This window comes from Pieris brassicae (genome assembly GCF_905147105.1).
Source record: "Pieris brassicae chromosome W unlocalized genomic scaffold, ilPieBrab1.1 SUPER_W_unloc_1, whole genome shotgun sequence".
In the NCBI taxonomy this organism is placed as follows: Eukaryota; Metazoa; Arthropoda; class Insecta; order Lepidoptera; family Pieridae; genus Pieris; species Pieris brassicae.
The window spans coordinates 338,764-410,852 of record NW_025575866.1 but is presented as its reverse complement, the minus strand read 5'-3'; the positions used below and the strand labels follow the sequence as shown (position 1 = coordinate 410,852).

General features: G+C 35.7%; 1 protein-coding gene across 1 annotated transcript; it reads left to right on the top strand.

Annotated features, from left to right (window-relative positions):
• Positions 1 to 12,969: 12,969 nt before the first annotated feature.
• On the top strand, positions 12,970 to 64,784 carry LOC123719041 (protein turtle homolog A-like). The gene is made up of 22 exons (XM_045676133.1): positions 12,970 to 13,135; positions 16,174 to 16,324; positions 19,978 to 20,110; positions 22,240 to 22,353; positions 24,679 to 24,764; positions 25,159 to 25,272; positions 28,174 to 28,295; positions 30,035 to 30,092; positions 30,298 to 30,449; positions 33,013 to 33,165; positions 35,412 to 35,537; positions 35,729 to 35,882; positions 39,024 to 39,118; positions 39,472 to 39,541; positions 40,211 to 40,333; positions 40,507 to 40,619; positions 43,838 to 44,021; positions 44,855 to 44,983; positions 45,863 to 46,212; positions 48,225 to 48,444; positions 63,227 to 63,374; positions 64,647 to 64,784. Exons 2-21 carry the CDS (start codon positions 16,234 to 16,236, stop codon positions 63,364 to 63,366), a joined length of 2,727 nt encoding a protein of 908 aa, XP_045532089.1. The 5' UTR covers positions 12,970 to 13,135; positions 16,174 to 16,233; the 3' UTR covers positions 63,367 to 63,374; positions 64,647 to 64,784.
• Positions 64,785 to 72,089: the final 7,305 nt, after the last annotated feature.

Here is a 72,089-nt window from a genome sequence, read left to right as displayed (position 1 = left end):
TTATTATTATTTAAAGATAAGAATCGACTATACCAGTACGATGGTGCTTTCTCCCCAAGTCTCTAACCATGCTCTTAGTTAATTCCTACTAAAGATCTTCATGTTCGGCATGGATTAAGGAAAGGCAAAGGCTGGTAATATTTAGTTGATCAAAGCCCAATGGGTAGATAGTGTTTAACGCGCAAGGCCGCTCAAAAGAAGAGGGTCTTAGTGAGAAGGATTTTCACAATACTCGAATGGGAATGAACCACAGTTTTCCGTGAGAATCTCTATGGAGATTTCCCTTACCTGTGGCACTTCAAAAAACTCATAATTGAATGTAAGATTCTATTTGGAACAAGATCTTAAAACTTCGTCAATGTGTGTCATAGTGAGTTAATACCACATTGTTCCATGTCAATACATATATTACAAACGTGTCTTAATCCCATGCATTTAATAAAGTTTATTTGCAAGGATATCGAATTTTCTTAGTTTTTCTGTTTCTATCTATTCTTAATTTTTGAAAAGAAGTAATTCTAAATTTAACATTTAAAATCTTCTTTTTTATACAAAAAATTAGTTTTAAATATGCTAATATTAATCTGAAAAATGCCTTTGATTACATGTTTTATAATAATTAAAAATTAGGAAAGAACAGTATTCCTTTGAAGAAGACAAAGATGGGTAAAAGGGTTAAGAAAGTTCATATGAAATATGATTTATAGATATAAATAATTTTTACAAAGGGTTAGGAGATATCTTATAATCAAAAATAAGCTTTCGTAGAAACAGGTTGAAAATCCTCAAGATGACTGTAAAAGTTTACTTTTAAGAAACAATGAGATAGTTTACTTGCAAAAATGTAGGCAGTAGGGTTGCAAAATGAATTAAAAAATCATAGATTTCTGTAAAATCTGAAGCATCAATATTTACGATATAAAACGTTCTTTAACAACAAATATACGAAAAATAAACTGTCTTTATGGATTCAACAGACTAAATAATTTTAATCATTGTTTATAAATTTAAAGATATCAGTATGAATAATTTATTATCATTTTTAAATTTACTGAACTTAAAACTATCTGGATATCTTTAAGATTTAGTTTAAATAAGTTTTAGGCTTTTCTTTTATAAATAAAATGATAAATTTAAAATCAGAAATATTTATTCTAAAAGTTCTTCTTGAGAATAAAACATTTCAATGAGTTATCTTTCATTAAAACATATTGTTTTTTAATATCATTTTAATATCAAATAGATTAAAAATAATGTAATTAATTTAAATAGAAAAAAAAATTAAAAAAACAGGATATGAACTTCATCTTACTTATAAACAGTGTAATATCTGGATCTAGCTATTTTAAGTGTATGCAACCAACAGAATGTGATTGTGAACCAGTTATCTGCTTCAAAGAGAATTCTATTATAGACTATCTCTTTTACAGAAATTCTTTTTTTACATTAACAGCACCTTTCTTCTCTGATAACCCCTGTGATATTCTTTCTAGTCTTAAGACTATCCTCAAATTAGAATTTGAGGATGTGATCAATGATCCAAACAAAATGGAAAAGTATAAAAATAAAATGTTGAAGAGGAGGAAGGTGAAGAATATTTTAGAAACTATTAGAAATAGCATAATTAATTTAACAAAAGCATTAAAGTTTGAACTTTTAAACAGTAAATTAATTACATCTATTTTAGAACCTTTGACGGATAACAAGTACGTTTCAAAATTCCTATCGTCTCATTTTTTGTATTTAAGGTTTCTTGAAGGTAAAATATCACTTGATGAAATGATGTTCGATGTAAAAATAAGAAATGAAATTATTTTTGATCTTTTGAATGATGAAAGAGCATTTAAAGAAATTTCTTGTTTTATTTCATCAAATAAAAGTTATACAGATGAGCTAATGAAAATTGTAAAGGAATCTAAATATGTACAACAGGAGATTGCTAAGCTCATCAGTTCTACTGATTTGTATTTCATAGAAATATCTAAGGTCATAAAAAAGCTACAGAATATTAGTAAATGATATTTTATTTAATTTAAAGTTAAATCTATCATACATCTTTTTAAATATCGTTAATATCAAGTTTTAATTTAACTCTATTCCATTATAATACAGAAGTATTGTCTGTAAAGCTATCCACAGTATCTTTAGTAGGCCAATGCATAGTTAATTAACAATAAACCTAATATTTTGAACATATAACTGCAACCAAATGTAAAATTTTAATGAACTTACGGAGGATAGAAAGTCTTAGTTTTTTTAGATATATTTTAGTAATCTTTTATCTAATCTTAAACTTTAAATGAAAATTTAACATGTTAAACATAATTTTAAACAAAATCTATAAATGTTTAAGCTTTTGAATTGAAATTTTTATTGTAAATGTAAACATTGAATTAAGTCTAAAAAAATAAAATACATAGAATGAACCTAGAAAAAAAATATTGAAAGAAAGACCACAGACAGACCAATAGAAAAACTCACAGACTCACAATGTTTGAGCATAAAGCTCCAGCATACCTTTAAACGCTTCGCTTATGAGGAAAAGAAAAGTGTAAAGGATATACAACCCAACGGCTGACTCCATTTTAGAAAATTTTGAGGTCTTGTTTAAACTTAATATTTCGAATTTAAACCGACGTTCCTTTGGTGATGAGTGTCAGAATTGTGCCATCCTTTCTCAGATTTTAAGATAGTTTTATGGGAAACTATCAAAATCACACTCAACAAATTCACTTTAACAAGTAAGATACAATCCAGAAGCAGTGCGTAGTGCAGTGCGTACCCACAGAAAAGAAACCGGTGAAGGCGGCGATACTTGTTTTCGACGAACACATCGAAGTCATACAAGACAAGACACTAATCACGGAAAACATAGTGGCTGCCGTCCTGAGAACGGACCAGTGGGAAATAGGGGTAATTTCTGTGTACTTTGAAGGCGATGAACCCATCGAACCATACCTCGAACAACTAGGAAGCGTCACGAAAAAGCTAAAAACCAAGATGGTGGTAATTGGAGGGGACGTGAACGCATGGAGTGAGTGGTGGGGGAGCCGAAACGAAGACGCACGAGGAAAGGAATTACGAGGGTTCCTTGATGAGGAAGGGCTGAGCATCCTAAATTGTGGCAACACACCCACCTTCGACACCGTACGAGGGGGCCGTAGATACACGAGTGCAGTCGACATCACCGTATGCACAACGGCTCTCCTCAGCAAGGTAACAAGATGGTGGGTTGATACTTCGATTACCAGTTCAGACCACAACACAATTTTTGTGACTACAGCCCTTCAAAAACCCCAAACGCACACACTACCAAAAACGACCCGCAAATACAATACGAAAAAAGCAGACTGGGAGGAATTCAAGAACAATGTAAGGGGACATGGCATAAGCACAGAAACCATTCAAGGACAGAACACAAAAGCCGGGGTCAACAACTTAGTAATGAGCTACATGAAATCAATTATAAAAGCCGCTGAAAAACATATCCCCAAATATAAACAAAAAAGGAAACGCTTCGAACCACCCTGGTGGAACAAGGAAATAGAGGCCCTTAAGAAAGATATGACAAGGAAAAAGAAAAGGATCTCATACGCAGCTCCCAGGAGGAGAGAGTGCGTAATAACCGCCTACCTGGAGGCGAAAAAGACATATGAAGAGGAGATCGAGAGGGCCCAGAAGGAAGGGTGGAAAAAACTTTGCACGAAGCGAGAAGGGGAAAGCTTATGGGACAGGATATATAAAATAATAAGGAAGGCGGAAGGGATCAGGGAGGACACCACGCTGATAGAGAAGGGCATTTCGTTGAACTCAGAACAATCCGTGCAGCTGCTGGCCCAGAAATTCTTCCCGCCGGACAATTATGAGATGGATAATGATATCCATCGATTAATAAGAAAAACAGTCAAGGAAATGACCAGCAGCCTGCGGGAAAGTAGTGCTGATGAAGTGCCAATCACAATGGCGGAGCTCACCGGCACTGCTCGAAGCTTCAACCCGAGGAAGGCCCCGGGGGCTGACGGACTCACCGCCGATATCTGCTGCGCAGCTATCACGGCGAACCCGGAGGTTCCCCTGGCCATCTTCAATAAATGCCTCGAAGTGGGATGCTTCCCTGATCTATGGAAGGAATGCACGATAGTGGTACTGAGGAAGCCAGGAAAGGAGGACTACGCGGCCGCCAAGTCATACCGTCCAATAGGCCTCCTGCCAGTCATGGGGAAGATACTAGAAAAGGTGATGATAAACAGAATCAGACACAGCCTACTCCCCAGGATGAGCAGGAGGCAGTATGGCTTTATGCCGGGAAAAAGCACGGAAGATGCCCTCTTCGATATCTTGACCAAAGCGAGGAGCCACATAAAAAACAAACAAATAGTGCTGATGGTGTCGCTGGATATCGAGGGGGCTTTCGACAACGCTTGGTGGCCAGCGATCAAGTACCAACTGGCGAAGAAAGACTGTCCCAAGCAACTAAGGCTGGTAGTGGAAGACTACTTTAAAGGCAGGAGAGTGGTGGTCCGCTACGCAAACAGAGAGCATGTGAGGCAACCGGAAAAGGGATGCATCCAAGGCTCGATTAGCGGCCCCACTTTCTGGAACATCTTGCTCGACCCACTACTGGTCGAATTAGAAGAAGATGGGACATACGCACAGGCTTTCGCAGACGATGTGGTGCTGATGTTCAGCGGAACGGACACGCACTCCATCGAGAACCGAGCAAACGTTGCCCTCGAGTATGTGAGGAAGTGGGGTATCGAGAATAAGCTCAACTTCGCGCCACAAAAAACCAAAGCAATGGTCCTGACGCGAAGGTTGAAGTTCAATACCCCAAAAATTAGAATGAATGGACAAGATATTGTCATAGAGAAGGAAATTAAACTATTGGGATTGACTATAGACGAAGGGCTAACGTTTAACAAGCACGTGCAAAATGTCACGAGGAAAGCGGCAGATATACATAAAAAAGTAGAATATGTAGAATGTGTAGAATGGCGAAGCTGGAATGGGGAATGACGGGAGACATGGTACACCAGGTATACCAAGCCGTCATAGAGCCGATAATTACATACGCGTCGGCAGCCTGGGCACCGACAGTTAAGAAACTGTGCACAAGGAAAACGCTGGAGACGGTGCAGAGGGCATTTGCACAAAAAATTGCAAAGACATATAGGACGGCATCGCTAAATTCCGCGACGCTATTGGCGGGGATACTGCCCCTCGACCTCAGGGTGGAAGAAGCCGCCGCAATGTTTGAGGCCAGGAGGGGGTCGTCTCCGTTCTTACGCGAAGGAGACCGGATTGAGCGAGCCGTACCTGCAATAGAAGAACCCCATCCCGCGGAAAAACCGGAGATAAGCTTCGCCATCACCAATGACCCCGGCCAATTACAAAACGACGACACAACCATATCTATATATACGGACGGAAGCAAGACGGAGCGAGGAGTGGGAGCCGCCTGGACAAAATGGGAGAACGGCAAAGAGATAAAATGGAAAAAGATAAAGATGGCCCCCTACTGCACCGTCTATCAAGCAGAGCTGGCAGCTCTCGTTGGTGCAATAGGGGAGGCGGCGATGGGGGGTACTAACGTGAACATCTGCAGCGACTCGAGGTCCTCGCTCGAAATCCCCGAGTCGTCGAGATCCGCCGACACCTAGTGGAGAGCCGAAGAAACGGCTAAAATATAAAACTCCACTGGGTGAAGGCGCACGTCGGCACAGAGTACCCCCTATCGCACATCAAGAAGGAAGTAAGAAGGAAGACATTAGAAGAGTGGGACCGGCGGTACAAAGAGGGATTAAGCGGTGGAATAACAAAATTGTTCCTGAAAAATACCACAGAAGCACAAAAAATATTAAGAAAAGGAAAATTCAGTCCTGAGATGACACAGGTCCTCACAGGCCATGGGCCCACTCTGAGTACCTGTGCCGTTTCAAACTGAAAGAGTCGCCTGAATGCGAATGCCACAGTGGGGTGGAACAATCCATCCCTCACCTACTAACGGAGTGCCCGATTTTTGCCTCCTCCAGGTGCGACCTGGAACAAATGACTGGCATGTCGCTTAGTCTCCAGGGACTGCCCGACATGCTAGCTTGTCACAGGACGCACCTGGAGGCTTTTTGCCAAAAAATTACCAGACGAACATCTAAGTTCAATAAAAGTAAAGCCAGGGCTGGGACCGCGAGGCGGCCGGCGCCCACTTGCTAATGGGTATTGTGAGAATACTCACGGATAAGTGAAATCCGCCCGCCTCGCGGGCCACGTCTCGCTATAGGAAGGACTGTAAGAACTTAGAATAAGAAATTAGACATAAGTAGGTTAAGCAAAGACTGTGATAAATCTGTGTTAAATCCTAATAAAAATTGAGTTGTGTTGTAAATTATTAAGAGGATGGATGATAGAAAAGACTGAAGTTTAGCTTAGACAACGCCCCCGGCGATAAAGTAGCCGGGGAAGGCCTATTAGGTGTTATAAAAAAACAAAAAAAACAAAAAAACCTAACCTAACCTAAGTATTTATTTATTATCAAATATTTAAATATATAAGAATACCTTAATTTAGACAGCAAATGTGGGATCAAACCACAATTTTAACAAATTTTGATTATGAGTGCTTTCTTCTCCTTCTATTTTTGATAATTATATACTATGTGATAAGTACTTATGAAACTGTTGCAGATGATAAAGAAGACAAACAAGACATAAGAATACTGAATGAACTGGAAAACATTGATGACGAATTGGAGAAAGATGGAATCGTTATAGTCAGGATGGACAATGATGAGGAAGCAAAAGAATTTGGCATTGACCACCTCCCTACTTTAGTATATTTTGAAGATAACATCCCGGCAATTTACGAAGGGGATCTGATGAACGAAGATGAAGTATTAGTATGGTTGATTGAGCAGAAAAACAGCCCAACTATTGAGGAGGTTACTGACGAAATCCTAACTGATCTCATTGAAGAGCATGAATATGTTGTCGTCTATTTCAGTGAGTCGTAACTATAATTGGGTTTGGTTTGGTTTGGTTTTTATATTAAGTTTTTAACTATAAGTTTTAAATTATAAATTATTTTTGGCATATATTGATATATATGTTTATAATACAGTGAGGAAATGCTGCCAGCGGTAAAGATACACTTTTTGTTTTAATATTATTCTTATTATTACTATGTAGGTTAAGAAAATTGTTGATTCTGTATTTTTGATTGTTATGATTACTAATAAACAACATTTATTATATAATAAAATATTCTTAACCCACGTAGTAATAATAATTATAATATACAAATAATAAATAGTAAATTTAGTCCCTGAGGCTGTGTACCTAAAGCAGGCATTTCCTGGTTGTATTCCGATATTTATTCGTTGAGAGAACCAGCTCTGGGGTCATAGGTTCTATCAGTCGCCAACCTAAATCTTTAATTAGTGCCTATGCCCTTGAACCTCGCAGCCAAAGAGTCAAAGGGAACAAAATCAAAGTTGGAGGATTGAATTTTCCTATATATATATATATATATATATATTACGACATTTAACACACGTTCTTGTAAACCTAAATACATTTTAGTTTTTCTACTAAACCACTACTTAAAACCAGTGAACAACTTTTAATAGATGTCGCGAAATCGTAAACAAGTCGGTCAACTCACCGCCTTCAACTCGTTCAACTGGCTTCAATTCGTCCCAGCTCGGGTGAACTTCCATACAAACTTCTCGCCACAACCTGTCTTTATGTTTCCTATGACTGTACATAGGATCATTTTTCGTATACAATGCTGGTCTACTTTTTTGATAGATTTAATTAATTGAACTTACACAAACACTAATTAAAATTATTACTATAAATATGTCATAATTATAATTATATTATATAATGTATATATATAATTCATCAATATATTATATTATATTGGTTGAATAATAAATTTATTATTCAACCAAAATGCGGGTTTACATTACTTTTTAAAGCGTGAAATTTAAAAAGTATCTTTGTATCGGCAATTAAAATATTGCCAAAAATATTGGCAAACCCAAAGTATTCCGAAAATATATATTGTATACATCCCTACTTAAAATGTAGGTACCTTATTTTTTTTCTCGCCATAACTTTTGATATTTTTCTTTTTACATGATTATTATTTTCCGAATTTCTGTGTGTGATTTTAGTTAGTAATAATTTTTATGTTGTGTAAAATTGATTTCGATAGTGGATACATTTTCAAATGCACTCTCATACCTATTATACTACGATAACATGTATATCCATTTGTATTATTATGAGATGAGCTGGTAATAACAACTTTACCAATGCATTCAATGCATACCAATGCAATGTTGTTTTTTTCACATCCAGAATCAAAAAACTACAAAAAGGTGAATAACTTTTAAACAAGAACTTTAACAATAGTGTATTAGTGTGTTAATCGATAGTCCTCTTCAAGGGCTATCACCCGATACCCATTTTATAAATTTCTGACAGACACCAGATTTTTTGTGGAGCAAAAACCGGGGTTTTGCCCCCCAGACTTAGGCCCCACCATTTATAAGGAAGATAGCCACAGGTAAAAATAGCCCAGACGGCCACCTACCGTTTGACATATCAAGCAACAAATTCGGACCTTGGATTTCCCCTGAAACCCTGGAAAAACCAGTTTTCAGTGGAGAACCACCCTCAAACCAACAAAAATTTTTAATCTCGACATCTAACTAAAACAAGCACAAAATAACGCTTGTAACAACACCAATAACAATAAGATCGGATTTCAATTCTGTGAGATATCATCAAACGAAACAAAGAAGCCAGGGTTTCCAGAGGATCCGCACATTACTAAAATCTAAAACTACAACCAGCTTGTAGCCCACTAAAAGGACTACCAGATCGCACACCATATTGCACACAGCCACCACCACCTGTTCCACTGGACACCAGGAAACCTGCTGACCAGCTGGAACAGCTCCAAAACCATCACCACCTTGAAGTTCTAGTCGCGGGCAGCACGGGAACAATAATCACCCACTGCCTACGAGCAACGGCCTGCAAGCGATCCTGCCCTCAAATATACGGTAGGGTTGATTATCAGCCCCAATTTACAAAATATTCTTGTTATTAATATTTTAGCCCGAAACACACCGAGATTGGGCTCATCTAGACCAGCTCGTCGAGCTGAATCCGAATAAGCCCATAGCACCCGTCAATAACCGCCCCGTTCCCCGCAAAATTCCCATTTCAACCCCCCCCCCCGCTAAATACCTCCCCCCTCATACCCTCCCCCTCGAGTTTGGTATCATTCAACGTAGAATTAACAGGCGAACACAACCACACCACACGGGTTTGCATTCCAGCACTCCACCACCCACCACCACAAATATGGTACCCCGAACCCCACCTAAAACATCCAACGTTTCAACAACCAGCCCCTCCTCGTCTACAACGACAGCCAGGCGAACGTTAGTAGACACTCTGAGCCCATCCTTCAAGCAACGTTTCAATAAACATGGAGATGGCTAGAGACTTCAGGCAAAAAGGCCCGAACGCCCTAGCCGCCTCACGGAACCTCAAAGGCGATTTAAAAACAATTATAACAGAGGCAATAAACGGTCTTTTCGGAGTCGTCGCCTTAATAGATCCCTCCACCTCCAACGCCACCCCTCCCCCACCCAAACCCCACACCCCACAGGACAACAAAAACACTACAAGCACGAACACAGACACAGCCGACATCACGCAGCTATCACTCAAACTAGAGGCCCACTCCCGACTACTGGAGGAGTCCAACAGGACCATACGTGAGCATTCAAGGCTCATTAAGGCGCAACCAACAACCGCGCCGGCAGACCACCAGCCAGGGGCAGCGGACGCACATGGGGTATTCAAATCCTATGCCAAGGCAGCCGCTGCTCCCAAGCCACCCGCAGGCCCCTCCATCGTAGTCTCGGGAGAGGGTCTCGAAACTACTGAACAAGTGATAAAACAAATTACTAAATCCGTCAACTTCCGCCAGGGTGGATATGCTCCACTCAAAATCACCCCACTATCGAAACACAAGAAGAAAAGAGGATCGATCCAATGATCATCCTCAAAGGCATAAGCAATAACACAACCGAGGCCGACCTTATCGACACAATAAAAGACCAAAACCCTACACTCACACGACACACATTCCGAACAAAATTCATAGCAAACAATAGAAATTCTACACTGTACAACGCAATATTACGCACTACACCCTCTGCTTGGAAGGCTTTCGCCGACCTAGGCAGAATCAACATAGGCATGCAGCGGGTCCACTGTGGCAACTTCTCACCGTTTAGACAGTGTCAAAACTGTCTAAACTTCGGCCACACGAAGAGCCGCTGCCCCGCCACCACACCCACTTACGCCAAGTGCTCTGCACAACACCCCACCGCTGAGTGCAAGGAACAGACGCACAAGTGTGCCAATTGCCATGAACATAACGCACAATACAAAACAACAACCGATACACAACACCGTGCTGACTCACAGAAGTGCCCCAAAGTTACAGCAATGCGAGCCCGCGTAGAGGCCAAAGTTAATTACATTTAAACACAAACATGTACACAAGCTTTAAATTCATACAGGCGAACCTTGATCGGTATCGCAACGCCACACAAGAATTCAAACACCACTTCATTACAAATAAACTCGACATTGCCATCATATCCGAACCTTACACAACAAGCAACACAGTCAAAAATATTGCAGTGTCTCAGTCCGCGTGTTTCAGTCCGATTCGGCGGACACAACGAAAGCCTGCATTATAACACGCTGAGCGTGTTAACGCACACATCATATCACAATACACCACAGGGAATATAATCGTCATAGCTATTACCACCCACTTGCCAACAACACCCTAGACATACTAGACATACAACATCACAAAATCATACAATAACTCAAATGTACTTTAACGCGTGGCATCAACCTTCGCAGCAACACTAGGGGTCAGCACGTCACAGACTTCATCAACTCCAACAACTTAACAATCCATAACAATAACAATACACCTACATTCCAAACAATTACACACGGACCTCAAGCTCTCATCCATACACTCATACCAACACATACACAAATGGGAAGTCAAACAACGTTTGTTCCCATCAACACAACACAATCCAATAAGATTCTTATTGGATTGCCACACAGACCCAATACCACACGCCACGAACAAAAACACATTTAAATACAACACCACTAAAGCAAATTGGCACACTTTCAAGGAAACACTCCACACATTAATAACAAAACAAAACATCCTCGGAACAGACATACCATCACTAACACCAGATCAGCTTGATGCATTTATTCATACTCTCACCGACAACATCAATAACGCATGCACAGAATCATTCGCTCTTAAAACAGGCTTGCGAAAGCCCCAAGCACCCTGGTGGAATGAAACACTTGAACACCTAAAAACTAAATGCATTAGCCTACACCACCAAATACACACACACACCCACAGACCTTATAAACACATATCACGACACTAAACTACTATACACACAGACACTCAGAAAAACGTCCACAGAACATTTCAGACTATTCTGCGAGTCACAAGGCGCAGAAGATGTCTGGTCTGTTACGAACCGCCTACTTAAAACCAACAATAACATACAACCCCGCACGCTTAAAGTCAACAATAAATTCACCACAAATGAACAAGATAAAGTTGTATTAATGAAGTAATAATTATTAATATTAATTGGCGCGTTAGGGAGTACATTTTTATGATGCGCGCATCCACCGTCACAAAAAACCGACACCCTGAAGTTAGCATAGTCGACATTTTAAAATAAAAAAAAAACAATTTCTTTAATTATATTTAAATAATTGTTTTGTGATATTTAAATGAACTGTGTTATAATAAAACAGCTTTCAATATATTAAATTCCTTTTTTGTATTGTTAGTGTAGTTTTTCCTACAAACGTAGAACGTAGAATAAGGCGAAAGATAAAAATTTTAAAGAAGATTTTTATCTTGTTACGCATAAAGAAGAATAACTTCTAACGCGTGTTCATAAACACACACACACACACATTTTTTTCAATTGGAATCTCGTTATTGGCTTGATGGGGCCTGATAGCTCAGCTCGGGCTCTTTTGGCGAGCCTAGTTCTTGCGAGATGCTACCCTACTCGATGTCATATATGCTTAGAAAAATTTGCCTAAGTATACGTGCGTCACTGTCTTTTGAATTGTGTTTACGCTGTGCTGTGTACCTCAAATACAGAAAAGCCTCGTATATGTCATATTAAAGATCTTATATATCATATCTCATGGTATTAAAATACTATAGAGAGATACTTGCCAACCGGGGCCATGTAGAGGGAAAAAGTTAGCGTGGCCGATCTCCGGCAACAAAACAACGATGTGGACCAGAAACCCACTACGACCACTGTGAAAAGAGTTTTAAGAAATAATAACTATTACAAAATTAGTGAATGTGTTTGAATGATGGTTCTAACATGTAAATTTTAATTACGTAACATAAATTGGGCCTTTATGAGTTTTAATTTTACGCTTGTAAGGTAGAATATTCTCGAAACGACGCGACTGAAAAAGTCGCAGTAAATGAATTCTAACAAGTAAAAAATAAGTAATGTATTCATTTAAAATATATTACCCATTTGTAGATAAGTTCTTAATTTACATGATGCAAACTCAACTATCTACATAAAGAGGAAACTACGTAATTAATTTTGGCAGAATGTATGTGATAGCTATTAGAAAAATAGGGCCGATAAATTTGTGTAAATATTGCTGTATTGATGCGGTCGAACCATTGTATCTGGCCTTACTTCGCCCCTACACCCCATTCCGCAACCCTCCATCTTCCCATACATAGCGCATGTCGTTCAATTCGTTCGACGTTGAACGGTCTTTGGTCTCTCCCTCACTCCTCAGTTCTCGTTCAGTCGCGCGGTGGCCGTTTCTACTAGTGGTTGTGTAGTCCGCGATCGAATCATGTAACAGCGATCGTAACGTTCAAACAAATTTTAAATTTTGCTGTCTGTGGACTGTGAAAAATAAGTTTAAAAAAAAAACAGTGTAGTGTAGTGACTGTTAAGTGTGTGGATTGCTTAAGCACTGCGAATTAAATTGTAAGTTTAACATTTTTAATAATTGTCGTTACAAAATTCAAATAAGTTACTAGTTTATCCGATCAACTAACTTTGACTTATTAGGTAGATATTATCAATTAGGATGGAAATATACGTTTTGTATTAGTTTTAACAAACAGCTTTGTTGTTCTGATTAGATATTCTTTTCAATTGTGTAGTTGGAGGTAGCGTTATTACCGGTGGTTGAAATACAAAATTTTGCGACGGTGATCCGAAAATAGATATGTACTAAACAAGTAGGAAAATAGATTTAATAGGTACGTCTCAGTATATTCTAGACGCCGCGGTTTTTAGCGTCCTAATATTTTCATGAAATGTTCATATGGATGTAGATAAATAGTAAAATATAATGAATTATTACCCACTTTGAAATATTGAAATAATAATTTATACAGAATATAACATATGCTCAGTTATACGACGTATTTTTTTATTTATGGTTTAGATTTAAGTCTATGTTAACATTGTTATAACTATGGGCCACCGGAGGTTATAAGACACAAAATTAAAAATAGTGTATATACAGTGAAAATTAGTTTTAGTGATTAGTGTAATACAGCAAATTAAGTTCTACATTTCGACATAAAATTTGAGTCTAAGGACTCAAATTTTCAGGACACCACCACCAAAAAACTACAAAAAGGTGAATAACTTTTAAACAAGAACTTTAACAATAGTGTATTAGTGTGTTAATCGATAGTCCTCTTCAAGGGCTATCACCCGATACCCATTTTATAAATTTCTGACAGACACCAGATTTTTTGTGGAGCAAAAACCGGGGTTTTGCCCCCCAGACTTAGGCCCCACCATTTATAAGGAAGATAGCCACAGGTAAAAATAGCCCAGACGGCCACCTACCGTTTGACATATCAAGCAACAAATTCGGACCTTGAATTTCCCCTGAAACCCTGGAAAAACCAGTTTTCAGTGGGGAACCACCCTCAAACCAACAATTTTTTTTAATCTCGATATCTAACTAAAACAAGCACAAAATAACGCTTGTAACAACATCAATAACAATAAGATCGGATTTCAATTCTGTGAGATATCATCAAACGAAACAAAGAAGCCAGGGTTTCCAGAGGATCCGCACATTACTAAAATCTAAAACTACAACCAGCTTGTAGCCCACTAAAAGGACTACCAGATCGCACACCATATTGCACACAGCCACCACCACCTGTTCCACTGGACACCAGGAAACCTGCTGACCAGCTGGAACAGCTCCACAACCATCACCACCTTGAAGTTCTAGTCGCGGGCAGCACGGGAACAATAATCACCCACTGCCTACGAGCAACGGCCTGCAAGCGATCCTGCCCTCAAATATACGGTAGGGTTGATTATCAGCCCCAATTTACAAAATATTCTTGTTATTAATATTTTAGCCCGAAACACACCGAGATTGGGCTCATCTAGACCAGCTCGTCGAGCTGAATCCGAATAAGCCCATAGCACCCGTCAATAACCGCCCCGTTCCCCGCAAAATTCCCATTTCAACCCCCCCCCCGCTAAATACCTCCCCCCTCATACCCTCCCCCTCGAGTTTGGTATCATTCAACGTAGAATTAACAGGCGAACACAACCACACCACACGGGTTTGCATTCCAGCACTCCACCACCCACCACCACAAATATGTTACCCCGAACCCCACCTAAAACATCCAACGTTTCAACAACCAGCCCCTCCTCGTCTACAACGACAGCCAGGCGAACGTTAGTAGACACTCTGAGCCCATATTGAGGCCATGTCTTTTATTCTCGTAGATATTCAGAGTAATTACCTAATAGTGTGGGCCTTGGTATCCGGAAGCTATATCCACAATGCCTTCCCTTACCTCGGTCAAATACTATGCGTTGGTTCGGCTGTCGCGTGTCAGTATAATAATAAAGGTGCAGTAATTTCAAATACTCATCCTTGTACCATTACGCCAGTAACACACCTACCATTTCCGGTTGGTCTGTCAAAGTCAAAATCGAATTGTCATGCTTCTTTGACACCGATCAAGCGACAACAAATGGATTTAAAAAACTTAACCATAGATCCATCCAGTTCATCCTGCGCTGTGACGCTTAAATTGGGTATCAATATTAGTGAAGGTACAGATAGATTTAAATACATTTATATTTCTATTATGTCATACTTTCTAGATGTGTACCCTTTTTTTGGAAAGGCCTCTTTCAAACTCGCCATTTCTGTCAACACTGTGTCACTGTCTGCCTTGCTGTTTCCTTAATGTCGTCTATCACCCTCCAATTAGTCGGCTTCTAAAACCTTCTAGTTTTCTATGTAAATGCAATAAAGTGAGCAGCCAAGTTTGAGATCTATATTAAAATTCATCAAAACAACAGCTTCGGTCAGTCATGTGATACGGCCAGTAAACAAAGGACGACGTCGCGGTCCGAGTCATTGTGGTTCACATTTCTAGTCTACACTAGGGCTTGCGACATACGTCATTCCGTTTGTCCAATTACAATCGAACGCGTTTTCTTTTCTTTTTTTATACAGAACTAGACAGACGTTAGGCCACCCAATCCCACTAGATGATAAAAATATACCTAAAATCACGTTGCCTGTTGGAGGGTACGCCTCTCCAGGAAAAGCCTGTTTAACCGCCACTAAAATTAACCCATATTATACTGTTCAGGGCAAGGAGTTCCACTCCTTTGCTGTTTTTATAACAAACGCTGAACCAAATCGTGCACGTGCCGTGCTGGGGATGTTAACAATGAAGGTGTGTTTCAGCGTATCTCCTTCTATATGAGCATTTTCTTGCATTTTCAGGAAGATAGTTTCTTTATATTCTTAGCTTACGATAAGCTTTATTAGTAATTTTTAACTGGACTGCACCTATTTTAAGTTTTTATAGATAAGCGCTAGTTTAGTGATGTTTATCTAAACTGATATTAAGTTCTGCGCAAAATGTCGTTTTTATTATAATGTACGACCAAATCTTTATTTATTTATTTATTTAATTTAATATGCAATTGATAACGATTTAAACATTTCCATTCAGATATCCGCTCGAGCGTCACAATGTAAGGAATTAAGTGTGAAGGTGTGAAAAACAAGAACAATGATCAAAATTCGTGTAGCGTGCTTAGTGATGTTCGCAGTGCTGCAGCGGAGTGCCGAGAGCCAGCAAGACCTTATTATAGAGGAATCTTGTTAGTATTTGTTCAAATTATTCAAATTTACGCATTTATACGCACGCATATGTATGCGTGACTCTATGTAGTCACGGTATACAAAATAAAAATCGCCTTCATATAGCAAAAAATTAATACAAAAATCTATTTATTAATAACAATCAAATATACAGTATTTACAATTTTCTTCTTTTTGCTGCCAGCGTTAAAGGTACACTGCCACAGGGACCAAACTATATAAATTTGTTTTAATTATTTTAATAATTATTATGTAGGAAAAACAAATGAAGTATTGGTAATTTTAATAATTGGACTGGCTTTTTTATCTGTAATACGGAAAGTTTTACGCTTTGATAGTCAGAAACCATAATTGTTTCGATTTTGATGGCTGATTGATTAGTTTTCAAATACCGTTTCACTTTTTTTTTATTTCATTACGACATCCGGCACAAAGCAGTAATAAAATGAATTCCAGTCTCGATTAGGTCAGGACAAACCATTTTAAAGGTTACCAATAAAGATAAAATATTTCCAACAGAATTAATTCAATGGTGCCGACAGCTGACACCGTTACAAGATTAAATTTAAAATCTTAAATCTCTTCCGATATCTTAATTAACTGGATATCTATTAAAGGAAAAACTCCACAAAAAGTTACACAAAGGCCTTTGACAGTACGGCGTGAAATTTGGCCCCTTTTTGTGGTTGATTTAGAATACTTAGGGCGTAATAGGCCGCAAAAGATTTAGGTCAGAGATAGTTCTTCGAACTAAAGTTATGGGCGTTTCTTGGCATTGAAGTTTTTTTTTTGAAACTTTGGTGGAATCGGATGGTGTGGTTCCATTTCATTTATAGGATTAATAAGTGCCTTGTGTGCCTGATACACGGCATAAACTTTTAGGTCTAAAATATGCTTGTCTCACTTTTCTTCGCCATGGTCTGTGCGAGAAGTGAATTGTCGTGGGATTTCAAGTCGATGCCGGGATAAATAGCCTTTTTTGTAACGACACTTGCGTCATTATACGTATACCAGTAATAGCGGATAATTAGTATGAGAGATACTATTTATCTAATTTATTTATTGTATAAATGATCTTAATACAAAGGAAGTTGGTGTGGTGGAAACACAAACTGTACACAGGTTTTTCTGCCCACCAGGACGTCGAACATACAAAAGTATATCATTATTGTTTGTAAGCGAATTTACAAATAAGAAACAAGAATTATTTTTGTTTATTAATTCTTCCTTAACTATTTACAATAAAAATATGAAAAATAGCTGTTTCTACATTTCTTAAAAGCCTTGATTACGACGCAACGGAAATTATACTATCCATAGCCATAGCTAGACTTTAAATACTTTTACGGACGTTTAATTCAAACCCTCACTCATAATATTTTGTATATTTTTTTTTTTTGTTAAATTCTAAATCATTTATTCATTTCGGTTCGACAATGTACACTTATGAACGTCAATAAAGAAATACATATTAAATGGTTCCAATTTTACATTTAGTGCCAGTTCTCAAATCAAGGGCGTAGAACGGAAGAGAAGAACTGGCAATAAACTCACCGCCACTCTTTTTATCGCCATTTTTTTTTTGGTTTTACAAAAGGGTCGTAAGGAGCTGCAACCATTACACCATGTTCCACATGACACCTTTTAGTAATTAATAGTTAATAAATTAAAAACAAAGCTTTATCCTCTATCAGCAGGAGTCATGGTGAAATAGGAGCACACACTTACATTCTCGTGGGAACAACACGCAAATACATTGTCAAAAACAACTACCATCACCGCATACACGAATTCAAGTACGACCAGTCACTACATGGCCATGTATGACGCATGGCCAGCCACCGGCCAGATCGCCAAATGTTAGGCAGAGTTATAACCCGACACAAGGACGCCGCCACAGGCAATGACATTTTAGCGAGCGTGACGATCCTTGAAATGTGAACTTGGTGGTACATAAGAACTGGCTACATTAGAAAATAATAATAGAAATTATTCTGAAATGGGGTATCAGATCACGGTTTGCTCCCACTTTACATTAAAACAGTCGTGGATGTTAATGGAGTCTGGAAATGCAGCCGAAAGATTCTGTCGCGTTACCTCTTTATAACGGAGCAATGCATATCCAAAGCACTCGATCGTTTAAATATTCATTTGTATTATAATAGGCCTTAGTAAGTAGCTTTACTTTAATGTACAATTTGAATTTATTTATTGACAACACTTGTATCATCTCACTAGGGATTTTGTTGAAAAACGTATACAATTGCCTTGAAAAGACTTGTTTTATTCAGCCTTGTGGTTGGTGCAATTTTGTCTTTATTAAGAGTACTATAATTATGGAAGCTACTATTATTTTTAAAGATCTCTATATGTTTCCGCAGAGCAGTGTTGGCCTAGTGGCTTCAGCGTGCGACTCTCATTCCTGAGGTCGTAGGTTCGATCCCCCCGGCTGTGCACCAATGGACTTTCTTTCTATGTGCATAATTAACATTGGCTCGAACGGTGAACGAAAACATCGTGAGGAAACCGGCTTGCCTTAGTCGACCTAAAAAGTCGACGGCATTCGTCAGGCACGGAAGGCTGATCACCTACTTTCCAAATAGATTAACAAATGAGCATGAAACAGATACAGAAGTCTGACGCCCAGATCTAAAAAGGTTGTAGTACTTTTATAGTCCTAATATGGGTTCACAAAGATGGTCAATATCAGCAGCATTGAAACCCAATATGTGTAGGAGCAAATATACTTTATTATTATTACTATATTAGTTGGCATATCTGCCACAGTTCTCTCCGGACTAATTGCGCATAAAGAAAAATTCACTGAGTTCACGAGTTGTGGTTTTAGTATAGTGCTCTTATAACCCATTTTTTAAAATTGTTTAAAACTCAAAGGAATAACGCTAATTTATTTATTTAAAAGGTTGTACTTAAACATCCGTTTTAGGTTTGTATAGTTTTAGTTGTATTGACCTAAAAAACTTAAACGAATTATCTTGATGTAAAGTTGCAATTCACAATTCATTATTGGCCGAATCAGACCAAAAGCCAAGGTCCACCCATCAGCAGCATAAATCACTTTTCGCATCTTTAAGAAGTTATCTACAAATTATTGTTTTAGACCGTATTATTTCCGTTTTTTTTTAATTTTTAACATTTGGACACAGCCTGTTCTGTTTCTGTGCCCTTGAAAGAACTGCCAATGAATTCTTCGCTTCATTGTAAGTTTTATTATAGAGAACAGCAGAGTTTCTACTGACAGATCTTTGTAAAGAGCCGTTGGAGCTTTACGCATTATAAATAATGTTCTCGTCACAAGTGCGAACCGATACAAAAGTATGGAGAATGCGAATTTTTTAATGCTATAAAAGTCTTGGTAGCTAATTTTTGGATAATTTATTGACACATTCTATACATATCAGTGAGACTAGATTCAAACAAACATACATTTTAAAACAAAATCGCGTCATAACGCTTACGGTTCTCTGATATAGGTTCTCCACCAGAGGTGAAGAGCAAATTATTACTTTTTACTATAATCAGCGCTCCGACCTGAATTCGAACCTGATAGCCCAAGCGTCACCCCATACAAAATCGCCTTGCTGTGAGGTCTTAAAGGTTACCCAAGTTTAAACAGTTCATCATTTTACAGCGTCCATAGAATTTATCCACGCTGCTGTAGGGCGGGCGGCGGAGTTTCCCTGTGACGTCACTCCGTCAATTGCCCATGACAGCCTCGAATTGGTCGTTTGGTACAAGCAGGGACACAACACATCTGTGTATACGTAAGTATTATAATATTAACTACAAATAATAACAGTTAATTAGTATCTCTGTTATTGCGAACACTATTTAAACGACAAGTATGATATTTAAATTTTTAAAATAAGAGTATTAATGTTTTGTGCCAGCATTAGCTATTTTCACGTGTCAAATATTGTCTGTCTCACTTAGAAGCTCGCTGGTCGACGCGAATACTATTCATAATAGTGTTCTGTGGATACTTATAATCCACAGATCACGGAGATCGTAGTTGTCATAAGTGTTTAGATCGTGCCGAAACTAGTTTAAGCTGACGCGTTATCTGGTCAGCGCGTCTGGTCCAGATCTATTAAGTATTAATGCCGCGCCGAAGTAATAATATATTATTTGATGTTTGATTAATATTAAATATTCATTTTAAATAATTAAATGTTTCAATTATACATTTAATAATTATTAAAAAGCTCATTCAACGCATGTAATTATTGTCCAACTTTTTAAATATTTTGCTGTTGGCCTTAAAGGCCCCTTTACAGCTCAGCTCGGGCTGTTGTGGCGCACGTAGCTCGGCCTGAATTGGCTCGGCTGAGGCCGTCAATCGCCTGAAGGGCAGGGTGGAAGCTCACTGGAGTGAGCGAAGTACTCAGTAAAGGTCCTCGCCCCTCGCCTTCCCCTATTCTGGTTTTGGCTATTATTATTTTTGACCGCGCGGGCGGTACTTAATTTGTTGCTAGCTACGATAATTGGATCATCCGGATCCGTTAGTATGTGTCGGGGCCTCTTACGAGCCTTTTCTGTCGGGAAGGGGTTGATTAGTTGCTCTTTTGCCAGGGACTACATCCTAATCTTTATAAGGAGCCTTAGATAATTTCTGATATATTACATTGTTACGGCCTATACTGTTTTCCGCAAACGCTTGCGTCTTTACAGTGTGTAATATAGCTTTATATCTGAATTAAACAAATATGTACTTCTATATTAAATGCGTATATATATATAAGGTATATAAATGTCAAAATTGCCCTTTAAAAACTTTTATTGTTGTTATTAAATTGTGATCAGTATAAATTACGTCTCAAGTAAACTCGGGATGTGCTCGACATGTCAAGATACGGATTGACACTTGAGCTTAATGCACGGTTAATGGAATGCGCTTAACAATATTATAATTGAAGAACTAAAAGTGTTTTATGATATGAAGATTAATTTATTCTTTAAGTATGAAGTATTTGGACACATCGATTTTTGGGCTTTAACTTTCGTTACATTTATTACTATAAAAATACGATTATTCGAGCCAAATACTACTGGGATACTTTATCTTAATATTAAGCTTTTAGAAGAAGTAAGTTAAATATGTAGGATTATCTATGCAAACGATACATGATAATTAAAACACACTTGCGGTGCTATAATGAACTATTCTGTGGTCTGCGTTAATGAATAAGTACGAAGAGACATACACGGGTATAAATTGAAGTGCCAAATCACGCTCCATGTAATTATCTCGGAAAAATAACCTTTAAAGACATGGAGGTGACATTTCGGATACTTCCTTCCTTGTAATTATTATCTACCTTAATAGGATTCCGTCTATAGCTGTGGTGACAATGTTATATCGTAATGGAAATAAATGCGCTGAAGCCTGATATATGGCCGTTATACGCATGTTTTAATTATCTTTTTATTTTAGTAGCTTTATACCAGAAGCACCAAAACTATAAAATAAATTTAAAAGGCCATGTTTGATTCGGGAGGAAAAAATGTTAAGTTAACATTTATTGAATTTTATATTTAGTTAATACCTTTTGACACATTTCTTTTTAATTTCAAGGAAGTTGGCGCCAGTTTATTTAGTTGTCATATGTCATGTCGCAAGTCAAATGTCCAATCATTTGCAAGTTTCATGCGCTTGTCATTGTGCCAAGTATCAGTTATATTCTAAGTTACAAAAATAAAATTTATTAGATAAATAATTTTATTTATAGTAAAATTATTATTTAACTTACAAAATCTATAAATGCAGCTCGCTTGTACCTATATTGTATAAATTATATTTAGTAATCATATGTTCAGATTTTTCGTTAATGTGACTTTAATTGTGCCACTAGTTTTTATAATGATCAACTTAATGAAGAATTAGTGTCTACAGTTTCGACACAAGATTTGGCGTGGATATGCACTGGTCGGATCCAGCTACTCTCGGTTCCAGAGCCTCCTTCCGAACCAGCACTACACCAGCATCACTTGTAATTACTAAGATAAGGTAATTATTATATTATTTCTTTTGAAAAATACCCACCAACAATGATATTAGAATATTTTATTGAGTTAATAGGGTTAGTCTATTTTTTACTAGTATAAAAAGCTGAAAGTAGGAATATATATATATTAATATAGGCACTTATTAAAGTGCTTAGCAGAAGTGCTAGAGCTAGACTAGTGCCTCGTCTTTACGAATGAAAACGAAAATCAATCAATTCTATCGAAACACTTTATATGTTCCCAGAGTGAGTTCACAGTACCGATACACAATGTATTTTATGTACTTTTATTTATTTTATTATATTTCGTGTTTTAACATTATGATATTGGATAAGTACTGTACTATATATATATATATATATATATATATATATATATATATATATATATATGGTTAGAGCAGTGTTGGTCTAGTAACTTCAGTGTACAACTTTCATTCGCTTGAACGGTGAAGGAAAACCGGCGTATGTCAAACACAAGACGCTGATTACCTACTTGCCTTTGTCAAATTATCATGAAACAACTTCTAAATTGAGACGGATTTTACCAAAATAGCCTTCTTACAAAAACTCTCGTCAATCACAAGATTACTACAATAGTGTGTGATGATGTCCTGAAAAGGCTATGTGCCTATATGTTTATGACGTCATCCCCTTTAACAAAATTTTGCCCCTAAGGATATATCGAGTAGCTAGCTACTTTATTTTTGGTCCACCCAGTGGTTAGACTGCACGAGGATCCTCCCTTTAGGAGGAAAAGTAGACCATTCTTGCTGAAAATGTCTTCTAAATTTTCAGAAATGTAAATCTTATTGCAGTAGACAGTTTTATAATAAAATAAAATAAGATTCTAAGCGGAAGTTTAGAAAGATCTGGACATTCTATATTTTCCAAACTAAATTCTATACAAATCGTAAACGTTAGAGCCGAGCTTAGTCCATTATAACGCCACCGCTTTCGTGAGCAAAAGGAAAACATAACACGGAAACCGACACTTCTTAGTCCCGCAAATTTGAGAACCTGTCCTGAACCTGTCATATACGAACCTGCATTTGATCTAGATATAACTAAGCTTTCGCGAAAAAGGGAAAAATGCGGATTAATGTCAGCTGCAAGAGAACTGGGAGCGATTTAACTAGTTCTATTTAAAATTGAACTGTCAGAAAATTGTCGTGTCATTTTAGAATTTTTTTCTTATTATATAGTACATAGATACATGCCAGATGAGAAGTAAATTGAAGAAGACAATTTTCTCTGTAGTGTCAATTAGTCTTTCCCAAATACCAATGGTTGTTACGACTCGTAGCAACTGTTTTTATACAAAAATAAAATTTATAATGCGCTACTAAACTTAGGCAAGCGACTACTGGTAGGGTGAAGATAGAAACTGGTCGTTAGAGTTAGGTTAGGTTAGGTTAGGTTATGGCCAGGCCATGGCTTATGGGCCAGGATTAAATTAAACGAGTAATTACGTGACTGATATTAATTGATTAACACTCGTCTAAGCGCAACGGGGCCCGGAGACCACTGACTCGCGACTCGTAATTTTCACACGTCGACAGTTGTCCCCACATCATGATTACCAAAAAAACATTACGATTTTTTATGAATTATTGTAATTTGTATATTAAGCATTTATTATTGTTTTAAATTTAAAAGTAAAAACCAAAAGGATTAAACTATAGGTACAAATTCGAAGAAGAACGTATTACAATCTTAAAATAATAATAATCAATGGCGCTACAACCTTTTTAGGTCTTGGCCCCAGATATCTGTATCTGTTTCATGATCATTTGTTAAACTAATAATAGGCAAGTAGGTGATCAGCCTTCTGTCAGATCAGTCTGACGCACGCCGTCGACTTCTTGGCTCAAGCCGGTTTCCTCACGATGTTTTCTTTCACCGTTCGAGCTAATGTTAAATGCGGACATAGAAATAAAATCCATTGGTGCACAGCCGGGGATCGAACCTAAGACAACCAACCTACCTCAGGAATGAGAGTCGCACGCTGAAGCCACTTGGCCAACACTGCTCAACAATCTTAAAATATATTAAGTAAAAACTAATATTACCTTTATGAAGGACAGCTGGTAGCCGTGCTGGTCTTAGGTTGTGCATTCACATTACATAAGGTTCTTATTTTCAATATGAGAGCTGATGAGAACAATGATGATGATAAATAAATCATGGGCTTGTTGCCTGTAGGAGTGTGGTGTGTGTTTACGTTCTATGGAATTATTGGAACGACGGCTTAGTGAAGCGTTTTAAAGTGGATTTAAATTACATTTAAAGTATTGGTTATTTTATTTAACACTTTTTTTCACCAGGCCTGAAGACAGCGGACAGTATAGATGTAGAGTTGACTTCATAAAGTCACCAACCAAGAACACAAGGCTCTATCTCACTGTATTGAGTAAGTAGAACCTTCGTTTGTAAGGCAGTTTTTGCCTCGCACCACCACTACGTAAAACTAGCTGCTTACTGAATATTTCCGAACCAATTCGACTTAGGGTCCTTCAAACATGAGTGCACCAGTTCTTAAAAGGTATATCAGATAAAAAAACAATTTGCCTATGGAATACCTACATAAGTATGGTGCTGCCTTCCCATGTAAATTATATATTTTCTATATGTCAGTCGAGGCAAAGATTTTTTAATTTTAATTGTCATTGTAATAAATTGGACTTTCACGCTGCAAACTCCTTTTTGACAAAATCTAATAATCTCTTGAAAATGCTTTCGCAATATTACTGCTGTACTGTACCTGTAGTTTTACTTTAAATGTTTGATATCATTTTGTTTACCAGTACCTCCGGAACGGCTAGTGATACTGGACCAAGATGGAGAAGAGTTGCGTGGTCGGGCAATGGGGCCTTTCGATGAAGGGACCAGAGTCAATCTTACTTGCGTGGCTATTGGTGGTAAGTATATTGAGATGGACGCCCATATTTGAAAAAGTCAGAATTATTGAACAGTTTTGATGTTCTCTTTTGTCACTTTCAGTGACGGATCAGTGCTTATTTAGTGTTAAAACGGTGTAAAGGAAGTTATATACTTTTTTCTAGCTTCGGCCCGAACTTGTGTATGTGTGATTCGTTGAGACCTCTTTCACAATATTTCTATCAGTCAATTTGTATAAAACTATAATAAATTAACCTTTCTCAGGAATTTGAAAGAAAGAAAAACTTTATTGTGTATCACAATATACAGGATATTTAGGCAAAGTATAGTGCACTGGCCCCCACAGTAGGATTCCCTGTGTTGTGGTTGTGGCCAGCTTTTGAGTTTAACGTTCAGTATATATTTGTATTTAATATCCTCCTTAACAGATGAACCGATTTTGATGATATCTGTGTGTATCCGAGTGGATTTGACAATGGTTTGTTTAGAATTAGGTCATTTTTTCATTAAATTTTTATTTTCTGTATTTAAGACATACTACGTCAACAACGTCTGTCAGTGATATGGTCCGTCTATTAATATATATGTATACATAAATATTGCGTGATATTTTTTTGTGAGGTTTATATTTACGATTAAACATTTTTATTATATGTTTAAGTCGTCAGTAATACAACGTCATCTCCACTAGTAAAATATAAGAAACTATGAATAACGGGTTCATCGTTTTTAGCTGCACTTGGTTAACCTACAAAAACCTGTACTCAACATCAACTCTTATCCATTAAATTCCATTTGCGTGTTATTAAAAGTGCACGTTCATAATGCACTAAAATACCTCATCTCTAAAAACTGAGAAATTACTGGTTAAGTCAATATTTCATTGCATATGATAGAGAAGCGAAACGTCGGAAAAATTAAAATTTAATATTATGTAAATAAATTCTAAAACAGTTTTGCGTTTCTTTGTAAATCTAATTCTTGAAACTCTTATTCATAAAACTGATTTCTATCACTCCTCCTTCACTGTGCAAAAAGTATCCTACTATGGAATTCCTTACCAACTGATATCAGACGAGCTCAGTCTCTAAATTCATTAAAAAAATCTTCTTTTTTCATAATTTTTCTTCTGCCTCGTAATTAGCTACTACTTATATATATTAATTGTGAGTGAATTAACCTTTGGCAGAGCTTTTACATGTCTGTTTATACATATTGTTACGAGCTAGGGGATCGGATAGAAAATGCCGTAGAGTTATTCAAGGGTTTATTTCTTGAAAAATCAATGAGGAATTTATGGCACAATTTAATCGCAGAGATGCACTTATAACACATAAAAACACAGTCACTAATTACTTCACTTATGCACACTTCACACAGTACTTTATCACTTATATTCACTTTATTCGCACTTTATCGCTTCGGTGTTTCTCTCTTGTTATCGCATTCAAAACTAAAGTCTAGTAACTAGTCGCGTTTCGGCTCGCTTATATATCCCTGGGAATAATTCTAAACAATATTCGAGAACTTTCTAGGCGGGCTTGCTACTGAGTAGCGATTGCACAATTCTAGAACGTTCGCACTCTTTGTCTCTTTCGCACGTTGCTCCGTCCTTGTCGTACGGCGTTCTAGAGTGCTCAATGTAGTTTCGAGAAAGTTCTGATCTTCTCTCTCTCTCTCTCTCTCGTATCATTTCGTCCTTGTCTCACACCTAGAAAGTTCGGTCTAGAATATTCCTTCATCAAAGGGGTATAACTAGGCCTGAAAACGCCTGAAAACGGGTCTCCTGAAAACTGCACCACTCGACTACACATGTTCTGAAACAGACTGAAAAAAGGTTTCAGCTTCCTGAAAACTAGGCTAACATTATGAAAATTACAATTTTCTAATATGTGATTGACCCTCTCCTGAAACGGTCAGAAATCATATTACAGCCTGCTGAAAAGTTCTCTAACTAGTGGAAAAATGTAGAAACATGCAGTCGACCCGTCTTCGTAACACTACCCCCTCCTTAGACATGCTCGTCCCGAGCATCATTACATCCTTTATAGGGGGCCAATCGATTTATGTGAACGACTTTCGGTTTGCTCCTTAAACCACCCATTTTCTTTATGCGATAGGTAACGTCATTTATCTTCGTGACTGTCGTGTATGGACCGTCCCAGTCAGCTTGAAGCTTTGGTGATTTGCCTTTTCGTTTTGTTGGGTTATGGAGCCATACTTGCGAGCCTTCTTTAAATTCTATGTGATTCGTCTTTCTGTCATACCTAATCTTCGTAGTCTCACTTATTTTACTTTGTGATGCACGTACGTGTTCATGGATTTCGTCCAGTTTATTACGCAGATCCGCAGCATATTCTGTAACACTCTCCGGTGTGTCAGGTGGTCGCCCAGTTACAATATCCGCTGGTAATCTAAGTTGTCTCCCAAACATGGCTAAAGCAGGAGTAACATTTGTGGTTTCATGAACCGCAGACCGGTATGACATTAGAAATAATGGAATATACTTGTCCCAGTCTTTTTGATGGTTGTCCACCAGTTTTGCCAAGTGCCTTTCCAAGGTTTGATTGAAGCGTTCCACCATTCCATCTGACTGTGGGTGATATGGAGTAGTCCGCGTCTTATGAATTCCCATTAATCGGCATAATTCTTGAAATAGTAGAGACTCAAAATTTCTTCCCTGATCACTGTGCATTTCCAAGGGTACTCCAAATCTAGAGAATACGTCATTTACAAGTATCTCAGCTACTGTAACTGCCTCTTGATTGGGAATAGGGAATACTTCGGGCCACTTCGTAAAATAATCCATAACAACCATGATGTACTTATTTCCTTTTTCTGTTAACCAATAACATAACATTACGTAAGCAACATGAAGTATCAGTTATCTGTAAATTACAGTTCTCGATATCTTTTCATAGGTCGTCCTGCAGCTAGAGTATCGTGGTGGCAGTCACACGCACTCTTAGCCAACTCTGAGTCGAGGGCATCCGTCTCTTTCACACTGCAAAGAGATTTGTATCCTGTAACTCTCACTTGCCAGGTAAGTCAGTTCGTAAACTTGACCACTGTATATTATTTTTGGTGATAATTTTTAATACGTAAATAGATGAGCCTCCTATGCCTGACCAAAGCGGTTGAATTTTCGTGTCTTAGGTATGCCATACGATGTTTTCCTTCATCGTATGAATGTGATGCACGCGCATGATTCCAATGTACTATAGCAGGGTTGAAAGTTGTACAAGCGACTAATTGCCGGATTTTATACAGCTTATCCATAGATAAGGATTTAATTATCCATAGGAATTAATACATTTTTTACACCTACCTACATGTGTCCATCACAAATGTAGGACAAAAGAAAGACAAGTTATAATAATTATATAAGTAGGCTTAATAGATAATAAAAAATCGTTTATCAAACTAGGCTAACTAAAAAAGTTTTCACTAGAAATTGGTATAGTAAAAGACAGATTTCGACAAATTAATTGTTCGAATAAAACCGCCGTTCCACAACTGAGCGTTTTGCAAGGCAGTTTTTGTCGCGCACCACCGCCATGTGGAACCAGCTACCCACTGAAGAATTTCCGAACCAATTTGACTTAGGGTCCTTAAAGAAAAGAGCGTACCAATTCTTAAAAGGCCGTCAACGCACTCGGGAACCCTCTGGCATTGAGAGTGTCCATGGGCGGCGGTATCACATAACATCCTGCACGTGTGCCTTCTGTTCTATATAAAAGAAATACTACAAAATCGTACGGAAATTCGATATGTATGAAATGCCACAAACTGATATTATTTTTTCTACAAAAAGGGTTCCTCAATTAATTTCTAAAAATGTGCACTCGCATCCATTTTAACAAAACGCACAAAGAATTATAAGCCTTATGCAGTTTTGTATACGTCGTTTTTCCCATGTTAAAATAGTTGTACGCGTCATTTTTATGAGCTTAAAGCGACCCTATAAGACACCCCAAGCGGCGACAAGGTCAAGTGTTTGCCCTTTCTAGTATCGTAGGGACAGACATTTTTTTTAAGTTCCGTTGAACTGAAAACAACAACTACTCAGTGAGGTAAATAAATGTCAAATTAATTAAGGGTCACAAGTAAAAACGGACTGAAGCTATGTAGCGTGCGTGGTCACGGTGACGCGGAAAAGCACGCGAAACGTCGTCGGAAAAAAAATTAATGTATGTAATTATAAGTTTTTAATAATAATACATAGCTTCAATCCGTTTAAAAAGTGTTTTCTTAATATGTAAAAGCTATGTTAACAAAAGACAATACTAACTATTATCTCTTCAATATACATACGTATATATATATATATATATATATATGAACAGTGTTGGCATAGGTCACCATGCGACTCTCATCCCTGGACCAATGGACTTTCTGTCGATATGCGTATTTAACACTCGTTCGTATGGTGACGAACATCGTGAGGAATCGGCATGCCTTGAAGTCCTGAGTCAGGCACATAAGGCTCATCACCTACTTGCCTATCCAAAAAAACAAATAATCACGAAACGTTCTGTACGTTTGTCACGTATATATTAGTAGCATGTTTTGAAATTCTATTTGTAAAATCAGAATTGTTTGCGGAAAGAAAACTGGCGTAGCAGTTATAACTTATATAATTCTTGAGACTTGAGAAGATTACTGTCGAACTATAATAAGCTGAGCTTAGTATCTTAGTAGTTCTCAACGTTTGCCTACAAGTAACATTTGCTATCACATTTATTACGTTGTTCCAACCAAATCAAGTTTTTTTATGAACAGGCTGTCACAGACCCTTCTATATCACCGCTGTCGGAAAGCATCAGTATTGATATGAATCGTAAGTCTATCTTCAATATAATTAAATATGCATTATAACGGATTACATAGCACATTTAATGTTTTGTTTTTATTTAATTTATTTTCAATGTAATCATTATTTATTTTAAGTCACACAAAATATAACCATGTTACGTTATAATAGATGCGGACGGCGTGAAAAACCATAAGGCTTATGCTATAATTAATTAATTATTTTCTTGCAGTATATCCTCGATGGGTACGTATAATTGGAGGTGCAAGACCGCTGGTAGCGGGGAGAGCAGTGGAAATAATATGTCAAGCAGTGGGCGCTCGTCCCCACCCTACAATATCATGGTGGAAGGGTGCCACTAGACTGCATACAATTCGGGAAAAGGTATTAAAGATTTTGATTCATAAAAAATATATAATAATTTTTGCTAAGATTAATGTGTGGCTGTTTTGTATGTTGTACATTTTAAAATAGTTTCTATTAACATGTTACGTGTCCGTATAGTATTTATATATAAAACAACATTCTTATATGGAAATTATTATTCTATAATAATTCATTAGCGACTTGAAAAGTTTTCATCATGAATTTAACTAAGTAACCTATCACAAGAGACCAAGACATGCTTGTTTCCATTGGTTATAAGACCACAACAGATTATTTAACATTTGCATATAATAAAAGCACGATATGTGTGGATATTTGGAAAAAGATAAAAACCCAAATTAATATTATTATTTATTATAATGGAGATAATTAATTAACCGATTCGCCGATAAAAGTACTTTACAATATTATATCAAGTTAATAATCAAAAATTATTTATACGTTTAATTATATACAGTCGACCTTTCAAACCTTTAATTAACATTTTCGGCCAATGATTTATTATGACTTTCGTTGTGGGCTTACTCAACAGTAATGCTATGATATGCTGCGATTAGCATTTCTTAATGAAGCCACCATCCATCTCGTGCCACTATTTACAATTGGTTTAACGAGTTAAGCGTAGACGTAGTAATCTCAATGATGATTCGCCTGAGGGGCGTCCTTTAACAGCGACTACTGAAGATAGCATCAGTGCTGTGCGACGCATGAAAGAGGAAGATTAGAGAGTGACATGTCAGCAGATATGGGCAAGCCTAGGCATTGGTATGAGTCAAGTTCAAAAAATATTACACGAACATTTAGGCGTCAGGAAGCTTTGTACCATATTGGATTCCCCATACTTTAATAGACGAACAGAAACACCTTCATCCGCCATACAGTCCTAACCTGGGGCCCTGCGACTTTCATTTATTCCCAAGAACTAAAGAGAGCCCCGAAGATGCGGTGAAAGCGTACGAAAATGCCATAGGTGAGAAGCTAGGCGCGAAGAAGAAGAAGAAGGAAGAATGGCTTTTCTTAATGGTTCCATCGAATACGACGATGTGTTAGAGAGATCGAAAAACTATAATAGTATTGGCAACTTTCTAAATTAATCCGTTTTTTTTTATTTTATTTTTTTAAACATTTTCAGTGTTACCTAGGTACTATCTAACTGTAATATGTGCGGGAGTAATTTAATAATTAATGTACCTTAAATCTAACTGGAAGCATATATATTTAGAACAATATTGTAACTAACACAATAATACCAACATAACATATACCATAACACCATATGGACTTAATAGGTTAGGTTAAGGTGTGCTTAAATACAGAAATTATTATTATTATTATAATGTATTAGTGTTTTCAACATAAGAAAAAAGGTAGTTTAGCACGAGTTAGGCACTGTTGGACCACGCGCCACGCCGGTTCTCTATCCACTAAGACTATCGCAGTTTTCGAATCCAACATGATAAATTTTCTTTAATAGCTTACCCTGGAATAACGTGTATTTAATCTTAATCTCAAAGAAACTGGACACACAAGATTGATCGCCTGTGTACACTCAGAGCATCAATCGCATGTTTAATAAAACCTCCAAGGATTTTATTTATTCTAGCGATTTTTCGATGTGGAAGCTAAAATCACGAATTGTCAGACATTGTGTTTGAAATGTTTTCAATGAATATTCTGTTTTGGTTCTGAAGCTAGTAGAGGGGAAACAAGGATTAGGTTTGATTTGTTTATTGTGTTCAGTCCACGCCATGACAAAGATATCGTATATCAAAATCTAATAAAATATATGCAAAATCTATCAGAAAACACATGCAACATTGCAACTTGTTTCTCTTGTGGTTGCATACATAAGAGATTACTGCGATTAGTCAGTTTAGCTTGCGTACTTATATGTTTTTTATAAGTCACGAGTTGAGGAGAGATCGTGTATTATTCCTCCAACCCAAAGGAAGGATCCTTGATCAGTCTCGCCACTGACCCTCCAGCCCGAAGGCCTAAAAATATATATATCGGAGAAATATCGTCACTCCATCGATACTGACATCGTCATGATATAGTGGGCGTTATGTGGGTAAAGTCTGAGAACAAAAGACACGAATAATTATCGTACAATATTTCATTTAGATTGATTACTTTTAACTCTAAAATTTACACTTTAGTTTAAACAAAACAAACACCAGGTTCATGGCACCGATCTCACTTCTAATCACAATATAATAGACCCACTTCAGTCCAACGTCTCATCACCGCAACACTCCACAGAATACTCGATCGAAACTGTCTTACGTTCCCTGAACGCACCGTCCAAAGTTAAGATGGCGAGTAATTATTCACACTATTACATAATTAAATAAAAACAAATCGAATCGAATCCAATTAGAAATTGATTCTTAAAAGTAATGTAAGGAATCTCAACAATAAAATCATCCAAATCAACAGTCAATTGACTCGATCATTACATTTCCTGACATAAATTTTTTTTTTTAAGTAAACAAAGTGTATTCAAAGTTTCAAACACAAAAGTCTGTAAACCCATATCGTAATAGGAGTTATTTTCTAGATATCACCTGACGGCAACGTGACAAGTATCTTGAGTATAATACCGACAGTCGAAGATTCGGGACGAATAATCTCATGCAGATCTGTTCAGCGGAACCTGAAGCATTCTATTCGAGAAGATGGATGGAAGATGGAGATACAACGTAAGTCATTAGTCAATATCATCAAAAACCTTTGAAATAATTTTGTATCTACCCTCTTATTTCTACTTTTAAATTTGCAATGATATATCCATGCACACACAATAAGCTCATTTAAATAAAACAGGAAAAAGTAAATCTTAACTTTATAGTTTTTAACTAGATAAATCGTGTCACGTTCGGAACGGCAAATATTGCAATTAATTGCTACGAGTAGATTAGAAATTAACTTATTTTATTAACTTTTAAGAAATTAAGACACAAAATAGAACACGGGGCGTCTCGATAATAGGTTCTGACGGCGATAACATAACACTTACGTGTAATTAATTAATTAATTTACATTAATGGCGTAAAGAGATCAAAAGTACCAAAAAACAGAAAAATCCTAATTAATCCTAAACACGCATTTCTTTAGACAATAATGTATTTGAAATTCGGTTACATTTTCTAAATTATATTCATTAATTACACAATTATAACGAATATTGTTTATAATATCTATATTTCTATGCATTTTAACCTGAACCTGAATAGTTGCAATGGTTTTCCTTTGTGGGTTTCCTTACAAAATGATACGGCGGTCGCCACAATGAGCTCTACCCCGCAAACTTTTTGACCTAACTTCATAACGTCGCAAACGACAAAGAAAACTACTACTTACTTCGTATACTGTAAAACAACTAACTCCACGTGTTTATGGGTAATACACAACTGAACACACACTAGTGTGCCCTACACGATAATTGGTACATGCAGCTCTGAAGATTAGTTCAACCTACTAACTGTTAACTGCCATTGCAATGAACTTTCTGTGTATGTGGACATTTAACCTTCGCTCGTACGGTAAAAAAAATCATCCTTAGATTTAAACTGTAGACCTGGGAAGGCTGCTTATTAGCAAAATCAAATGTTGAAGAAATAGACACAAAAACTTGAGACAAGAGGTTATAGCGCCACTGTTTTTATGTGTGCACAGTTGTGACTAGAAAAATACATCTATGTAAGAAGAAATAACATATAAAAAGAACAATGAAAATTATTGAAATTCAGTAACACTTCAAACGAGTCTTTCAAATATAGAGCCAATTTGTGTATTTCCTCAATTGGATTTTAATTGGAACGTTGGCCTTCAAACGTCTTGTATCAAAATTTCTATTGAAATGCGATACAACTAATTGGTCATAAAAATGTTCGCGAGTGTATCATGATAATCATTTTCCATGTATATATTAGATTTTATATTGATTGAATAATATTTCATTTACAAACTATATCAATAATTACGTCTGAATTTTATTTAAATAATGCCTTGTGTAATGTACTGATATAAACACATATTATTGAATATATTACAAACTTTATATATATAGTTATAAGCTAAATATTTCTCAATCAATAAAAAATCCATAGTTTGTGTGGTTTGTGTGATAGAAAAAGAAAATGGGTACTTAATGGGCTTTTTAAAGTTACAGAAAATTTGCAATGTTGATTTTAATGTAATCTATATTCATGCTATGCTAAATATTCCACGAGTAGCATATTCTATATTTCCAACATATTAAACTTAATAAATATAGTACGAAGCCGATCTCTTCAGGTTGCGTATACATATGTATCATAATGATACATCCATCCTGTCCCTCCCATCCCCCATACAAATAAAACAATTTTCAATTTAAGTAACTATGTCTAATTATTTATGTTCTCAACTAAGAAGCGCTCATCTTAAAACAGTTGACCTGATTTTGATTTAATTAAATTCCTCTTGTAACACTGTATTTGTACAGAATTTAGGCGTTTGTGTCACACATGTCTTTGTCAGACAGTTCACAAAGGCTTTACACAGAGAACTCTTTGGTTGCATTTGAATGATGCAAATTAATGTGATAAAGGCAGAATCTTAAATGTTATTAACATTTGAAACTACTATGTTTATTAAAAATATATTGCATTACAAATATAAAATAAATCAATGGCCCTCGGCAAACCTTCTGTATCTGTTCCGTGATCATTTGTCAATCTAGTCAGCCTCTTGTGTGTCGGTCTAAGGCAAAACACTGCTCACAATAACACAACTAGTATAAGAATTATACTCTTACTTTCAGTTTCAATGTAATGTCATTTGGCACGCCCTGATGAAGTCAGTAGTCATGTAACGTATGGAGTTCCATTCCTTCGATGTTAACAACATCCACCGGTACCACACTATACTGATTTGGTTCGTCATTTCTTATAAAACATCATTTTTTGTCCGCAGATGTACCCAAAACTTAAGTTGGGTGCCAATTTAGACCCTGACAATATAATGGAGGGGTCGGACGTGTACCTGGATTGTGACGTGCGAGCGATGCCGGAACAGGACCACGTTTATTTCACAAATAATGTGAGTATGGGATGTCGTTTGCAGAAATTTCAATATTTTTCTAGTTATAATTTGTCTTTATTCCAAAATTTGTTTCGCAAAGGCAATCAGAAAGTTATCAACAAAACTGGCCCAGAGGGCTTATATACTTTACAAGGAAAGAAGACAGTGGCAACACTGTTTTAATATAAGGTAATTATTTTTTAATCTAGGGGGTGATTGTAAAAGGCAGCGGCGGAGTGCTCGTGTCTCGTCAGAGCTTGGTCCTACAGGGTGTTTCGAGGCAGCGAGCCGGAGTATATGTGTGTGTTGCACGGAATTCGCTTGGAGTGGGCATCAGTGATCCATTACATCTTGATGTTAAATGTAAGTTTTATCAATTGTTTTAAATGTAAATGTACTTTTTAAATTATTGGAAATAAGAATAGATCTTTAAAATCATATTGTATTAAAATCATAGAGCAAAAACGAATTTAACCCAGCTTGAAATTATTACAAAAAATATTGATTACCTCATAAATATATACTGTATAAAGGAGCGCAGACGAAACTATGATAGACACGTGACGCGACGTTCTGTTTGACGATCAAAGAAAAAATTTCAAAACTTACGTGAATCAAACTTAATTTATGAGATCACTAATCCACCCCGCTTGCCGCGACCGGAATATTAAGTATGGTAAAATGTTTTGTCAAGAGTAACCTTACCTCCTAACCTACCTTTCTAACAAACGAAATGAACCTCAAAGTCGTCATTAACTAATATATTAAGCCGTTGTTAGTATGCAAAGATAACATATGCAGGATGAATTAAGAATTTACTCATTTATTTTATGTTAAACGAAAGATGTGTCGTTTAAGATCAGTTTACTATAATTATGAAAGTTTATATTCATATTAACTAGTGTTCATCCCCGGTATTGCACCGCTGGATAATTATTTTATTAAATATGGTATCATCATAAACTTTTTTGTAGATAGGTATAGAATTCCTCTATAGTGTAATACATCACTTTGCTCTATTGCCAATAGTTTCCGCAGCGTAGGTACGCGATGTAGAGATTTTAACTAGTATTTTTTTTTTAATAGGGTTACATTATCGAAGTTTTCATACTAATAGCTAACTTTTGGAAATATACTATAGATATGCTATAGAATAATTTCAAAACGTTATCAGAGATAATGTAAAATTCTAATGGTAAAAAATAATCAAATCGGTTCAGTAATTTTGGATATTCAATTCAATCATCACAAACAGTGTGAACCAAAGAAATTGACAAGTTTCGTTGTTAGTGTTGCTATTTCAAATATTACGCATTTTTGTGCTGGCAAATTCGGTAATAATTAACCTGATTTAATTACGGTTATTATATGTAAGTCCACTTCTGATATAATCTTGATAGTTTCTTGAATTAAATATCGATGAATTTGAAAACGATAATTATGTAAATTAGAGTACATTAACATGTAAGAAATATGTTTGGTTTGGAAGATATTCGCCAATTTGGATAGAGTAGTAGTGAGTGTGAACTCTCCGACTTTCTTTATCTATTGGTTATTTGTCATAATTTAGCCGCCTAACAAAGATAAGTCACATTGGTTTAGAGTCACTGGTCGTAGCCGTTGTAGGCATTCAAACTTTTCTATTGTTTAAAATTGTGTTACCTAGATGTTGACACAGTTCTGTGTCTGTTGTGTAAATATTTTTTGAAATACATGCCAGACCCTTTAAAACAAACAATATTTTCGTATCGTACATATAATATTTTAATGTAAAATAGGTTTACGTACGTTAAATGATACATCCTATATTTGTAAAAAAGTGGTATACAATCAGCCAAGACAACATAGTAACTAACAAAATATAATTAAAATTTGTTAAATTATTTAAAAAGTCTATGATCAAAATAATATACTTGCATGTATTTTAAATTTATATTAGTGGAATCTCGAATAACTCGAATGTCCAAGGAATGGCAAAAAAATCGAGCTAATGAATTTTCTATTTAACAAGAACTTAGGAACGCGAGATACATATGATTTAAATGCTGAAATTTCCACTTACAGAGGCACGATTTCTAATAATAAAATTTCATGTGAATTGTTGAATAATAATTCAACGTAAGTTCTGTAGTATATATTTTTTTTTATGAACACAGAAGACATTATTAGAAGCCCTGAACCTGAGTCTCCTTTTTGAAGTACGAGTTATAGAGTATTAATATTTCGTAAGGAAATAACATTTTGTTCGAGTTACAAAGTCTAAATAATTCGACATACCGCGTATTTAGGGGTTCAGCGGAAGGAAATGGTATATTTTTCGACTTAACCAGCCAATCGAATGGATCACACTTATACACCCCCAAACATTGCTGATTATTATTACATTACATAAATAGTACATAATCTTCGTCGTATATATGGTGTTATCCAGTTATGTTGACTTGTAACTAAAATTATAAATAATATTATGTCATCGCAACAAGTTTTCTGTATGATTTGCAAACTAGCGCATTTTTTATGTAAATAAAATATGAGACAACTATGTTTTGACGAGACAAAACGAAATGAAATTATACTAACAAAGAAATAAAAATGCTTTAACAATTATAATGCGCATAGGTAATATCAAAAGTTTATGAAAAGTCTATTAAATGAGTAATTTCCTAACTTGCATTTAGTCGCTTGTGGCAAATGTACTCTAGAAAGCACAAAGTTTGTTCAAAAGCTTTCAAGACGGTTTACGAATATTAATTTAGAAAAGCTCCTCATAATACTATCGTAGATTCCTGAATAATTTAGTTTCTAGATATGAATATGGGTATCTAATTACTTATTTAAATTAACATCAAGTAGACTTAGACCAAAATGGCTAATAAATTCTCTCTCTTTCTTAGCCGAAGTAAAAACTAAAGAAAGCATAAAACATTACTTTTAAGGAGAAACAACAACTCGTTATAATTACGACTGGTATTTTATATATAAGCCTAGACCGTAGTTAGCACACTCCGAGGTTCTATTAGGAAAATGTTGACTTTGATTATCAGCGAAAGTATTTATTTAGAAATATAACTAAATTGAACGTACATTTACCATGAAGAGTGTTCAGAGGAGTTGTTCGGTTAACCCTTCAGCCGAGTTTCATCAACGGTAGAAGGCAGAATACCAAATACCATCCGTATAACCTCGACGTCCGTCGTTCAACAACTCTTAAGGCAGATTTGCCGCGTACCACCTCTATTTGGAACCCACTGAAGTATTTCCGAACCAATTCGACTTACGGTCTTTCAAGAAGAGAGCGTACCAATTCAAAGGCCGGCAACGTTGCGAGTCTTCTGGCAATGTGAGTGTCCATGGGCGTTGTCACTTATCATCGGATGAGCCTCCTGCCTACTGTTACATAACTGAAAAAAAAAACATCAGTACACACAGATCGCTCAAGTGTTTCTTGAACTTTTGCTGTTTTACTCAATCTATATGTAGCGTTAATTTTAATATTATTTGTAGACAGTCCCGTGTGCACGAAAAAGGACGGTGTGGCGCTGCGGGCCGCCCGAGGAGAGACTATGGCCATCAAATGTGACGTCGACGCTAATCCTATGGTGAGACGACCATAAATCTGACTTTATTTCCGACCTTAAGTCTTTGTTTAACTTGTCATATTAAACGTTTATATCTTTTGTTAGCATGTCGCCTTGAATGACGAGCCTCTCTCTGATCGCATCTTTCTACTTGAAAGTGCCGAAGAATAATTTGCCTCTTCCTTGGGTTCAAATCCCGGGTGAAATTAATTCGATATCCTAAGATTGGAAGTTAGCGATGTTTGACTATTCCCTAAGGTCGGGATATGAGAATTATAGGTGTGTGTACCTCATGCTCCTAATAGATATTGGTGTGGATTTTACTTATTTTATTTATGCCGTAATACGATGTAATAGAACTGTTCCAATTCCAGCCATCATCGTTTAGGTGGTGGTTTAACAGTTCAACATACACTGAGCGGGAGCTGACAAGTAGCAATGGAAGTAAGTGTTTTTTTTTTTAATTTAATCAAGTTAAATTTTATTTTTGTCATGGTTCAATTGTCAAAAAAAAGTTTTTTTTTTAAACTTTTATTTATTATTATCATTATCATTGTAAATTAAAGGCGCTCAAATTTCGTACAGTGCATTATAATGTGCAAATTCATTGTTTTTGGTTAATCAACAAAATGGTTTAAATTTTATTTGTTTTGATTTGCGTCAGAATTTTCGATTATTCTGAAAATTAAGTTTACGTACAAACATAATGTTTATTGTTTCAATTTTTAAATTGAACTTTCAAACAATTTTTAAAAATTAATACGCCTTTGTCCTAAATCCACGTATGAATTGAATATTGTGAATCCATTGCTTACACCAAAATCCCATTTAATCTGTTAAAAGTTTTTAGTCGAAGTTATTTCTATAAAATTGAAACTATTTCAATAAACGTTAATTAAAACGGCAAAACAATTTGATTAAACGAACCTGTGAATTCTTCCAAAACACGCCAACTTTCATAATCATTTTATCCGCCATTATTACCAAAAAAGAGTCAGTATCAGTTTCATAGTGTCCCAATGTTTCTGTGTATTAACGCTCGCTCGGTTGTGTAGCGCACTCCACTGGTGTTCCAAATTCATTTTTCACAGGTTTCGTTTTAAAATTTTTTAGTGTCCACAGATGCATATGACTATAGGGTGAACGGTTCATCTGAGTATGGATCGGTCCAATGCGCCGGAACTAACTCGGTGGGACGTCAGACTGAGCCCTGTATGTTTCACATTTTACCTGCCGGTCAGTGTAGTTTATTTTTGATATATTGAATTTTAAAAAAAGAACATTTAATAACTAACGTTAAAAAGAAGTTTATACTATATTCTATGTATGAACTTGTGTGTTGAAGGTATAAATTTAAGTATATAAAGTAAGGATAGGAGGAAATAAATAAAAAGCAATTTTCCTTCTAGACAGACCATCGGCAGTGCAGAGTTGTGACATTAGCAATGTTACACACGAGTGCTTCTTGATCGAGTGTAACCCGGGATATGATGGCGGACTTGCGCAAGAGTTCATGTTACAGGTACGATTGTTTTTCATCTCTTACTTATTCTCTTATATTCTAATTCATATTTCAAGTCACAATCTTGTCTTGAACATTACTAGATTTAAGTTTAATTTTATTCATTAAGGTAGCATACTTTTTTATTTGACTCAATTTCATCTTGGTTATCTATTTAAGATGAATTATACATTCATAAGAATAAAACATATTTTTGAGTTAATCAATATATCATATAATATTATGAAATTTAGTAGGGTGAATCGTGATATATATTTAAAAAAAACTATATTTATCATGTTTTTTTGTTGTTCTTGGTATCTCAATGTCAAATATTTAATTATTAATGCCTCTTTTGTCATTCCTTTAGTACGGTGTCATTGTTTCTGTAGCAACCCTCTATTCATAAATACTAAATTAATCGAAATGTACTCTGTTAACTCAAACACAAAGTCAAAATATCTTTATTCATATAGGTGAAGTAGTACGATATATAGTAGAAGTATGTACACTTATGAACGTCAAAAATAATTTAAATTTATTGTAAATTTACATTTACTACCAGTTCGCAAGTCAAGGGCGTAGAGCGGATAAGAAGAACTCGCAAGAAACTTTCCGCCACTCTTTTAAATCGCCAAGTATTGAGTCATACAAATTATTTTAACTAGAGCAAATCAATCCCAAGGATAAGAAGCTTTATTTATTAATGTTTAACGAGGGCTTTGAATTGAGTGATAATTCTCTAATTTCCCTTGGTTGTAAAAACGAATACATTTTCCACATGAGGAGTGGTTTATCTTCTGGAGCCTGGTTGGTCGTGGTCGTACGCTCAAATTAGTTCTATTTCGCGTATTATACTGGTGAAAGTCACGATTTGTTTTAAAATCATTTATATTTTTATGTAAATACAACAAGGCTTGGCAAGGCTAAAATTGTAACAAAGTGAGCGTAACTATCTATCTCCCTATAGTTACTTAATTCCCTACTATTCCTTAAAAAGGGTGTCTCTAACAAAAGTTGATTTTCGTAGTGTGGTGATTAATAACGTGAAGGAGAATACAATGGTTGAAATTAGAGTAAAAATGATAAATGAAACATTCAAAAGAGATAAATATTGTTACGAAGACGGGTCGACTGCCATGTTTCTAGATTTTTCCACTAGTTAGAGAACTTTTCAGCAGACTGTAATATGATTTCTGACCGTTTCAGGAGAGGGTCAATCACATATTAGAAAATTGTAATTTCCATAATGTTACCCTAGTTTTCAGGAAGCTGAAACCTTTTTTCAGTCGGTTTCAGAACATGTGTAGTAGAGTGGTGCAGTTTTCAGGAGACCCGTTTTTAGGCGTTTTCAGGCCTAGGTATACCCCTTTGATGAAGGAATATTCTAGACCAAACTTTCTAGGTGTGAGACAAGGACGAAATGATACGAGAGAGAGAGAGAGAGAAGATCGGAACTTTCTCGAAACTACATTGAGCACTCTAGAACGCCGTACGACAAGGACGGAGCAACGTGGGAAAGAGACAAAGAGTGCGGACGTTCTAGAATTGCGCAATCGCTATTCAGTAGCAAGCCCGCCTAGAAAGTTCTGGAATATTGTTTAGAATTATTCCCAGGGATATATAAGCGAGCCGAAACGCGACTAGTTACTAGACTTTAGTTTTGAATGCGATAACAAGAGAGAAACACCGAAGCGATAAAGTGCGAATAAAGTGATTACAAGTGATAAAGTACTGAGTGAAGTGTGCATAAGTGACTGTGTTTTTGTGTTATAAGTGCATCTCTGCAATTAATAAGTGCCCATAAATTCCTCATTGATTTATCAAGAAATAAACCTTTGGACCACCACCAAGCCCACGGCATTTTCTATCCGATCCCCTAGCTCGTAACAATATATTTAAAAAAAAAATTGTTTGAAATTACACCGTATACTGTCTCACTTGAAAACTGATAAATTTTATTATATTATAATTAATTATATTTAACTAGTGAATATAAAAATTATATTATTACGAAAAAAACCTCGAAACTGGCTTTTACCGTATATTTATATTTAACCATATCGTCAACCTTACCAGTAGTCAGCGGTGAGTTGACTCATAAATTTATTAAGCGCCCCCGCTGAGACAGGTTACAAAAATTAGACATTATGGCTATAACTTTAAAATATCGTATCCTAAATTGTTATTTATTTAATGGTTAATTTGTTAGACATTTATGTCTTATTTTTACATCACGAAAGACGTACTTAGTTTTTTTTCTTATAGTATTTATAAGGAAAAATCAAGCCATTGATCTAAGCAGTCCTATTCCCCCTAAGTCCGGCTTTACATACTATGTATAATATTATATAAACATAAATAAATCAGTGGCTACAACAGTTTAAGTCTGGGCCTCATAATTCTGCATCTATTTCATGATAATTTGTCAATCTATTAGGCAAGTAGGTAATCAGCCCCCTGTGTCCCATACATGCTTTGGGTCTAAGAAACCCGCTTGGGGTTTCCTCACGATGTTTTCCTTCACCGCTATTAAATGCGCAAATAGAAAGTCTATTGGTGACTGAAGTCATGAGGTCACGCTGAAGCCACCAGGCCAACACTGGTCTAATAATATATAATATATTATAATATAGTATAATTAATACAGAGAATGCGATACGCGATAGAATATTTTACACCGTAGGTATGTGGTAGGTAGGTAGGTAGGTAGGTAGGTAGGGTGGACTAAATTTCCGCACTTACATGCATAGTTGGTCCGTTGTGCGTAATTTAAATGGCTAAATTAGCCAGCCTAAATCCTTCCAGAAGCACAGAAGTCTCCCGGGTACTTCACAGGCTTCGTGGATTTTTGTGCGTTGATTAGCCACAGCCTCGCATACCAGGACTACGTGGGTGACTGATTCCTCTGCGCTGAAACAGCCTCTGCACAAGGGGCTGTCTGTCGCGCCTAGGACAAAAAGATGTTTATGGCCCGTGATTGTTGTCCCTATCATTGTTTTGAGATTGGTTCTATTCAGGTTTAGAAGTCGCTTTTCCCTTTCGCAATTTTCACCGATAGATCTACACAAGATAGCTCCTACATTAAAAAAAATACAAGTGAGCCTTCTGTATCTCACACATGTTAATCTATCCTGAAACATATTTTATAGAAGTTTCGCGAATGAGGTGCAGGCAATGTCTCACTTTGTCGGCGTTTTAATATTGTCTAATATATATAGTCTAATAATTGCAAGCAGGTATTCATCGTTGAAAACGGTGCGCTGATAACGAACAGGACAGGCGTGGCAGCACAATGGAGGGTCTGCAACGTGTCTGGGGCGCAATCTGTTCGCGTGTCAGTTTACGCGTATAACAGAGTGGGACACAGCGAACCACATACGGTCACTGTTGGTTTACTGGAACATCCACATAGGAATACGGGTTAGTAATAATTAATTTGAGTAGTTTATGTTAGTGTTTATCAGGACAGGACGTTGTTCGAATGTCAAATTAATTTAGCTAAACTAGTTTATGAAAATTGAACACGAGCCATGGAAATGTCCATTAATTTTCTATCAATTTACTGATATAACTACACATTACAATTGCGCGTAATGATGTGATCGTATAAAACGCGCCCACGCCAGGCGCTACTTAAGATTCTCACTGTCACTGTTCTGTCTCGTTCACTATCCAATTAAACGTATTGTTTGTTCTTTGTATTCTCAAACCTTTCTCTCAATAAAACAACAAGCTAGCAATGCTGAATTATAATATTCTCGTCGATTTCATCCACAAATAATATACAAGGTTTTTTTTTGAGTTTGACTTACATTTATCTGTTTCGTCTTGTTATTTATTGGTATGAAAATTAAATTAGTTGAATACCTGGTCGAAGGCCCTCTCTAAATAATTCGTTAGATAATCTGGCATTAATGTAACTTATTAGCACTGTTTTATAATATTTATTCATATCATCACGCCATGGTTCTCCACTTGCTACGGTCCAGACGTACCTCTCTCGCTTCGCCTCGGGTACTTTCAACTCGTTCCTTACACCATTCACGGTTACCTTGATATATTATATAATATATTTTTATTTAATTTAATTGGTGATATGACACAAAATCATATAGACAATTAAATTTCATTTAATGAACTGAAATCTACAATAGAACGTAAATTAAAAAAGGTTATTGCCCGGTTATTTGCAAAAGAGTATCTCATATCACTATTCCCATTCAAGTGCAGTGTATAATATAATATATTTACAGGTATTTCGTCAGTCAATGTACAACTGTCGGCCGTGCTTGTGTCGGTGATCTGCGTTGTGAGTGTACTTATTTGCGTCGGTACATTAGCAACGTTTGCATTGTACTACCGGCATTGTCAGTCGAGAAGTGGTAAGTTCCACAAGTTTTATTCGTTTGTACGGCAAAGCTTATTATTTATTACTGAAGTGAATTGATTTGGGTGCGTATCAAAATGCTGCTTTAACGTTTTGAAAAATAGAATACATTTTGAAATTTAAACGTCGGCCAATCACTGTCAAGCGACACGATTCTTCGATTTTTAAACTTTTACGTTAACTCACCAGTGTCATACGTCAAAACGTTTCTTTTTAACCAATGTCTGACTAATCTATCGAAGCGGTTAAAATATACTCTTACGAGTCCCGAGGACAAGACTTAACATCAGCTAGCATTTTTTCATTCGTTAGTCCTCAAATTTTTCATGACACGATATGTATTACTATCAGTGGAAGCTTGAAAGTTTAAAATATCTTTTACCGGTTTGTAGTTCACTTGATTCGGAGTAATGGTAATGGAGTGCCATAGGATGCGTTTCCTGGAAATATTCCATTTTCTAGAGCATGTATGGATTGTGACCTGCTTTCTTAATTACCGATTAGATTTTTATGTACAGAGAATTTACATAAATCGAAACACAATAACTAAGCTATTAACTTAATGTGTTTTTTGCGTTAATTTGAAAATATAGACTGTGTATATTTAATTGGCAAATAGTGCTTTTAAAACGCTTAAATAGACAGATATTCCTAAACTCAGCTACTTTGGATTAAAAGGCTGTTTGTAAATATTGTAATGGTAGAAAGTTATAAACATTTTGTAAAAATCCTTGGCGATTTTAAATAGTTTAAAAGAGCGCAGTTTTTATTGCCAGTGCTTCTCGTTTGTTCTATGTCCTTAATTTGAGAACTGCCAATTCTAAATTTAAATTAATTTGTAAATTTATAGAAATGTTAATGTTATTTTTCTTAGGAGAAAAACCAGAAAAAGCGAAAGGCCGTTTTGAGTCAACCAAAGATCTCCTCGAAGACAAATCAGAGGCGAAAGACGAGAAACATTCAGACACAGACCCAGACCCAGACATAATACCAATAGAAACGAAGAACATCGCCGTGAAAGAGACTGCGCAACCATTACAATATGTAGTTCGGCCTATGCAATATCATGTGCATCCATACAACATTGACGCAAATACACCGAGTTTGAGTCTAGAGCCGTTGGAGTTAAGTTATTTGCCCACCGAGTATCGATTGCCACATGATAAGGTGGATGAAGACTGGCTGAGGTATAAGAACGCTTTGCCCACGGACACAAGTAATTTGGTGAGTTGAACGTTTGATCTTAACATTTATTTATTTCAATTTAGTTTAAAAACGTGTAACCCTCATCCATGAGGACCTGGTTGTGCGTTCAAGTTACGGCTGTGCACCAATGTGGGCTTGCTAGAACGGTGAAGTCAAACATCGCGAGGAAACCGTCGTGTCTCAAACACAAAACACTAGGAGTCTAAATGATGAAAAAAATGGACCCATTTGTTGTTTGGGTTGTAGCGACACTGGAATGTTATTATTTAAAATACGCGTAGAACAAAGTTTATGTCTTTGCTAATGATGCAACGTGTAACAGTGGCCATATTTTCAAAAAAGCCTGAACAGACCGGTTGCAGATTAAAAATATAATTCTTTCTGTAACCTATTCTAAGATGTGGTGGCGTTATTAAAGAGCTCGTAATTTACAATGTGGTTTCAAAGTGAACTATTTAAGGAAATGACAACACAGATTGAAATTTCATTTCAAACGTAAACTTTACACAAACTGATTGCACACATAAATATAATGTATTACTTCTCAGGCGCCATAGCTCTAATTATACTTATTCCCTAGTCAAAAATATCCGATATTACATGTATAAATTATTATTTTTATTTGTCTTCCGTAGTCTATGCACAAATCATATTTATAACACTAGAAACAAAATCAAACTCGCTGTTCCCACAACTAGGCTTCATGGAGTTAATTAATCATTCATAGCTCAAACTGTACGCTTCTATAATAAATTATATCGAATTACCTAAATGATAAGGAAGCTTAAAAAAAATTTGCTCCAGCTATTTAATTTAATTGTAACCAATATAAGCATTGTAAATAACTTAAGACGACATTCTTGCCCGTCTTCTTGTGTGCCGGTCGCGATTTCGAACAGGACAACAACTTAATTATTTATATAATATGAATTTTGATCACAGCGCCTTACGTATATTTCTATCTAAAAAGTTCGTGGGACAAAAATATTGACCAAAATGCTAATTCAATAGTAGTTTTCTTCGGTTCCAATTTCATACAACGATTTATTGCATCTCAAATGGCTCAAATGGCTGGCTCTCAGGTCTTTCGACCATTTTGATATTCAGAACTGACTTCCGTATGTCAAAAACGCAAATTCAATGCGTTGTGATACGTTTCTGAATGTTGCATAACTTGTTTCTGAATATTCATACTCCACTTAAATAAACGTTGAGTTTCCACCGTGAAATTCAATAATTATAATATCCGGTTAGTACTGGTCTAATAATCAATCAGGATTAACCTATTAGCCAGAGATTATTTTAGCTATCAGAAGCATACATGTAAATGTGCAAATGCAAGTCAGTTTACTAATTACAATAAATAATAAAATAATTATTAGAATTTTATATTCACCGGTTTTGTATCATATATATATTAGAAGTAAAAATCGACGATTTGTATCGGGCACAGAACAGATCACAGATATTAAGAGGATCACGAAACAGATACGATAATTTAAGACCAAGGCCTAGCGGTTGTAGTGATAATAATAGTAGCATAGTAAAGTAAAACCTCGTTAGATGGATTTAAAATCTCAAAATAGAATTGCGTCAAACATCTATTGTTGATGTTTGAGTAAGAGAAATTAGCAGCAAAACATACTCCCGCTATCTCCAGCGCAAAACCGTTGTAAAAATACTATAAGGATAAGCTTAAAATAGTATAAGAAAGGTTAAACAAAATATGTGTAGATCGAGATAAAAAATGTTATGCTTTGTCCTGCTCACACAATTGTATTGTTACATTGACAACAAAGAGGAAAGTATGATAAACAAAATATATTGGAAAGAAGAATACGTAAAATAGAAGTAAAAAAACAAATACTAAAACTACGCTGTAACACCGTTCAACTCTATTACGTTCCGCATATATTCAAAAGTTCTATTTACTAATTGTACACAGACTATATTATGTAGTATGTAGTCTGTGAAGAATAAAACAGTAGTACAGACTAATTTAACACTTAAAGATATATTTATTTTCGTAGCTCCCACGACACCAACTGACGCTCCAGCCGAATTCAATATACAGCACCATCAAGCGGAACCGACTTAAATTGTTCAAAATGCCAGAACTGGATCCATGCCGACTGGAGGTGTCTAATTATCAACGATACTCACCATCGCTACAGCTAAACCCCCAAAATAATACAACAAGAAGATTCAATAATACACAAATGAATGAAGCTCAGCCAGGCAATGGGAATGGTAAGATTAACTTTTAATCCCAACGAGACTTACAGGCATACAAATTTGTGTAGATATTTCTGAGATGCCTTATTCGTCCTAAATCAATATGTAGGAGCCAAAAATCGGATCCCTGACCTTCTCGACCCCCGTATATATTACGAGGTTGGAATATTTAATGTTCTTGTTCGTACGTACGTTAATATATGATATGGTTTGCGGTTCCTTATATTATTAACGAAGTGTAAAAACATCCCAAGGTAAGAAAGTAGGAAAAATTCTGAAAAACTTAATTTATTCTATCTAATACTAGGGAAAATTGCAGAGGAAAATCTAAATTCAGAAGTTAAATTAAACTTGAATAACTTCAAGTACGAGATTCGAGGATTCTAATTTCAAATTGTTATTCTTATTCGTTTTTAATTGAACCACGCTAATGGCCTTAGAATTAGGCTTGTGGATAAAACTCATAATTTAACGGCAAAAATATTGATAGGTAAACTTTCTATGCGCGATAAATCCATTGTCATTCTTCATTCATACCAGATCAAGTCACGAATAAAAGCAAGCGTTATAAAAGAAACTGCGAGATTTCTCATAATAACATGTCAGGGCTGCTAACTGCATAATATGTTGTTGAATAAAAGCGCGTACAACTTGCATTTTTCACCCTCTGACCTACTTAGATGTGACAGCCCTGCAGAATACTTAAGACGCGCAAATTTCTTGAACCACCACACTAAGAATATTAATTGCACCGTTTATAATTATAGTATATTTTTACGCTTAACTGTTCAAATGATTCGCGTCTGTTATCGAATTGCTGAGTGCATATAATACAAGATGTTTCATACTAAATCTATTCCTATTGAAATAACAATAAATTATAATTGAAATCACTGATCAAACATACGCAACGCAAAAATACATATCTTCTTTGTTTAAGAGCTTTTTCCCGTTTTTCTTAAACATATTTAAAAACAACAAATAAAGGATTTATGCATTCGGTACTGTTTATCGCCATCACTTGGCTGACTGAATGTTGTACTGTAGTTGTTAATTAATAAATTGGAAACAAGACGCAAGCACTCGCAATGTTCATTCGCCTAACTGAATATTAGTTTGAGGCGTATTTATTATGTGTTTATATTTGCTTTTATTGAGAACTGTTGAGCAATGAAAGTTGATATCTGACGATATTAGTAGAGGAAGCACCTTTTGAAATATATTTAATATTGTCATATTCAATTATTTTAACGAATTGCTATTCATTTTATATTGAATTGTTTTTGTGTGATTTTTGTGTTACCTCGAGTAATACCCCTGAAAGACGTTGACATTTCAATTATGAAGCGAACGGTGTTTCTCTGTCTAAATATAAAATATTCGGCATAACAGTGTCCGAAAATACACTGCATTAGTGAGAAATTGTTTTTACTTCACAGATACTCATTTCATTACCTTGTCCTTACGTACACCAGATTTGATTTACGATATATCGATAGTAAGGTAAATTTTCCTTGTAAAAATGGTAACACGTTATAGTCCCTTTTTTATATTAAAGCCGAGGATGGAAGCACTGCAAGTGACAGGTCCTAAAATTATTCTCGTGACAATTTAAATTAGGAGGAATAGGCAAGAGCTTTGACATTTTTACTCTCGACTTAAATTAAGATGCATTTGTCATTTAGATATAGGTGATGGCACAAGACGTCTTCAAGTCGACAAGTTACGTTTCAGAACTATTTGTGTGAACGAATTTAGTATTAAAAGCTTGTCACGCCATATATTTTTTGATTTTTTATTTCAAAGCGTTGAACGCATTTTTTTTAATCTTTTTCCATCAAAATATTTTCGTCGAGAATAGAATTTATGTCTTCGTATTTAAGGTTGTAAAGTATTAATTATAGTTTTATTAATAACAAAGACTGTAATACTGTTATTTTAATTAAATTGTTTTTAGTTCTAAGTATTTTTTAATTATTAAACAGAGAGTAACTGAATTATGAGTTTCATTTTCAGGCCTCTCGATCGCAAGGAACTTTTATTTGATTGCCACAAATAATTGAATTATTATAGAAGCTAATGTTATGTTAGCTAGTTCAAGAATTCCTTAATATGAATTGTCGATTTCACCAGCGACATCAGAGGTGAGTGAAGTTTCAGATGACATCCATTCAAGTCCAGCTGAAGAACCGCACAGTATAATAATAACCTTGTTACTTTAGTAATTATACCAACTCGATATAACAGGCTTAGTTGTTAGCAGCACCGACATCGCTTTATGAAACATTGGGTACAACTAACCCTATACAAACAGTCAGTTTGTATTTCTGTTATCAGAATTATTCTTTATTAGACCAAGTTTTAGAAAAACAACAATAAAACCTTTTTTATTTTATTTATTATATGCTTATAGCATTCTAATTAATGGGTAATTTAAGGTGGAACTCCGAAACAAAACAGCATATTTAAAAAAATGAAACTTGCATTATTTATAGTCTTGGTGTCTTCATTTCATCATTAATATAAACACAATTTCACAGAGATAATTTCACCAAGCTATAATCAAATCCAAACTCGTCTATGTATGATGCCCGTACAGATACTACACGCAAAACTTGTGTGCAACTGTTCAATAGATTACCTATTAATAATAATAATAATTCAATTCAAAATAAATACATTATACACTAAAATAAATATATAAGAGTTTGGTCCCTGTGGCAGTCTACCTTTAACATTTCCTAACTGCATTGTGGTACTGCTCTTCGTTGAGCGTCGAAAGCACAAAATTCAATGAATTAATAAAGACGTAATTAAGTTGTAATTTATACAAATATTTGATGATAAATCTTATTAGCATTACAAATATATAATAACTAAGAATAAAGAGAAATGGACTTGCATTGTTTGTAAGGAAAAGTAAAAAACTACTAGGCCATTATTTATTCATATATAACTATGTACACTTATTTAAAAAAAAGGATTTAAAGTGTATTAAAATTTAAAACAAATATTCAAAACGCATTTTGTGCCTTATTCTGGGAGCTTCATGTAACCTAGTATTTCATAATTATTTATTTTACAAATGTGAATATCCTTAAATACTAATTTCGTTAACGTTTCATAAAGCGAACTACGTATATTAACGAATGAACCTATACGAATTTTATGGCACATGAAAAGAGTTAACATCTTATTTTTTATATTGCAAATATACCCTTAGTTATTGAGTGTTTAATTAAAGCCATCGATTGAATTTATAGTGAAGGATAAATGAATTTTCTTTACTTTATCTTCTTTGACAATCGAAACGAAACTTCCCATCATCTTGGTTTGTGGTTTTTTTTAATTCTCTTTGCTCTCAAGCGCTGATATTTTACCTGTTGGCTACGTTCTTTGAAGAGTGTATTTAAGAGTTACTAAATAGCTGGTTCATTTAAAAAATTTGCAGGTCACTTGAAGCAAATAGCGACATTTCAACCCACTATGAAGTTTTTGATTATCTTAGAATTTTAATTATTCTTGATTAATGGATAATGTATACAGTAATGCATGGAGTAGACATTCGGACACAGTCGTTTTATTAACATAAGTATGTCGCCAGAAAGAGATCGCTTGTAAGAATTAAGGCCTAGAAAGGCCGTAAAATGGATGGCCTTTAAATTTAATATGTAAATAAATATTCTTCTACTCATTAATGCAACCTTAATCTCGTGTTTAAGAATACGTTTCATAAATTGTGTGTAATTTTTAAATAACAGGAGGCAATCGGCTTGGAGGCCCATCTGATTTTAAGTGATTACAGTGCTAGAAAGCTCGAAAATGCGTTGCTGGCCTTTTAGGTATTGGTTCATTTCTTGAACGAGCCTAAGTTAAATTGCTTCGGAAATACTTCAACGGGCAGCTGGTTCCACATAGTGGCGGTGCACAAAAAAAAGCCTTTGATTTAGGAATGCATCAAATGATAAAATCAAGTTTATTAAAAATAGTATGATATGATATGACTCGTTAATCAGAAGAACATAACTAAGCCACATATAATATAGATCCTATTATTTTAAACGCCTTCAATGAGAATTTTAAGTAATGTGCATTCTGTCTTATGTTAAGTTCTAACGAGTGCTTATTTAAAATATCTAGCTGGCGGGCAGGTGTGAGCAAACATTTGCTTTGCAACCGGCTTTGGATTTCACACCAATGTTTGCGTTTAGTTTCGCTTATGGAATTTTGTTATTGAAATACATGATTGGATAATATTATAGCTGCCAAAACCAAAGGTTGTTGTTTGTTTACTGACATGTCGTGGATTTTTCGAAAGTATGCCAGTTCCTCACCTTTTTTACAAATCTAGTAATATTTTTTATACAACACCTGTTATACTTTGCTCAATATAATAACTACACTAACTTTTAATAAATTAAATACTTTGTAATTATGATTATAACTAATTAAAAATCTAATTAATGCAATAAATTGCTTTAAACAACAAATAAATAGCTGGTAAAGCAAAAATCAATTTCTCATTAGCAACATCGATGACATAGCATGTGATATTAGTTTCGCCAAACAATTTGTCTCGCTGCGGCCATCGCGGTTCGATCTACTTTCATAATTGACACATGCGTTAGAATTTAAACTATTTAATTGCGAGGATAGTGAAACAAAAGGCACTTTTACACAAACATATTTATTTAACAGGAAAAGCAATATACAATACAAGGTGCAAAACTTGTGCTGTCATCTATTGCTTAAAATAAAAGATTGTTACAAATATCTTGTACCATGGGACAAAACGAAGCTGTTACAGTGTTCCGTTAATAAAGATATTACGCCTACTAAACGCTGGTTCCAACATAAACTATATCTTTATACGTTTGTGGAGCGACTTTAAATGAATATTATATATATATATATATATATATATCTATAAATAATCTTAGACGATAAGAGGGACTGCTTCTTTAATATACAATTCCTGTTTGTCAGTCAAATGTCTTAGTTAATTATAAATATTATATATGTGTATCTATTGTAACATTTATTATAGCTAGTTGTACCTATTATTGATGTCCAGCTTGCATAACGTGTTGCTTCTTCCATAACCATTGGCACCACAACCTTTTTACTCAGCCCTTCACACGCCCTTAAGATGGGCCCTTGGGGTTCGCCAGGCCTTCTGCTCAAGGGACTCTTCTGCTCAAGGGACCCCGGTTTCCTCATAATGTTTTCCTTTACGCACATAGACAGAAAATCTATTGGTTCACAGCTAGGGCATACGGGTTACGAACTTCAAGATAACAAGTGTAGCTCGCATCTGCTCACAAATGTAGCAGTACTACCATCTAGGTACTAATCCTTAAATGTTATTCTTATTTTGTAAATAGATATATTCTACAAAGTACGGTTTATTCCTTATTCGCTTAGGAGTGGCTATAAAGGTCCCTGTGGCTTTGAAGTAAGTAGTATCGCCGTGCTCAACGCCGCTTTCTTGCCTCCGTCAATGTTCCAGCCATTTTGGGCTAAAAGCTAAAATTAATAGGAATATCAAGAATTCGTTGATTTCTACATAGCAAACTCACCATTATCTATGGAGAGACCACAGTTTGAGAAAATAAATAGTATAACGCAATCGTAAAAGGTTTTTTAATCAATTAAAAATTAAATATAATACTTATTCTATAGCTAGCTACATATGTCTCTACCCGACCTTAGCTCTGATAATTTATAGTTAAACGCTATCAATTAATTTTTTTTACGCTCCAATTATTATTCTACGAATGAACCACGACAATTATTATACAGAAAACTATATTTATATTTGTGATCTAAATTTTGTGCTACAATTACAATAATGCCTGTTATTGACAGCTACTCCATACAAATTGTTCAGAACACTAAAACTACATCGTTGTTAAAAAAAACGTACATCAAAGTATATTAATAAAGTATTTGTTACCATGTTATTTCTATAATTGTACTGTGAGGTAATACATTATACTAAGTGTAATCCACGTTTTATAAGGCCTTGTAATATATTCATAATTTAATGAGGATGTTGGTTGGTTGTCTATCTTTCCATACTTGAGTCTGATACGTACGGCTCTGCTTTAATGTAATCGTAAAGTGCGTACATCTCGCCATCAAATATATATATATATGTCGATTGTCGACATAATAGTAAATGTTTAATTAAGGCTAAGCATTTGCAAAATTAGTTATTTACTATGAACAGTTGAACAGTTGTCCTGTTAATTTGTCAAGTCATTGCTTATATGAAATATAAATTAGGGATGAATCTAATATCGATCCCTATATATCGGTGATACTTTGCTTTGGGTTTGCCTATATATAGGCATCGGTGATATTTTAGTTACCGATACGATACTTTTCAAATTTCGCGCTTTAAGAAAGTAATGTAAACGCTCTTATCTTGTTTGATTTAGTTCGTTGCAAACCAGGCACGGACTATCTATGCGCTGGGAATCCCCATTTTTATTCAGTTTTTTGTCTCTTTCATCTGCTTTGGGGTGCTGCTGGGGGTGTATTCCATTTCCCTAGACAATTACGTTGGCTTTTAACTGCTATCGCGCGTAGTTTTTTTTCGATACCAAATTTAAAAAATACGGAATTCCAAAAATATTATCAAAGTTTTTTTTATAGAACAAACGGGCAGGAGGCTCACCTGATGTTAAGTAATAGCATATAAATGCCAAATTTTACTACATGTATGTCGCAGCAAACTACCTTCATTAGCCGTTCAATCAACAGTCTAGCCTCTTAACTAAACAGCGCCGTTTAACTAGCGGCCTGAAAGGTATTCAGCCAGTTGATCAAACAGCTAGGCAGATGACTTGGATCGATGACGTTTATTACATTACTAGCCTAGCCTGTTGACCGTTAATTTAAATTTAGTTCCACTTTCTGCCACTTTCTTTCTGTGAATTTAGCTGTGACCGACGCGAACAATTTAATTAAAAATATTTTTTATGTTAGATGTTTCATCATTTTTTTATACTTCGGTCTCATGGTCACTTGTACGAATGGCCTAAACGTTAGCCAGTTCATTAAATGTTGTAACAAACGCTACGGCTGAATATCTTTCAGGCCGCTAGTTAAACGGCGCTGTTTAGTTAAGAGGCTGGGCTATTAATTGACATGACATGGCTGCGACATGCATTTGATCAAAATAATATAAGAAAACAATTGTTTTACCGGATTAAAGCTATTTGTATATAAGTTTACAAAATTAATAAATTTTCCGACGTTTTGCGTGCTTTACAGCGTGCGTGGTCAACGTGACCAAAGCTATTTGTATAATCATAAGTTTATAATATTACAAATAGCTTTAATCCGGTTAAAAAATTGTTTTCTTTCAATGTTGAAAAGCTATGTCAACCAAAGACAATAGTAAAATAATATAATTTTAATTCTTTTATTGCAGCTTACTAAAACCGTCGTATAAAATTCGCGTTTGTTATGGAAATAAATTAAAACTAACTTAAAAATTCCTCTTTTTTATTTTTAAATATTATTCTAGATACTTACTTATTCTCTTGCACAGGAAATCTAAGCAATGTACTTTTAAAGACATTTTTTGCGTCAACCAGCTTTGGATCCACTTTCTTCTCGGAACCAGGGTTAATCTTCAACTGCATAAACTTGGCTAGCAGCTGGTCTATGTTCTCTTCTGCCACTATGCGCTGAAAATTTTATTGTTGAATTTATTTATTTATTACATAAATACATACATTATCCTTACAGACTATGTGCATATGATAAAGTATATAATATTAAACATATAATTGACACAATATCGCAACAGTGAATTCACTATGCGAACGTACAAATATTTCGAAGCGATAACGGGGATCTGGACTGGTTTTGGCCTTTGGTATCGCAAATAACCTAGGCCTTCGCCATTGCACATATCTCATAAGTACAAAGCAGCCCAGTTCTTGAAGTACACTTGGAGGGGTACCTCGAGACTTTCTCACCCCTAAGACCCAACATTACTTATGTTGGGTACATTGTAAACACTGTTCATACAATTTTTCCTTTATTAAATCAACTAAAACTAAAAAAAGGGTTGGACTACTGGTTTGAGGGAATCTTGAACCTGACGTCATGAGTTCGAATCACGGCTGTGTACCAAGAGACTTTGGTAGTGTGGTAGAAACCAGCTCACCTTTCCTTAAAAAGTCAACGGCGTGTAGACCCTGAAGGACTAGGAATATGACTAATTGAAAAAATAATATCATGTTGACATGACTTAGATTTCGAGAAATTTATCAGCAATCAAACACCTTTGCAGTCATTTAAAGTAGGAAATAAATAAATAAATTTTTTTTTTATAATTGTCTTACATTGGCGCCCTTAGCCAGCGCTTGTTCCCAGCACTGCATGGAAGCTGGCATGTCCCCTCGGGCTTCCTCTAAAGCTGCTCTACATTCCCAGTATGTGGCCGTTTCTTGGGCATCTGTGTATGTATCTCTTATTGCACGGAGCCATCTGGCACCTTCTTCCCAACTATATCCCTAAAAATAAATAATTGTACGATAACTTTTTAATTTTAAACCATTAGCAATCAGGCTCATGGCTTTTATCAGATTTTACGATATGAGTTTGAGACAATTAGGGAATGCAAATCCAATAATTTGTTTTCCCTCCGTAACTACTACGTAACTGTTTATTTTAATGTGATAATGAGCAGGAAAAGCATATAGAGATGCCCGTGAACACTATCGACACCTAATATAATATAGGCTGGCTCGCAAGTGCGATGCCAGCCTATTCCGGTGTACTGGGAATAGCAGGTTCCATAAGTTGCGGAAATTGTTTTAAAATTGCGCTCTGTTGTGAAATACCATATACGGTATATACGGTGATAGGGATGGAATTTAACATTTAGATTTTAGATATATTAGGGGTTAATCTCTGGAATCGCTGATTTAGACATTTATTTTACCAATAGAATGAAACGTTATATATATATATTCTGCCACGCCGCGTACATTATACGCCGTACTGTTGCCACCGTCAATGTTGCAGACATCAGCCATCGCTAAAGACGATGGCAAGCGGCCGGATGAGATGTCGTTGATCTCTTGGCAGATGGGACGGACTTTGGATCGAGATTACTCCTTGACCCTCTCACTACCGGACTGACACCCCGGACTTGACTCCATCGGCTGCGCGCGCTGCAGCCCCCATCAAGGGCTATATTACCGCCCCCGTACAACCCTGTATCAGTAGGGCGCGAACCGCCACACCACCTGAAGGGGGCATACGCCCCGTAGCAGTAACCCGGGTGGGACGGACTTTGGAATGAAATGTTTGTATGGACACGTTTGCCCCGTCTCACCTCCCTCGGACAAGCAAAAAAGCTGAGGCGGATGTAGCAACATTGATTATGTTCCCTTTGGAATAGAGACTCTTGACCTAAGGGTTCAAGTGCACAGACGCTAAGTTTTGAGTTGGCGCCTGGTAGATAGATACCGGTGACACCAGAGCCGGTGCTTTCCTCGCTCAACAAATAAGTATCGCAATACAGCGAGGAAATGTTTTTTAAATTTGTTTTAATTTTATTTGTATTATTACTATGTAGGTTAAGATAATTGTGAATACTGCATATTTGATTGTTATGGTGACTAATTAACATGTATTTTTATTTAGATTAGAAAAAGTATGAATAAAATTCCGAAAAATGTTTTTTTATGCTATATAAACACCAGTTCTCCACTGCTATATGTGGAGGACTGTGTGTTCGCGATTAACTTAAAAAGTACAGCGCGGAATTTATTGACCAATATGTAGAATGTTAGGACGGGTCATGGTTGCCAATGCGAAGCCCTTTATGCTGGTTGTCCTTAGAGACAACTAAGCAACGCTAAGCTTCTTGTTAGGTAATATAAATTATATAGGACTAAAAATAAAAAAGCATAATAGATATTATATCAAACTTATAGCATAGTAATTCTTTGGTTAGATGTAGATAAAACTATTACATTGTACTTACATTTCTTAATATATCCGTCAAATCATTCAGAGCACCCAACAATGCATCGTTCACCATTGGTGATTCATCAGAAATGACTGCCGTTTCATAGCTCTCATCCAATTCCACACTGTCCAAATTACTTAGAGTCGGCCACTTATGGATCAGCTGTCCATTCAACGCGGTAAACGATTCATTATCACTATCATTTTCCAATGGCTGGTTTTCCTTATCTTCATCACCATAATCAAACGACTGTTGTATGCCAAAACAGTGTAAATGCTGGTATGTATCAATAGTTTTTCCACGTTTTTCTAACCATTTCACCAATTTCAATCTCATTTCATCTGGATTAGTCAATGGTGTTTGGAATTTAATTTTTTTCTGTTCGCTCTTCACTGCTGATACCATTTCTTGGATGTTCTCATTTTCATTAATGTTATGCAATGATACTTTGTTTATTTTCTCTCCGATGGATGCCCATCTGTGTATGCAGCTTTTAAGTTGCCCTTTGTCAATTTTCTCAAAGTGTACAGCAGATATGGACCTTCGAACTGGCAGTTTAGCTCTCTGGCTTTGGTCAAATGTTGTATTGCGTCTGTTTACTATTGGAGGAGCAATTGGTTTCTTGTCATGTTTAATATTATGCTCTGTATAAAAAGTTTTTGGTTTATAAAGTAAGCTTACAGTCTTCTTTTTGTCCAAATCTTTTGTTTCTACCTTCTTAATATTCCAATTGACATGCTTATGGTTATTCTTTATATCCATCTTCTTAACAGCACCATACATATTTTTTTGGATATCCTTTGCTTCTGGCTTTTTAAGATCATTCACAATATTTTTGATTTGAGTTTGTGTTTTTTTAGGTATACCACTAGGATATTCAGTACTTTTTTTGGGAAGTACATTAGAAATGGTTGGTTTTAAATTATTAATAAAATTTGGTATATTTTTTGGAAATGCCGCATTTTCTGAAGCTGATCTTGATGCATTGTCTCTATTTGTTTCATTTTGTCCATATGTGTTTTTAAGATTCAACTCTCTTAACTGAAAAACATACTTTTTGTTAAAATAACAAAATAGGTAATATGATAATAATAGGTACTTTCTGTTTTAGCCATCTGAGAAAATAATAAGCAATTCCAATATCTTAGGATCTCTGACACCAGTTACATTAGTAAGAACTGAAAAGTGTTAGACAAAGAACAATAAGAAGTATAGAAAATGTGTGTACCTTCTGAATTGGAGCCTGAACTCTTGCATCTCTATCTTCTCTTATTTTTTTAATAAAATCATTTGATGCCATCTGTAAGTAATAGTAATATCTTTAAAAATACTTCATTATGGCATCTAATATAATATATATGTTACTGGCACAAATCAATTAATTGTGCTCAATTCCTTACATAAATCTTTATATAAATAGACAAATGAAATATATAATATTTAACACTGCAACATTTAGTGTATGTGTATAATTGTTTTTTTACTACTTAATGTAATTTAAACATTCTTTAATTGAATAAACTTATCAGTTTATAAATGTATATGTTATGACATTGTTTAACTTTCTAATATTATATATTGTTTTTGGGTGTAAATGTTAATCCAATTGGCGTTATTTTTTTTATAAATCCAATTTTACAACAAAATAAATAGAATGTATCATTTGTTTTGTTGTAGGTGGTGGTCCACATATACATTGGGAAAGTAGTTATCCGTCTATATTTCGAAATGTTTGCTGTATAAAATTCGCTATAGAAAATGCTTTCAGGCGGGAAACGGAGCAGCATTCTATATTCCTTAGTAACTTCCCATCGGCATTGTACATTATTTATCTTAACTTTTTAAAATCTACCTATTATGTTATATATAACTACTTCATCCAAACGAATGTTGATTCGATCATATGCTATGATAATTCACACCATCTAAGCATAGAAGAATTTCTTAGATGCAAAACAAGATTGCACCTATTAGAAAAATAATTACTTACTTTGTGAATTCTTAAATAGTGATTAAATCCACTTCCTACTGATGAATCGTATATAAATATTTTTGACACAAACAATGCAACTCGACCGTTACAATAGTTTTGAACTAAAAAAAACAAAACAACTCGAACGTTTTAATTTTCAAATTTGAATCGGACGTTATGTATAGACATCCGTATAACGGCCGATTCCAATTTGAAAATTTTAATAGTGTCATATTGTCAATTTGTCATCGCCGATCGGTGAAGTTATTCCTTTAGATATTAGTTAGTTATTCTGTCCAGTGTTCCTATCCTCTATGACATTAGTAAGCATGATCAAATCGAGGTCTCCAGAATATAATAAAATATTGTTTTATATAAAAAAGTTTATAATTAAATTTAGATAAAACCATTTTTCTGTTATACCATTACATTTCTGATGTTTTCGTTTCGTTTGTCCACTCCATGCTCGAAATTTACCAACATTAAGAAATTTAACTGACACCAATGTCAATTGACAATCGTCTGTCATTAAAGTAAAATCACTCAATGTTGGTTGCATTGCAGTGCTAATTTCCGCCTAGTCACGAGTGCGTTAAAAGTTGCATTTGAGTCATAATTTGTGAATTTTCTTAGTATAACGGATTTATTTGTGCCATTAATTATATTTTATATTATAAACAGGTGAGTACATCGTTATTATCATTAATTATGTTTTCCAACACCTAGTAGCCGCATTTGCTTTCACATATGTAAAGATACAGAAAAAGAGTAAATATTAAAAGCCGGGCGTGCAAAATCTTATAAGTTTTTTGCAAAACAGGTTCTAGACATAGATAGACAAATAGGCAGGATAAATATCTGATGTTTATCGCCACCCAAGGACACTCACATTTCCTGAAGGTTCGCAAGGTCGGTTCCTGAAGGTTCGGCCCTAATTCGAATTGGTTGGCATATCCTTGAATGCCGATTCCACATAGTGGTTGTCGTGTCGTGTGTGTGTCGTAGTTTAGATCGCGTTTTTGCCGAGCAGTTGTGGAACGACACAAAACGAGGTGATACGGCCTAATGTTCAGTGTTTTTTAACAGCCGTTATTTTTATAGAAAAATACGATACCTTGACGGGCATTACATCGCGTTTTTAAACGCATTTTTGACCGATATCCTAGGAGATTAAATGGATTTTAAGGGCTTGTAACATAAAATTAGGGGTTGTGGGGTCGCGACGCTGGACTAAACTGTATTTGTTATCTATAACTTGCGGTAGTATAAGTGAGTGTTGTCGACCTATTGGACATTGGAAACTACGTAGAAAGTTATTTGTATTACGATTTGTGAGTTTATGAACAACTAAAGGGTTTATTACTGATGTTTTCGATTTATTGGCTATAATCGTACGATCATTGCTAACATTTGGTTTGCGCTTGTAATTATTAAATAAAATATATATGTATCTTACCTCATGTTAGGTTACGTAGTTCAGGAAAGGTCTTTTTATGAATGAATAATTTTTAATAGTTCTGTGGTCCGGTCATAAGTTTATGAGGGTGGCCAAGGTTGGCCCACTCCATTTTTTTTTATCGTGCATTAATTATACATTATAACGCTTTATGTTTACCCCTCTATCAAACCCCATTTTTAATAGCGATATTAGTATTGTAATTAGCAGTATTGGCCTAGTGCCTGAGGTCGTAGGTTTGCACCAATAAACCTTTTTTCATTGTGCGAATTTTACACTCGCTCGTACGGTGGAGGAAAACGGCTTGCATTAGACCCAACAAGTCGACGGCTTGTGTTGATCACCCACTTGCCTATTAGATTGACTATGTAACAGGTACATACATCTGGGGCCTAGAACTAAAAAGGCTGTAGCGCTCCTAATTTTGTTTTTATTAGTATTGTAATTTGTTTGTTACTTTTGAACAAGTAGTATTGAGAATACTTACTTTAGTTTCTCGTTCTTTTGCTCTTGTTTAACTGATTTCTTAAAAATAATTAAACATCGATTCTATTAGTTACTAAGTTTTGTAATACACAAAGTATTAACAAAGACGATAATACTAAATAAATACTAATAGTTAAATACTTCATCAATGATTCACTATTCAATTGTTTCACATAAACTTCAAAGGCAAACGAAGAAATGCCCGTGCGCATGTGCCACAGCTTCTTTATCATATTCCCTACTCTCGATCATCCCACTTCGGGTTTATGTTCGACGTAAATTCGTGGAACAACAGAATGGTCAACTGCTCAAGATTCTTGATAGTATGTTTATGTTTTATATAAAATGATAAGAATTTGTTTAAAATATTAATAGCTAACAGCATATATACTAATAAAATAAAATAAGTCTGGTAATAAGAACACCGATATGCAAAAACTGAGTGTCCATGGGCAGCAATGACTGGCGATATGAGCGTCCCGCAGGCTCATTTCCACCCTGATCGTATTAAAAACCCCATACTAAAAAGCCCATACAAAAATACTAGATATAAGGGAGCGTTCAAGTATTACGTCACGCAATTTTTGGAGATTCTTGACGACACCCCCGCCCCCCCATTAACGTTTCTGTATCCAATAGTAAAACGTTTCGTGTGGTGTAAAGTACTGGAAATTGGAATATAATATTAACAATAACGCGAAATTAACGTTTTACAGCAGGGTAACAAAATTCGTTACATAATACTTGAACGCTCCCCAATCAGTATAGAAAAAAAACCAAAAAACTACACTAATTAAAACGAAGGACACGCAAACTTTCTCATCCGAGCAAGTATTTCGCAATATATCTTTTCTATTAGTAATTATTAAAAATTATTTTCCAGCGGCGGTAGAATGGTCGTCACGCCAAAAGTTCGAGTGGAGCAGGGCCAGCTGCAGGGCAAGCTTGTCAAGGGGCCCTCGGGTAAGGGGTTCTACAGCTTCCAGGGAATACCTTATGCTGCACCACCGCTCGGATCCTTGAGGTTTAAGGTGAGTGCTTTCATTGTTAAGACGAGTGGTTAATGACTCTTCTAAGATCGCGTATTTGAGGAACATAAAATCGGAACGTATTTCGGAGCGAGTCTTGCTAACTGAGCTAACAACAGCTTGTCAACTGAGATACAGAAAATGGTAGCAGTGGATACGTTTCGATTACGTTTTAGTTTTTGATTCAATGACAGCGTACAACGGTTGCGTGATATATTTTTAATGTAAGACATATGTATGTTTTTTAATGAGAATTTATTTGAACATATATACTCATAAATCGGCGATGTGTGTCACGAAAGGCGATGTACCTACTGGTCTATAAAAATAAATTGGCGAAACATGCTATCTGAAACTTTATGGATATAGCAGTGATAATGGAAATTAATTAATTGATTGTTGCGTAACGCAATAAGAACATTATATAACTTTCACAGTCATATAAGGAGCTGGTATCGAAAGTTCTGTTATTCCGTTATGTATTGAAATGATCCTAATCCTTGGGATTGATTTGCTCCAGTACAAAAAAAATTGTATGACTCAAAACTTGGCGATTAAAAAGTTCTACGCCCTTGACTTGCGAACTGGTAGTAAATGTAAATTTAGAATCAATTTAACATATTTTCGCTTGACGTTGATAAGTGTTAACAAGTTTTAAGAAATGTTATCTGAGAAAAATCACAAAGGAGTATTACATAAGACTGCAGCTACTGGAACTGACCCAAGTAACACTGGCATCATATCAAATAGCAATATATGAACTGAAGTGACCTCTACTACATTATGTATACGAATACATAAGGTATCTTTGCTTGAATTCTGCGACAATTGTCGCAATTGTCTCTCTGAATCCATCATTTCACACAAGTATATATGGTGGGTGTAGCGTTACTTAAACAACACTAAAAATGTCTCGATATGGCTATGTCGCAACTAACTAGACTAATTAGCCGTTCAATTAATAGCCTAGCCTCTTAAATAAACAGCGCCGTTTAACGTACGGCCTTAAAGATATTCAGCCGTAGCGTTTGTCACTACTTTATTAAACAGGCTGGCTAATGCCTAAATGGCCTAATGGCTAAAAGTTTTTATTACTGATAACTGAACAGTCTCTGGAATAGCATAGCAAAATGTTCTATGTTGGCGTGTACTAAAAAGGTAGGCTAAGTAAATTCGCATTAAGGAGAAACGAAGTTCGCGTAATTAACGTTAATTAACGCGGTATAGGTCTAATTTGATACTAATATATCTTTCACGTATAGTTTCTATTTCCAGGCCCCGCAGCCACCGCAACCATGGGACGGAGTCCGCGACGCGACAGCAGAAGGCAATGTATCCGCCCAAATTGACCAAATACTCTGCACCCCATACACTGGCGATGAAAACTGCCTCTTCCTTAACGTATACACCCCGAACTTAGATGGTAAATTCTTGCCAGTCATGGTCTATATACACGGAGGCGCTTTCCTCTTCGGTTCCGGTAATTCTTCTCTTCACGGTCCCGACTATCTCGTCAAAAAGGATGTCGTCGTTGTCACGGTTAATTACAGATGCGGTGCACTCGGATTCCTTAGTTTAAATACCCCAGAAATTCCCGGAAATGCTGGATTAAAAGACGTCATCCAAGCCCTTAGGTGGGTGAAGCAGAATATCAAAAACTTTGGCGGTAATTCTGGTAACATCACCGTCTTTGGTGAAAATGCTGGAGGGGCAATCTCCTGTATATTAGCCGCTAGTCCTCTATCTAAAGGTTTAATCAGCAAGGCAATAGCTCAATCCGGAACGGCGTTATGCAGTTGGTCCATACAGATTGATCCAATCATGAATGCAAAGAAATTAGCCAAAGAACTAGGCTGTGGTTCGACTGATCTGGGTGATATTTTAGAGTTTTTATTGACCACGCCAGTTAAAGACATCGTCGAAGCCAACACAAATTTAGATCCTGTAAGTGGGCTATTCCAAAAGGGGCACCTAATGTTTTCTCCAGTTGTAGAAACTGAATTTCCCGGAGTGGAAGCAGTGATGACTCAATCGTTTCTAGATAGCCTCACTTCTGGTAAAGTAGCGAAAATTCCTTTCATGGTCGGTACCACAACTCTAGAATGTATCACAGAAAAGGTTGACATACCAATATACCTTGCTAATCAGCTGAATGTCACCAATCCGGCAGATGTAAAAACAATTGAAGGTAAAGTTAAAGAATTATACTTCAAAGATTCTGAAGGTTTGCAAGAATCGTCGGTACTTGTATCGGATTTGCTAATTAATTATGGAGCACATAGTTTCATCACAAACTTGGCAAAAGTGTCTGATCAGCCAATTTACTTCTACAAGTTTGATTATATTGGGAAGATGAATTTGTCGAATTCGCTCCCAACGAGCTTAGGTGTTAAACATGCTGGACATTTGGATGAGCTGGGGTACCTGTTTAAGACTGATCTGCTGAAAGACGTGAAACCGACTCTTCAAGACCTCACCATCAGGGAACGGATGGTCAGGCTGTGGACCAAATTTGCTAAGTCTGGGTAAGTTTTATGATACCATTATGCCAATTATAATTAAACAATTCGGCAGCCAGCGGCAGTGGCCTTTAGCTTAGCGCGTTTAACCAAAATGTTGGCTTTATGCTTAGTAATAAAATAGCAAATATATCTAAGACTTAAAAACTAGTGGTGCCACGCCACAACGTAAGGGTAGGCCCCTTCAGACTTCAGACTTCAGACTTCAGTATCTGTTACATGATCATTTGTTAAACTAATAATAGGCAAGTAGGTGATCAGCCTTCTGTCAGATCAGCCTGACGCACGCCGTCGACTTCTTGGCTCAAGCCGGTTTCCTCACGATGTTTTCTTTCACCGTTCGAGCTAATGTTAAATGCGGACATAGAAATAAAATCCATTGGTGCACAGCCTGAGATCGAACCCACGACCTCAGTGATGAGTGAAGCACACTGAAGGCTAGAGACTAACACTGCTCCGAGACTTAAATTTTTTAATCTACTTTTTGCAGTAATCCAACATCTGAAGACAACTTCTACCTGGCGGTGACTTGGAAACCGGTTACAAAAGATAATTTGTATTATCTCAACATCAATAGTGAGCTTTCTGTAGGTACCAACCCCCATAAAGATCTTCAGATGATCTTATGGGATGATATTTACGCAAAGTACTACAAACCACGCCAACAATTTGTTAACGAAATCCAAGCCACGGCGGATGTTGTTGACTCAACGCCCGTGATTGTAAAAGAAACGGTAATTCAAACAATCGTTAACACTGAACCGGCTAAAAATGTTGTCGTTGTTGAAGAAACAAAAACGAATCTAGCCGATTTCGAGAAAAAGCTTGAAGAGATCAAAAGTGCTACGGACGATGCGTTGGCTCAAAACGGCACTGAAACCATAAATATCGTTCAAGAAGAAATTAAAGAGAATTCAGAAGGTGAAGAGATCAGATCCGTTCGCGAAATTTATAAAGAAACGCAGTCGAATGGCGTTGATGAACATAAACTAAATGGGAACGCTGATAAGAAACCTCGTCCGTCCAAAGAAATTAAAATGGTTCAAAACGGCACTGAAACCATAAATATCGTTCAAGAAGAAATTAAAGAGAATTCAGAAGGTGAAGAGATCAGATCCGTTCGCGAAATTTATAAAGAAACGCAGTCGAATGGCGTTGATGAACATAAACTAAATGGGAACGCTGATAAGAAACCTCGTCCGTCCAAAGAAATTAAAATGGTTCAAAACGGCACTGAAACCATAAATATCGTTCAAGAAGAAATTAAAGAGAATTCAGAAGGTGAAGAGATCAGATCCGTTCGCGAAATTTATAAAGAAACGCAGTCGAATGGCGTTGATGAACATAAACTAAATGGGAACGCTGATAAGAAACCTCGTCCGTCCAAAGAAATTAAAATGGTTCAAAACGGCACTGAAACCATAAATATCGTTCAAGAAGAAATTAAAGAGAATTCAGAAGGTGAAGAGATCAGATCCGTTCGCGAAATTTATAAAGAAACGCAGTCGAATGGCGTTGATGAACATAAACTAAATGGGAACGCTGATAAGAAACCTCGTCCGTCCAAAGAAATTAAAATGGTTCAAAACGGCACTGAAACCATAAATATCGTTCAAGAAGAAATTAAAGAGAATTCAGAAGGTGAAGAGATCAGATCCGTTCGCGAAATTTATAAAGAAACGCAGTCGAATGGCGTTGATGAACATAAACTAAATGGGAACGCTGATAAGAAACCTCGTCCGTCCAAAGAAATTAAAATGGTTCAAAACGGCACTGAAACCATAAATATCGTTCAAGAAGAAATTAAAGAGAATTCAGAAGGTGAAGAGATCAGATCCGTTCGCGAAATTTATAAAGAAACGCAGTCGAATGGCGTTGATGAACATAAACTAAATGGGAACGCTGATAAGAAACCTCGTCCGTCCAAAGAAATTAAAATGGTTCAAAACGGCACTGAAACCATAAATATCGTTCAAGAAGAAATTAAAGAGAATTCAGAAGGTGAAGAGATCAGATCCGTTCGCGAAATTTATAAAGAAACGCAGTCGAATGGCGTTGATGAACATAAACTAAATGGGAACGCTGATAAGAAACCTCGTCCGTCCAAAGAAATTAAAATGGTTCAAAACGGCACTGAAACCATAAATATCGTTCAAGAAGAAATTAAAGAGAATTCAGAAGGTGAAGAGATCAGATCCGTTCGCGAAATTTATAAAGAAACGCAGTCGAATGGCGTTGATGAACATAAACTAAATGGGAACGCTGATAAGAAACCTCGTCCGTCCAAAGAAATTAAAATGGTTCAAAACGGCACTGAAACCATAAATATCGTTCAAGAAGAAATTAAAGAGAATTCAGAAGGTGAAGAGATCAGATCCGTTCGCGAAATTTATAAAGAAACGCAGTCGAATGGCGTTGATGAACATAAACTAAATGGGAACGCTGATAAGAAACCTCGTCCGTCCAAAGAAATTAAAATGGTTCAAAACAGCAATACCGACCCTAAAGCTGTGATTAGAGCCAACGACCCACCGGAAGACGATTTGCCCAAAAACATTGGCGTAAACAAATTCGTAAAATTCTTTGAATCGCTCGGTAAAAAGTGAAGAACGTTTGTTCCACGAAAATCAAAATATTCCTAACTCCTATAGGAGTTATGTAATCATTAAGTGATGGCAACACTATCCATAGATTAATAAGTAGTTTGACTCAAGTGTTGTGAAATGTGTTCCAAATATGAATAATGATAGGTTAGGGTGTAAAGTCATACATTTCAAACTTGTAATAATCATTTTTTACTTAATTATCATTCCAATTTTATTTTGGCTTTACTTCATATTTTTGTTTTCATATATATTTATATTTAGAAGATTGCATTCATTTAAAACGACGATATTATAATAAATTTTCTTAATCTAGTCTGTCGATTGACTTAGATCATCGGGCCAATAAGCTTGTAATCCCTTGTGCTATCTCGAAAATCAAAATATTCCTAACTCCTATAGGAGTTATGTAATCATTAAGTGATGGCAACACTATCCATAGATTAATAAGTAGTTTGACTCAAGTGTTGTGAAATGTGTTCCAAATATGAATAATGATAGGTTAGGGTGTAAAGTCATACATTTCAAACTTGTAATAATCATTTTTTACTTAATTATCATTCCAATTTTATTTTGGCTTTACTTCATATTTTTGTTTTCATATATATTTATATTTAGAAGATTGCATTCATTTAAAACGACGATATTATAATAAATTTTCTTAATCTAGTCTGTCGATTGACTTAGATCATCGGGCCAATAAGCTTGTAATCCCTTGTGCTATCTCGAAAATCAAAATATTCCTAACTCCTATAGGAGTTATGTAATCATTAAGTGATGGCAACACTATCCATAGATTAATAAGTAGTTTGACTCAAGTGTTGTGAAATGTGTTCCAAATATGAATAATGATAGGTTAGGGTGTAAAGTCATACATTTCAAACTTGTAATAATCATTTTTTACTTAATTATCATTCCAATTTTATTTTGGCTTTACTTCATATTTTTGTTTTCATATATATTTATATTTAGAAGATTGCATTCATTTAAAACGACGATATTATAATAAATTTTCTTAATCTAGTCTGTCGATTGACTTAGATCATCGGGCCAATAAGCTTGTAATCCCTTGTGCTATCTCGAAAATCAAAATATTCCTAACTCCTATAGGAGTTATGTAATCATTAAGTGATGGCAACACTATCCATAGATTAATAAGTAGTTTGACTCAAGTGTTGTGAAATGTGTTCCAAATATGAATAATGATAGGTTAGGGTGTAAAGTCATACATTTCAAACTTGTAATAATCATTTTTTACTTAATTATCATTCCAATTTTATTTTGGCTTTACTTCATATTTTTGTTTTCATATATATTTATATTTAGAAGATTGCATTCATTTAAAACGACGTGGTCGTATTTTTATGTACATGAAAATATCATTATATTTTATACAGCTTTTAAGATATATTTTGTTTGGAAAATAAATGTTATCTTTTAGAAAAGAATGAAGCTTTTAGTCTTTAAGTTTCGTATGTTTTTACCTTAACACATTCCATTATATTATCTTAGCACGACGTTAGATTATATTATAAGCAGTTTCCGCATATTTAATAATGTCATTCAACTGCCAAGATATTGTGACCGAATTTTGCAATCATGATATTTTTTTTTTTAATTTGCTTTATGTAGATACATTACATACTGTGCCAATACTGTGATTTTTGTTAATTTAAGTTGAACAAGATGTGATTATATAAAAATATAATTATTATGAATAAATTATGATAAATAAGTGTTGTTTTTGTCACTTTTCATTAGTTCCGCTTTTTACCGAGAAAAAACAACAAAAACCTTAACTACTTTTGTCATTTAAAAGTCGATTTCCGACTATATTTTTTTATAGACCGGAAAACCTTATACAATTATGAAAATTTAACAAGTATTTTGGGTCCTAATTAAATTTGTACAGTTTTATCATTTGTGTGTACCAAGTCTTAGTAAACATGTTTCACTTTAGGTTATTAGAAATGAAAACAATCATACATCATTTACAATGTTTATTAGCACCACAATAATTCGTAATAAACAATATTTAAACAGCTAGCGAATATAAAACAATTTTAAGTGGTAACACTTGATATCATTAAGTGGAAGTAATTTCTTTAATAAATTTTGTCATGATTTTTATGACTAGCTATGTAGAAATTATGGCGCTACCGTTTCCCGCTAACGTTACAAACGTAATACATTTTTCTCTATTTCTATGAAAAAACAGATGCGTTTTGTAATGCTAAAAATTAAAATACAAAGAGTAGATAAATAATGTGTGTTAAAGTTTTAATTAATGTTTTAGGGATTGTCCCCACGTCTTCAACATGCCATATGCGGCAATACATTTAATTAAATTAAATATCAATATTTGTCATTGTTTTTCTTCTTTTAATGAATTTTATATTATGGTATTTTTCTTAGAAATCAAAAGAGGTTTTAGTGTATAGTTTCGCTATATATATATTTTTAGTGCGACTTATGAATAAATACATAATATAAAAAAAAAACTATAAAAATCTAACCGTAGTCGCCTTGTTCGTTTTCAGATCCAAATACTGAATACTGGCTGATGCCGTATTCGCCTAATACAATAAACCCTTATCAACAGCTAGGGTCATACTCGTAACACCTGCGAGGTGGGCGTCGTTGTTAGAGTCGATCAACACACGACGCTGGCTGCCATCACCCCTAGCGGTCTCGATACGTTCACCGCCGTTAGACTGCGCCGCCCAATAGATGTCTCCCGTGTGCGGGTGCGCTGCTAGGGCACTTACGTTAAACTGTTCAGCGTATAAGGGCGTAAGTCGCTCACCGCGTAGACCGGCCACAGCGAGAGTTTTACGTGCACTAAGGTACAAAATCCGCGCTGACCATTGTACGGCGAGCGCACGCGGCTGTGATACCCCACTATCAGCGATAACGACAACGTGCCCGCCTCGCACGTCGGCTCTTTTAATCTCATTTGTATCTGTGTCCGCCCAGTATACGGCGTGTTCGGGAGTGAACACTTGTAGGGACGAGGGCGTGGTTAATTGCGGCCCAGCCAATGTGGGTGCCACTTGTGCTAAGGCGCCCGCTAGAGCGAGACCGCGTACAGCCCCGCTCACGCCTACCAGCAAGAGTTGCTTTTCAGCTGGAAAGAATAAAAAACATGAAACAAAACCAATATCAAATAGAGCTCTTAGAAACACGATGGACTTTCGACAATTTTAATGTATTTTTCGATACAAAAATACTCGATAAACTTAACAAAATGTATGTTAATTGATCCCGGTAATTTTAAGTTCAAGGAATAGTATCTTGCATCTGATTAGAAATCTTCATTTAAACAGTTGAAAAGTTAATAAGTCATGTTAATGTTTAATGACATCATGATAATGATAGACTGAAGTCGCTCACTCTAAACACGATTACAGACTTATTTTCGAAATAAAAATTTATGAACAATTGTATGTGTAATATTGTATTGTATTAATTGTTAACACACAATAATGTAGAAATAAGTATTCACGAATTTTGAACAAACTCTTTATTTATTCGAGCCAGAATCGTGGATTGACCCTTGTTATTTAAAAACCCTTGATTTTTAAATTATCGCGAGT

Excerpts from the sequence above, each read along its gene's own strand:
- LOC123719041 (XM_045676133.1), top strand. The coding sequence starts at position 16,234 with ATGATCAAAATTCGTGTAGCGTGCTTAGTGATGTTCGCAGTGCTGCAG. Across the intron at positions 16,325-19,977 it reads CCTTATTATAGAGGAATCTT|CGTCCATAGAATTTATCCAC; the intron begins GTTAGTATTTGT and ends ATCATTTTACAG. Across the intron at positions 44,984-45,862 it reads GCATTGTCAGTCGAGAAGTG|GAGAAAAACCAGAAAAAGCG; the intron begins GTAAGTTCCACA and ends TATTTTTCTTAG.